General features: G+C 39.8%; 3 protein-coding genes across 5 annotated transcripts; 1 reads left to right on the top strand and 2 right to left on the bottom strand.

Annotated features, from left to right (window-relative positions):
- Window positions 1-17987: 17987 nt before the first annotated feature.
- On the bottom strand, window positions 17988-42006 carry GPRASP3 (G protein-coupled receptor associated sorting protein family member 3). 3 transcript variants are annotated; one of them, XM_049705214.1, is made up of 6 exons: window positions 41432-42006; window positions 40311-40378; window positions 39889-39965; window positions 22416-22512; window positions 21993-22068; window positions 17988-21662 (listed from the first exon to the last, which is right to left on the bottom strand). In XM_049705214.1, the coding sequence occupies exon 6, from the start codon at window positions 21510-21512 to the stop codon at window positions 19806-19808; it is 1707 nt and encodes a 568-aa protein (XP_049561171.1). In that variant the 5' UTR covers window positions 21513-21662; window positions 21993-22068; window positions 22416-22512; window positions 39889-39965; window positions 40311-40378; window positions 41432-42006; the 3' UTR covers window positions 17988-19805. The 3 variants fall into 3 exon arrangements, with proteins under 3 accessions (XP_049561171.1, XP_049561172.1, XP_033269996.1); XM_049705215.1 differs by lacking the exons at window positions 39889-39965; window positions 40311-40378 and having other exon boundaries at window positions 41432-41478; XM_033414105.2 differs by lacking the exons at window positions 39889-39965; window positions 40311-40378; window positions 41432-42006 and adding an exon at window positions 24002-24406.
- LOC125962939 (proline-rich protein 2-like) lies at window positions 23580-24350 on the top strand. Its single transcript, XM_049704524.1, has one exon. The coding sequence runs from the start codon at window positions 23580-23582 to the stop codon at window positions 24348-24350; it is 771 nt and encodes a 256-aa protein (XP_049560481.1).
- On the bottom strand, window positions 36332-39653 carry GPRASP2 (G protein-coupled receptor associated sorting protein 2). The gene has a single exon (XM_049705192.1). The coding sequence runs from the start codon at window positions 39237-39239 to the stop codon at window positions 36669-36671; it is 2571 nt and encodes an 856-aa protein (XP_049561149.1). The 5' UTR covers window positions 39240-39653; the 3' UTR covers window positions 36332-36668.
- Window positions 42007-70833: the final 28827 nt, after the last annotated feature.

The following is a 70833-nucleotide window of genomic DNA, read 5'->3' as shown; positions in this document are numbered from 1 at the left end:
AGGAATGAAATTCTAACACATCCTACAACATGGGTGAACCGTGAAGATTGTCCTAAGTGAAATAAGCCAGACATAAAAGGAAAATTATTTTATGATTCTACTTCTATGAAGTACCTAGAGTAGTCAAATATTTATAGACATAAAGTAGAATGGGGTTGCAGGGGTTGGGTGGAGTGGGGAATGGGAAGTTATTTTTTAACAGGTATGGAGTTTCAGTTTGGGAAGACAAAAAATGTTCTAGAGATAGATGGTGATGATGGTTGCACCACAGTGTGAATGTATTTAATGTCATTGAACTATACACTTAAAATGGATAAAATGGTAAATTTTATGTTATGTGTATTTTACCACAATGAAAAAGGAATGAATTATTAACACATGCAACAAAATATTATGCTGAATGAAAGAAGCCAGACAAAAAGAGTATATACTGTATGATTCCACTTACATAAAATTATAGAAAATGAAAACTAATTCATAGTGACAGAAAGCAGATCAGTGGTTTCCTGGATGAGGGGAAGTTGGTACATGGAGAGACGAGAGGTAAGGTTACTAAGGGGCAGAAAGAAACTTGGAGGTGATGGATATGTTCATTATCTTTATTGTGGTGATAATTTCATGTGTATTTACATATGTCAAAGCTTATGAAACTGTATACTTTAAATATGCACAGTTTATCGTTAAGTAAATTATACCTCAATAAAGCTGTTTTTTAACTTGTGGTTAGACACAACATGAAATCTACCCTCTTAACATATTTTAAGTGTACAATACAGTATTGTTAACTAAAGACACAATGTTGCACAAAAGATTTCTAGAACTTATTTACCTTGCATAACTGAAACTTTATACCCATTAAATAAATAAAGCTGTTTTTAAAATGTGTGTTCCATGGATTGTAATCATCTGGGAGCTTGTTATAAATACAGCAGAGTCACAGGCTAATCTATTGAATCAGAATCTGCATTTTAATAAGATACACAGATGATCTGTATGTAAAATAAGTTTTCAGAAATCTGCTTTAATGAATATGTATTATTTTTGCAGAGAAGAATACAAGAAATAATTGTTAATTTTGGAAAGTGGATTATGAAACTACAGTATGATTCTTTTTTCCCCAGTTTGAGATATAATTGACATATAGCATTGTATATATTTAAGGCGTAAAACATGATTTGATATATGTATATACTACCAAATGTTTACGACAATAAGTTTAAGATATTAATTCCATCACCTCACATACACATTTTTTCCTTGTGATGAGAATTTTTAAGATCTAGTCTCAGTAATTTCAAATATGCAACATAGTATTATTAACTAAAGTCATCAAGTTGTACATTACATCCCCAGAACTTATTTATTTTGTAACTAGAAGTTTGTACCTTTTTTTTTTTTGTGATACACGGGCCTCTCACTGTTGTGGCCTCTCCCATTGTGAAGCACAGGCTCCGGACGCACATGTTCAGTGGCCATGGCTCACGGGCCCAGCCGCTCTGCGGCATGTGGGATCTTCCCGGACCGGAGCATGAACCCGTGTCCCCTGCATCGGCAGGCAGACTCCCAACCACCGCGCCACCAGGGAAGCCCGAAGTTTGTACCTTTTGATCACCTTTATCCAATTCCTCCACCCCGACCCCTTGCCTCTGGAAAGCACAAACCTGTTCTCTGTTCCTGAGTTTTTTTTTTTTTTAGATTCCACGTATAAGCGAGATCATATAGTATTTGTCTTTGTATGACTTATTTACCATAATGCCCTCAAAGTCCATCCATGTTGTTGCAAATGGCAGAATTACCTTCTTTTTTATGGCTGAATAGTATTCTATTATAATGGTATATATATATATATATACACAGACACATATATATACACACATATATATATCACACTTTCTTTATCCATTCATCCATTGATGAACACTTAGGTTGTTTCCATGTCTTGACTATTGTAAATAATGCTGCAATGAACATAGGGGTGCAGATATATCTATTTGGAATAGTGATTTCATTTCCTTTGTATATATGTCCAGAAGTGCAATTACTGTATCATATGGTACTTCTTTTTTAATTTTTTAAATTTATTTATTTATTTGGTTGCGCCAGGTCTTAGTTGTGCCTCACGGGCTTCTTAGTTGTAGCATGTGAAATCTTAGTTGTGGCATACATGTGGGATCTAGTTCCCTGACCAGGGATCGAACCCAGGCCCCCTGCATTGGGAGCATGGAGACTTATCTACTGTGCCACTAGGGAAGTCCCTGGTAGTTCTAGTTTTTAATTTTTTGAGGAATCTCCATACTGTTCTCCATAGTGGATATAACAATTCACACTCCTACCAACAGTGCACAAGGGCTCACATTTCTCCACATTCTTGCCAGCATTTTCTATCTCTTGTCTTTTTGATGATAGCCATTTTAACAGTGAGGTGACATCTTATTGTGGTTTTGATTTGTATTTTAGTGATATTGAGCACATTTCATGTACCTGTTGGCCATATGAATATCTTCTTCGGAAAAATGTCTATTCAGGTCCTTTGCCCATTTTTAAATTGGATTATTGTTTTCTGTTTGTTTGCTATTAAGTTGTATGAGTTCCTTATATAGTTTGGATATTAGCTTCTTATCAGATATATGATTTGCAAAGATTTTCTCCCATTTCTTAGATTGCCTTTTCATTTATTGTTTTTTTTACATCTTTATTGTAGTATAATTGCTTTACAATGGTGTGTTAGTTTCTGCTTTATAACAAAGTGAATCAGTTATACATATACATATGTTCCCATATCTCATCCCTCTTGTGTCTCCCTCACTCCCACCCTCCCTATCCCACCCCTCTAGGTGGTCACAAAGCACCGAGCTGATCTCCCTGTGCTATGCGGCTGCTTCCCACTAGCTATTCATTTTACGTTTGGTAGTGTATATATGTCCATGCCACTCTCTCACTTTGACACAGTTTACCCTTCCCCCTCCCCATATCCTCAAGTCCATTCTCTAGTAGGTCTGTGTCTTTATTCCTGTCTTACCCCTATGTTCTTCATGACATTTTTTTTCTTAGATTCCATATATATGTGTTAGCATACGGTATTTGTCTTTCTCTTTCTGACTTACTTCACTCTGTATGACAGACTCTAGGTCTATCCACCTCATTACAAATAACTCAATTTCATTTCTTTTTATGGCTGAGTAATATTCCATTGTATATATGTGCCAATCTTCTTTATCCATTCATCCGATGATGGACACTTAGGTTGTTTCCATCTCCTGGCTCTTGTAAATAGAGCTGCAATGAACATTTTGGTACATGACTCTTTTTGAATTATGGTTTTCTCAGGGTATATGCCCAGTAGTGGGATTGCTGGGTCATATGGTAGCTCTATTTGTAGTTTTTTAAGGAACCTCCATACTGTTCTCCATAGTGGCTGTACCAATTCACATTCCCACCAGCAGTGCAAAAATGTCCCCTTTTCTCCACACCCTCTCCAGCATTGTTTCTAGATTTTTTGATGATGGCCATTCTGACTGATGTGAGATGATATCTCATTGTAGTTTTGATTTGCATTTCTCTAATGATTAATGATGTTGAGCATTCTTTCATGTGTTTATTGGCAGTCTGTATATCTTCTTTGGAGAAATGTCTATTTAGGTCTTCTGGCCATTTTTGGATTGGGTTGTTTGTTTTTTTGTTATTGAGATGCATGAGCTGCTTGTAAATTTTGGAGATTAATCCTTTGTCAGTTGCTTCATTTGCAAATATTGTCTCCCATTCTGAGGGTTGTCTTTTGGTCTTGTTTATAGTTTCCTTTGCTGTGCAAAAGCTTTGAAGTTTCATCAGGTCCCGTTTGTTTATTTTTGTTTTTATTTCCATTTCTCTAGGAGGTGGGTCAAAAAGGATCTTGCTGTGATTTATGTCATAGCATGTTCTGCCTATGTTTTCCTCTAAGAGTTTGATAGTTTCTGGCTTTACATTTAGGTCTTTAATCCATTTTGAGCTTATTTTTGTGTATGGTATTAGGGAGTGTTTGTTGATCATTTCTTTTGCTGTGCAGAAGTGTTTTAGTTTGATGTAGTCTTATTTGTTTATTTTTTATTTTCTTGCTTGTGCTTTAGGTAACATATCCAAAAAATCATCATTGTCAAGAACTCCTGTTAAGAAGATTTTCCCCCTATGATTTCTTCCAGGAATTTTATGGTTTCCGGTCTTACATTTACATCTTTAATCCATTTCGAGTTAATTGTTGAGAGTGGTGTAAGATAGGGGTTTAGTTTCATTCTTTTGCATGTGAATATCCAGTTTTACTAGCACCATTTATTGAAGAGACTATCTTTTCTCTATTGAGTATGCTTGGCTCCCTTGTCAAATATTAGTTGACTTTGTATGCATGGGCCCTCAATCCTGTTCCATTGGTCCATCTCTTTGTTTATATGCCAGTAGTAGTAGTAGTATACTGTCTTAATTACTATATTTTTTGTTTTTGTATAAATGCATATGCATATTTTAAAATTGCATAAATTTACATATAACATTTAGGTGTACAACATAATGATTTGATATTTGTATACATTGTGAAATTATGACCACAATAAATCTAGTTAACATTCATCATATGGTTGCAAAAAACTTTTTTTTCTTGTGATAACAATGTTTAAGATCTACTCTCTGAAAAACTTTCAAATATCCAATTCACTATTATTAACTATAGTCTATAGCTATAAACTATAGCTTTTTAATATAGTTTGAAATCAGAAAGAGTGATGCCTCCAGCTCTCTTATTCTTTCTCAATATTGTTTTGGCTATTTGGGGTCTTTTGTCATTCCATACAAATTTTAGGATTGTTTTTTTCTATTTCTTTAAAAAACTCATTGGAATCTTGATATGGATTACACTGAATCTATAGATGGCTTTGGGTAGTATGAACATTTTCACAATATTAATTCTTCCAATCCCTGAACATGGGATATTTTTCCACTTACTTGTGTCTTCTTCAACTTCTTTCAACAATGTCATAGCTTTCAGTTTAGTGATCTTTCGTCTCCTTAGTTAAAATTATTTCTAAGTATTTTATTGTTTCTGATCCTATTGTAAATGGGATTGTTTTCTTTTCAGATAATTTGTTGTTAGTATATAGAAATGCTACTGATTTTTGTATGTTGATTTTGTATCCTGCAACTATATGATATTCGTTGATTAGATCTAACAACTTTTTGGTGGAATCTTTAGGAATTTCTATATAAAAAATCATGTCCTCTGAAAATAGAGAAATTTTACTTCTTCCTTTACAGTTATGATACCTTTTATTTCTTTTTCTTGCCTGATTGCTCTGGCTAGGACTTCCAGTTCTATGCTGAATAGGAGTGGTGAGAGTGAGCACCCTTGCCTTGTTCCTGATCTTTCCACCCTTCACTGTTAAGTATGATGTTAATGTGGGCTTGTCATATATGCCCTTTTTATGTTGAGATATGGTTCTTCTATACCTAAATTATTGAGAGTTGTTATCATGAAAGGATGTTGAATTTTGCCAAGTGCTTTTCCTGTATCTATTATGATCATATGACCTTTATCTTTCATTCTACCAATGTCACATAACACATTTATTGATTTACATATGTTGACTCCTCCTTGCATCCCAGGGATGAATCCTACTTCATGGTGTATGATCCTTTTAATGTGTTGCTGAATTTGGCTTGCTAATATTTTGTGGAGAATTTTTGCATTTATATTCTTTTTTTTTTTTTTTTTTTTTTGCGGTATGCAGGCCTCTCACTGCTGTGGCCTCTCCCATTGCGGAGCACAGGCTCCAGATGTGCAGTCTCAACAGCCATGGCTCACGGGCCCAGCTGCTCCGTGGCATGTGGGATCCTCCCGGACCGGGGCGCAAACCCGCGTCCCCTGCATCGGCAGGTGGACTCTCAACCACTGCGCCACCAGGGAAGCCCTGCATCTATATTCTTTAGGGATATTGGCATGTAGTATTCTTTTCTTGTAATGTCTTTCTCTGGATTTGGTATCAGGGCAATGCTGGCCTCATGATTTTTGAAGTCTTCTCTACTCTTCAATTTTTTGGAAGAGTTTGAGATTAATGGGCATTCATTCCTCTTTCAATGTTTGGTAGAATTCACCAGTGAAGATATCTGGTCCAGGGCTTTGCCTTGGAAGTTTTTGATTACTGATTCAATCTTCTTACTATTATTGGTCAGTTCAGTTTTTTGCTTTCTTCCTGATTCAGTCTTGGTAGGTTGTATGCTTCTAGGAATTTATACATTTCTTCTAGGTTGTCCAGTTTGTTGGTGTATAGTTGTTCATAGTAGTCTCTTATGACCATTTGTATTTTAGTAGTATCAGTTGTAAAGTCTGAGTTTTCATTTATAATTTTGCTTATTACTTAGGTGCTCTTTTTAAATTGGTTAATCCATTGGTTGTTCAGGAGCATGTTGTTCAATTTCCATGTATTTGTGAATTTCCCAGTTCTCCTCCTGTTATTGATTTCTAGTTTCATATCATTATGGTCAGAAAATATTCTTGGTATGATTTCAATCTTTTTAAATTTGCTAAGACTTATTTTGTGGGATAACATATGACCTAGCAAATGTTCCATGTGTGCTTGATAAGTCTGTGTATTCTACAGTTGTTGGACGAAATGTTCTATATATGTCTGTAAGGTAGAATTGGTCTATAGTGTTGTTCAAATCAGCTGTTTCCTTATTGATTCTCTGTCTGGATGATCTATCCATTGTTGAGAGTGGGGTATTAAAGTCCCTAACTATCATTGTGTTGATGTTTATTTCTCTTTTCTGTTTTGTTAGTATTTGCTTTATTTATTTAGGTGCTGTGATATTGGGTGCATAAATATTTACAATTGTTATATCTTCTTGAATGACTCCTTATCATTATATAATTACCTTCTTTGTCTCCTTTCACCATTTTTAGCTTAAAGTCTATTTTGCCTGATAAAAGTAAAGTTACCCCTTCATTCTTTTGATTACCATTTGATTGAATCTTTTTCCATCCCTTTACTCTCAGTCTATTTGTGTCTTCAAAGCTAAAGTGAGTCTCTTGTAGGTAGCATGTTGTTGCATTCTGTTTTGTTATCTGGTGTTCAGCCATTCTATTTTTTTGATTGGATAATTTAAATTATTTACCTTTTAAGTAATGATTGTTAGTTTAAGGACTTACTATTACCATTTTGTTAATTGTTTTATGACCATTTTGTAGGTCCATTATTCCTTGCTTCTTATCTTGCTATCTTCCTTTGTGATCTAATGACTTATTTTAGCTTTGTGCTTTGACTCCTTTATCATTATCTTTTGTGTAAATACTACAGAACTTTTTTGAGTGTGATTACCATGATGCTTCCTTAAAATATCTTATAACAACACCCTATTTTAAGCTGATAACAACTCAACTTTGATAGCATTCCTAAACTTTACACTTTTACTGACCCCTCTTCACATTTTAGGTTATTGATGTAACAATTTACTTATATTTTATATTATGTATCCAATAATGAATTATGGTAGTCATGATTATTTTTAACACATTTTCTTCTATACTACAATTGTAAGTGAATTACACAACACCATTACAATATTAGAGAATTTGACTTTGATTATATATTAACCCTTAGTAGTGAGTTTTACACCTACATTCATATGTTTTTATGTTATTTATTAGCATCCTTTTATTCCTGCCTAAAGAGTTCCCTTTAGCATTTCTTGTAAGGCAGGGTAATCTGATTATTTTTGAAAAATATAATACATACGCATAGGACAAGACTGTTAGGATAAATAGTAAGTTATATTTGCTGATGATTCCCAAAATTATTTAAAAATATTTAATTTTTTCTCAGTTTTACTTAATAATATGGTAAATATCAATCAATATAACCCACATATAAACTAAAGCTCCTTGGGGTCCTCAATAATTTTATAAGTGCAAAAGTCTTCTGAGACCAAAAGTTTAAGAACTGCTGCTCTAGGTGAATCTCAAGCATACACATGAGCTGGGTATCTGTGATAGCCTTTAAGCCCTACTAGACAAAATCTATGACATGGGTTTGCACAGAGGGCAACTGGAGTGAAGATTAGGAGATCTAACTGGGTCCCGGTGTCTGAGCTACTGCTGATTATAGTGTGCACATAAGCTAGGTGTCTGTGATATTCTTGGAGATCCAGAAAGACAATATATTAGAAAAACAATGACAGATCTGCTGGCCAAGATGCTGGGGTAAGTGTCAGGAGAGTTTCCTGGGTCCCATGGCCAGAGGCATCACCAATGATAGGACATTGGGTGAGTCAATTCCCTTCTATAGGCCCAAACTGATCACCAGGTTGAAATTGGGGAAGCTGCCCAGCTGTCCTGGAGTATTGTGGAGACCCACAAGATCCCAGCTGGGAAAACACTCTGGGTTCTCAGCAGGGTAGGTAGGAAGGAAGGAACTCTGTTAAAGCCAAGGAATTATTTTAAGTATGGATGGAAAAGTTTAACAAAACAAAAAGAAAGTTGCATTCTGTTGCTTACTCTGATGTATTGATAGAAAGAAAAGAAGGAGCTCTGTTGAGTGCAAGGTCATCATTAGTTCTTATTATTAATGTTATTTATTGAAGTCCATTGATGCAGGTAGAATACTAAGGTCACCTAAAATAACGAGTCTCCTGTCTTCTAGGGAACTAGGGAAAATCACTAGCATCTAGTGTCTCTGTGTGCTATGAGTTTTCTACTTTATTATCACTAGGTTTTGAGAGGTAAGTTATGTTCTGACTGTTCTCATTCTTTCGGAAGTAATTTGGGTTTTTAATCCTTTCCTTTGCCTGAGGCTATTTTTAGTCACTGCCCATATACGAGTTGTTTTGAAGTTATTAGGAAGAGTTAATATGGATATAACTGGCAAATATACCCTCATTTGGATTTTTGTGCCTATTTTGGAGAACTGCAGGAAAATCAAAAGAATCTGATCCTATTTTGTTTTTTAATGGCAGCATCTAATTTCTAGTCCATTCTTTGCACTCAACAAATGAATTTCCTCATATTTGTCCACTCATTAACCAGTAGATATTTACTTAGCACCCACCAGTGACAAAAGGGCAGTAAAAGATAACATGATAAATGTAACACAAAGTGTTTCAGGGTGATGAAAATAATGATGTACCAGGTAGGCTGCCACTTTACAGCTGTGCAACCTTGAGCAAATGACTTTATCTCTGAAATAGTTTCCTTTAGGGAATGTGATTGAAAATGGTGAAATGAGATGCCATAAAGTGCTTAGCACGGTGCCTGGCACATGGAAGATAATTAAAAAATCCTGCCCTCCCCTCAACCCTGCTTTTTTGCTCTAATTGCTACACCTCTTGGTACTTGAGGAACATAAAATACATATCCTAGATTGAGTTTTATTGTGAAAAGAATAAGCACATTACAGTATTGTCATTAACATATAGTTACACAACACCCCAAGAAAAGCACATTACTTCTGGGGTGTTGCGTGAGTATCTATATGTTAATGACAGAGCATAGGCAGCATACCAGTTAAGGTTTAAACCAGCCAGTCCCTGAACCACAAAAAAACTGCTATGTATAAGGGAGGATTCATTGAGCATTAAGAGCACAGTCACTGAAATTAAACAAAACTATATGGGAATTCTGGCTCTGCCACTACTTAGCAATAACCTTTGAAAGGTTTCTAAACTTTTTTCAGCCTTAGTTTCTCCATCTATCAAATAAGGACAATGGTAAATACATCGGAGATTTTGTAGAGTCAGGAAGGGAAATAACACATTTACATTATATATGACCTTCAGCACCATTTTTGTGTTGTAGAATGATTAGGGTGATATAATTGGGATAGGGATGAAAATATCACCCATTTCCATGTAGATGGTGTATGTACATTCCTGCTTCCTGTTTTCTTTTCTGTTAGTTGTATCCTTCAAGTTACAGAGAAACAGGATCCCACAAAAGAACAAAGCAAAATAATGATTCTGCCAAACAGGACACTATAATGAGAGGCAGGAAATCTGGGTCCCAGGGCTATATTCACCACATTCTCACATTATGCCATTGAGTAAGTCATTCCACCCTTCCTTACTTCCATCAAAACAGTAATAATACCACTTAGACCTGATGGCCATCCAGAAGAAGCATAATGAAGAGAAACTTGCTCAGTTTTATACTAAAATAATTACAAGTCTAGAATAATTAAAACCAATGAAAGTATATATAATTTAATGAAAATAGAATAGAAAGCCCAGGAAGAGACCAAAGTATTTATAAATGTATATTATGATAAAGTGGCATTTTCAAGTCGCTGGGTAAAGCAAACAACTTTAAAAATACTTTTATTAAATATTCAAAAGAAAATAAAGTTAGATTTCCTTCATCACAGCATATTATATAGGATATAATGTCAAATGATAAAAGTATTATTTAAAATCATATGTTCATTAATATACCAATATTTAATTTAAAAAAGCCCTCAATTATGCCTATATGTACAGAACATTTGGGAAAAATTTCACATATGCAGTTTGAATTGGTTCATTTGAATCACGAAGTTTACCTGATGATGGGGTGTATGAATGATGACTGAAGAAGGGACCTACTCAAATTCAGTGCATTGTTTCTATCAGTTTGAAATATCTCGAAGATGTCCATTCCATTCAAGAGATTTTTGTCTCAATAAAATTCCTGGTGGCAAAGGCTATCCAAGGAACTAATATTTATTTCTCAACTTACATTTTACAGATGAGGAATTGTTTTTTCAATATCTAGGGCCTTGTACCTCATTCATTCATTCCTTTATTCACGTAAAAAAAGGAACCCTCAGTAGTGACCAAGTGCTCAGCTTTTTACGTTGTAGGATTTTTAGATGGTAGTGAGGGTCTTATGGCAATTATTAATCAATTGTGTTCCCTGATACTGAAACCATATTACCTTAACCAAAGGGTGAGAGTGTACAGAATGTCAGTTTCAAGGGAGAAGAAACGTCTTCGTTAGTTGCTTTTTGTTCCAATCACAGAATAATCCTAACTGTCTGGGGAGGTACGACTCAACATAAAGCCACAACCATTTCACAATTTCTGTGTGGCTGGCGAAAGATAAAAACATAATAATTTTTTTATTCTTTGCTTTTTTTTTTTGTTTTTTTTTATTTTTTTTATTTTTTTATTCTTTTTTTATTCTTTTTTTTATTATTATTTTTTTTTATTCTTTGCTTTTGACAAGACTTGATACAGTCATCTTTTAAAAAAAAGAAAGTCTGATCTCTGAATGCAAAATAACTTTTTGCGTTGCCAATAATGTATGCAATGCCTATCTGTGAACTTCCACTTCCCTTGATCAATTCCTCCAGGGAACAAAGCAGCTTTTCTCTTCCCATTATACACTTTCCGTGTTTATGTTAATCAGGTTTCTTGAGTTCTAGATGTTTACAAAACTTACAAATTCCTGTAAGTCTCCCAGCATCTTGGGAGATAATCCCCCTTAATCATCTTGATGAAGGAAGATTCTGGCTTGCTTAATTAAACATCTGATTTACTTTGGGGATCACTATAGGTTTTAGCTCATATTTATGCCTTCCTTTTTATGATATTTTTGTAATTCCTAGACTAATATGGGTACTTGAAACTTGACTTTGTATCTTGCTCCAATAATTCACCCCTAAAGAAGTACTATTTAACTGATATTTTCTTTATGGGTATATGCTCATCAGTTTGTATAACAAATCCTTCCTTATTAGATCTCCTTATGTTATAACTTTATTACAGAAGTAGTATTTGTTTACTTAAGAAAAATTAAAAATAAGCTAAATAAAATAATAATAAAACATTCATGTCTCTCCAGCTATAATCAGTTGGATTTTTGGTATGTCATTCCAGTTTCTCTTTTTGCATATAACTATTATTTTTAAAAAAGATCATGCTTTAGTACATATAGATGTCTTTGATTATTTTTAACTGAGGCATAATATCTCATGTTATGGAAATACTATAAATTATTTACCTCATTTCCTATTCATGGATAGCTGGAATATTTCTAGTTGTTAAATTACAAACAATGCTGCAATTAACATATTTATACATAAATTTTGCTGGTTTTTATGAATTTTTCTGTAGGACATATATCTACTAATTTACCATTCAAAAGTATGAACATTTATATTTTACTAGATATTGGGAAATGACCATTAAAATGGCTATATCAAATTATCCGCCTCTACCTCCAATAGTATATGAAATTGCCTGATTCTTTGCAACAGTGGTTTTCAAATTTGACTGCACATTAGAATCACCTAGGGAGTTTTAAAAAAAATTATCAGCACACAAGTTCCTCTCCAGAAGAATTAAATCAACATCTCTGGGAGAAGAATCCTGGGCGCCTGTATTTTCTAAATGTTCTCCAGGTGATTATAATGCAACCAGGATTGAGAATCACTGTTATGCTTTCGCCAACAATGAAAAATGTTTTACTCTGACCTAGAAATTCTATTTGTAGAAAATTTTCTAGAACACTTGGGCAAATGAGTGTGTGTACAGTCCAGGGCTCTACCTTTGGCAAAAGAAAATAAGGTAAGGGAGTTGAGGACCCTGGTATTAAAATAGCAGAAAATAATGAATTTGGGGCTTGTATTCAAAACCGCTACTTACTCTGGTCTGCCATGTGTGTGACATCTTCGTTCAAAAATAGAATTTGTGTAAGTTCTCAGACTATATATTTGAAAGCATTGTATAGAGCCTTCAATAAAGAATGTAAAGCCTGAACACAGGGGAATCTTTTGGGAAACATAAATCACTTCCTTCAACTGAAAAAACTTAGTAGACACTGATAATGTCAGTCTTACAAATATGCAGAAAGGCAATTCAACCATTAGATGCAGATTCTTTTAAAAGACGGATGGATATCTATAGAAGTGGTCACAAAAATTTCTAACTGGGGAAACCTTTTCCCAAACACACTCTTACTCATAACCGCAAAGTGGAATTCCCTGGTGTTCCAGTGGTTAGGACTTCGCACTGTCACTGCTGAGGGTGCGGGTTTGATCCCTGGTTGGGGAACTAAGATTCCACAAGCCGCACAGCTTGGGAAAAAAAAAAAATATATATATATATATATATATATATATATATATAGCATAACCGCAAAGTGAAGCTGCTTTGATTGAAGGTGCTGTGGAACACACAGAACCAACCCATGCACCCTCCCCTAATCCTCTGCAGTGCCTTCTGAAGCATTTTCAGATAATCCTAGAAGTCAAGGAAACATAGATTGAAAACCCCTGTCCTGGGGTAGAGCATCCCACTGGTATACTAGAAGTGGGTTATAGGTGTATCAGAGATACTGCTTCCCTCAATGCTCCGAGTAGTTGCAGCAGGGAATGCAACAGCGACTCCAGCTAGTCACTGGGGCTGATGCCTTTAATGGAGAGCAAATGTACAAATATGATCATTTTCTATGTGTGCCATTACATGATAAAGATTAGGGGGCACTGATCTAGAGAACAGAACTATTCAGTATATAGCCATGGCTATAAAATAATGGTTCTGGTGTTCTTGTGTGACTCAGAAACTGGTTCTGAAAGTAGTTTCAATGTTTCAAACAATTACAGCATAAGTGTAGGGCTTTCCATGGGGGCCATTGTAAAGAATAATATTCATGGGCGCTTACAGTTTGATGTTTGTTAAGGAGTACAATCAATCTCATATCATATTGTCATATTGTATAGAATCAAGATAGTTCTGATAAAAGATTAATGCTTCATATTCTTAAACCACAATAGCATAGCTATATATGAAAGTTACATAATATTTCATGGGCCTAGAGGAGTCTACTGTACTCTTTCCAATGCAACATTCACTTTCCATTGTCATGTTAAAATGACATTCCATCATCAAGGAGGAGAGGGATTAGCACTTTCTTGATTCAGAGAATGCACCTGGAAACACATTTCATTTTGCGTTACTATTCCTCCCAACCATTGCTACCATACTAGGCATTTTGTCTATTCTTGACATATTTTAGAGTTTTCACAAAGTACCTAACTGGGCTGTGGGGAGTAGAATAGCAAGTTTCCCCTGTCCAGATGGAGGATTAACAACTTCTGGAGAAAAAAATTTCTACCCCACGCTTTTATACTGTGCTTTATTTTGAATACCACAACATGAGAACAGCCAAGTTTAGTTTGCTAAATGTTCAACATGCACAACAAACATTTTTCAAATTTCTGGAGTTCTCCTCTCCTTCAGGGAAACTTTGGCAATGACTATCGAGAGGGACGTGGCACCTCTAGGAAAGAGGTAGCCAGAGATTCTTTCAGATTTGCTGACAGGGTATGTAACACTGTCCAGCTGAGAGTAGGTGTCCAGAGATAAGCTAAGAGGGTCCTATGAACTCTTAAGGCAAAATCTGCATGTTGGTTTACTAAAGATGTTTTATCAACTCATGATTAATTATGATGATGTTTTGAAGCTTATTTTATAAAATAATGACCAATCTCTTTAATCTGAAGAACTTGAAATATTTATATAATCTTTATAAGGCTATAACTGGAAAGCAGTTTTGCTCACTGCAAAGCTTGTGCTTGTCTCAATAATAATAACCCCCATTCTGTCTTGAGTTGTATTTGCATGTACATATCAGTTGCCAGTCTACTGACTGTGGTTGTTGCCTAAGGGTGGGCCCGTAAGAGAGTTCAGGACCTAAACTCTGTAACACAATGTCAGCAAGCTAAACTCTTCACTCTTCTGTTTTAAATTTAGTTCACAAAGTGTAAAGTGGTACAACTTTTCTGTTCTGGTTGTCAGTTGGTGGTACTTGTCAGGGCTTGAATCTGGAGATCATATGGGAGGGGCAGCAATGAGGGGGCATGAGTAAAATAGGCAAAGTGATGCATGCATGTATATACTCCACTCCTTCTCCCACTAGGTGATAGGGTCCATCCTTACATCCCTAGAATTAACCCAATGGAATATAGAGGTGCGATTTAACTGTCACATTCATATACAGAATATTTATGTAGCCTTTAAAATGTTATAAAAACAACAGAGATGATTTTTCTGCCTCTGAGGATAGCAACGATTGAAAATATTGATACTGAATGTTGATAAGAATATGAAGAAATAGACATTCATGCACCATGGGTTGAGGGGATATATTTTGAAGGTCAGTAAGCAAATATATGTAAAAATTTGAAAATATCCATGAGAAGAAGAAAATCAGCCCTTGACATCCATGAGCTGGCCCAGCATTCTCAGCTAAGCCTTGGTGTTCTCTTGTCGAATATAAACAATTTCACAGAACATTAACATCCGATAAGGCCACTCTGCGACTGTGATATATCAAGACAAATGTAATCATGTAATCTGTAATCATGTATGAACACAGAGAAACATTGTCCCATTCACAAAAATGGCCAAATATCCTCCTATTCTGGCTAATATAAGTGGCTGCTGCTTCTTTACCTATCACAACTCTAGCCTTGACCTAGTCTTCCCCATTTGTAGAACAAGATTTATTTAGATACCAAATCATAGAATTACAGTTGACCCCTGAAAAAACATGGGGGTTAGCGGTGCTGACCCTCCACGCAGTTGAAAATCTGTGTATAACTTTACGGTCGGCCCTCCCTATATGTGATTCTACATCCACGGATTCAACCAACCATGATCATGTAGTACTGTAGCACTATTTATTGAAAAATATCCACTCAGTTCAAACCCATGTTCTTCAAGGGTCTACTGTACTCATATTTCTTGACAGCTTTCAATCTACAGCAAAGCCTCACTTCCTTAAACCCTCCTCCAAATCACCTAACACAAGTCCTAATCCTAAAATAAGTTGTTTCTAAAACCCCCTTACTGAAGCACCCCATGATTCCCCATGGTGTGTGTTCTTCCTCTCTATAACCTAACTTGTTCAAATATTGGTGGTTTTGGCTGGAGGGCATTGCCATTCATGATCTTTGACAAAGTGGCTCTATTTGAGGGCATTGCCATTCATGATCTTTGACAAAGTGGTTCCATTTCAAGGAATTTGTCATACAGAAATATTCAAACAGGCATGAAGACATAAACAATGATGCGTCACTTCTCACAGAAGAAAAAATATAAGAATATGCTAAAGAATAAGAATATGAAAGAATAAACTAATAAGTATGTTGCATAAAAACTATAAAATGCTGCTGAGAGAAATTAAAGGAGACCTAAATAAACAGAAGATTCAATATTGTTAAGATGTTAGTTCTCCCCAAATTTATCTACTGATTCAAAGCTATCCCAATCAAAATCCCAGCTGGAGATTTTGTAGAAATGGACAAGCTGACTCTAAAATTCATATGGAAAAGCAAGAGTAAGAATAACCCAAATAACTGAAAAATAATAGAGGACTCACGCTGCCTGATTTCAAGACATTATAAAGCTACAGTAATCAAGACAAGGTAGCATTGTAATGAAGATACACAAGTAGATCAATGGAACTCAATAAAGAGTCCAGAAACAGACCCATTACATACAGAGACAACTGATTTTTGACAAAGATGCAAAGGCAACTCAGTGGAGAAAGAAGAGCCTTTTAAGCAAGTGACACTGTACCAACTGGATATCACTATGCCAAAATTGAACTTCAACCTATATATAAGGTGTACCATATATAAAAACTCAAAATGGATCATAGACCTAAATATGAAATCTAAAACTGTAAAACTTTTAGAATATAGGATACAATCTTTATGACCTTGGTTAGGCAACAATTTCTTATATTTAACACAAAAACACAATTGGTAAAAGAATTGTTCTTCATTAAAATTAAAAAGTTCTGCTTTCCAAAAGACATTTTTAAGAGAATAAAAAAACAATCCACAGACTGGGAGAAAATATTTGTAAAACATATATCTAATAATACACTTATATCCAGTATATATAAAGAACTCTTAAAAATCGACAATAAAAAGGAACCACTCAATTTTAAAAAAATGGGGCAAAATATTTATACCTACTTCACCCAATATATATGGATGGCAAATATGCATATGAAAAGATGTTCAACATCATTAGTGATTAGCGAAGTGCAAATGAGAACCACAATGAGATATGGCTAAAATTAAGAGATCAACCATACCAAGCGTTAGCAAGGATGTGGAGGAATCAGAACTCTCATGCACTGCTGTGGGAATGTAGTATGACGCAACCATTTTGGAAAATGTAAAAGTTAAATGTATACCTCCCATATGACCCACATCCCACTCCTAGGTAGTTATCCAAGAGAAAAGCAAATGTCCATACAAACAGTTCTACAAGAAACAGTTGTAGCAGCTTTATTTGCAGTAGCTCAAATCTGGAAAAAACCCAAATGCCCATCAACAGATGAATGGATAAACTGTGCAAACTGTGGTATAGACATATAGTAGACTACTACTTGGCAATAAAAAGCAATGAACTATTGATACACAAAACAACATAGATGGATCTCAAATAATTATGCTGAGTGAAAGAAGTGAGATCCCCTTCCCTCCAAAAGAATATATGCTGTATGATTCCTTTTATGTAAAACTACAGAAAATGAAAATGATTCTATATTGTCAGAAAGCAGATCAGTGGTTGTTTGGGGACAAAACAGGGAGAGGTGGGAAGGAGGCATTACAAAGGAGCATGAAGAAACTTTTCAGGGTGATGGGTATGTTTGCTATCTTGATTGTGGTGATGGTTTCGTGTCTGTATACATATGTTAAAACTTACCAAACTGTATACTTTAAATATGTGTGGTTTGAGGTATGTCAATTATATCTCAATAAAGCTATTAAATAAAAGCATGTGGTAGATCTGTATAATACTAAATTGGAAAGATAACTGAAAAGACAAAAAGGCAAGTTGCAGAATACTGTAGTTCTATTTCTGTAAGAGAATAAATTTATGCATATTCTTTATTCAGATGATATGCAATGAAAGATTAGGGCACTATGCACCAAATGTTAACACAGGAAAAACATTAAGAGATTCAAAAATATTTGTAGAAGCCTCTTTATTGATATGGAAAGATGGTCACAATATACAGTTAGTGGGAAGAAAGGCAAGTTACAAACAGTATTTACAGTATGATCTTGTTTTAATTTCTTAACTGTTTAAAAATCTCAAAGCATATAACCCAATATTTTTACACACTGAAACATTCTCTTCAGCTCAGACCAGGGGTTGTAATTCCTACCCTGAGTCTATAGCTATAGCCCAAGTCCTGGGAATGCTTTCTGGACCGCAGACTTCCAGGAATCACTATCACGTAGATTGAGGCAGCAGCTCCTCTCCTAGCTTTCCTGTTTTGTGTTGATGAAGCTGCAGTTCTGGGCCTGGGCCTAAATTTCTCCAATTAAGTTTATCCTGTACAGTTTTAGCTGGTACAAATGCAGAGAGTAGGCTTGCCTACTAGTAAAAGATAGAACCGTTTATCTTTTCATATGACACACAGGAGAATAAATTATAAATGGTAAACAAATTAAGGTATAATTTTGCAAGGAAGAAAAAAGCAATTATCTTTTAAACTGTAAGGTATGAAACAATGTACAGAATGATTCCAGTTCTTTATTGAAGAAGATAGGAAGGACACATAGCAAATTTCAGTTGTTTGGCTCCAAATCTACATTTCATTCATTCAACAGTTTGGGGCATCTACTGTTTCCCAGACACTGCCAGTTCAAATCCATACACTCATCCCAGACTTTTCTTCTTACTCCAGCAAGGTTTAGCCAAATGCCTAATGGACATGTGCATTTAGAGGAAGTTAAGAATTGCAAGACTGGCAGGGACATTATCTACAGCAAAATTGAATCATTAAAACCAGTCTGTGAGCCTTGAAGGCTGCCACACAAAAAGTGGAAGAGGACTATAAGGTAGTGCAATGAGAGCGGGTTTTGGTATCAGACAAAACAGCTATGCCACACTTGCCTGCTGTGGGAATCTAGGAATAAGTATTCAACCTCCTTAACTGCCATTGGAGGCAATCCAGAATAACGAGTTATAATCATAAAAAAAATACCAGTACATAGCTCAGAGAACCATTGTTGAGAAGAAGAAACCTGTAAAATGTAATGCCAACACAGTATCTGACATGAGTAGGTACTTAGGAAATGTTTCCTCCCTACATCTACCTCCTTTCTCTTCTGCAAGATTACTTGACATAAATGAAATAGCCTAACAATATAGGAGTTATAAATGTAGTAGCAAAATAAAAGATGAATATTACATTTTATCTGAGATTCAGGGCCATTTGTGTGTTGTAGAATGAGTTATCTGATGCAGGTAGAATAGGGGAAAAACAGTAATTCCTTTTACATTAAACAGCCGGTAGCAACCCTGCTTTCTTTACGTATTGAGAGTGCACATTTGGCAATGAGTGTGTGTGTATACATATATATGTGTGTGTGTGTACTGTTAGATATCTTTTTGTGTGTATATGCCTTGTTTCTACAACTAGATTATAAATTCAAGGATATTATCTTTTTAAATCATTTGAAGCTGCAAATGGATCTAAGCAGATAATAATGAAAAGTTAGCTTACTTATGATGCACCAATTTGCTATCTTAAATGTTAAAAAGCTCCCCATCTACACAAGAGAATAATCAACAGATGTTTTCAACTCACAATGAAATATTAATTTGATACCCCAAAATGGTCTAGCTCAGACCTAGACTGTCACAGGTAATATTGTGTTAAAGATGTAATTTATAACATGCACATTGTAACAACCAAAACATTATGCATGGCTCTTTGGGAACACACAGCCTGTTAGAGTTTGGAGATTGTTCAAAGGGTTCTCTTCTATTTCTAGCTCATTTTACATTGTTTCGATGATCACTTTAACTTCACGGAAAATGGCCATGAGTGTATTATAACTCAAATGATCAACAACTACAATTGAGCCCTTTCTGATATGCTCCTTTATGTTAATAAATATGGCCACAGCACTAACGAGATTGGCTTTTGCCTCTTTTTGGTTAAAGATGAGTTTTAATGCTGCTAATGCTTTTATATTGATCATGTCTCTGGCTGCAGTTGGATTTTCAGACATATTCAAAAGTACTTTCAAAACAAGATTTCTGGTTTTACGATTTCCCAGGGAGAGCAAATGAAAAAGCTCTGAAAAGTAATTGGCAACAATGTGGTGATGGTTAGAATCAGTAGCCAGTTGTCCTAGTATCTTTAATCCGGATTGCTGTCCAGGTGAGTTCAAGGGAAAAGACATGGTTTCCTTACACATATGCTTAACATGTAATTCAACCTTGCGTTGTCTTTCATCCCCAGAGGGGGGATTCAGAGTAATTACAGCCTTTTTTCTCATTTCAGAGGAAGGAAAACTAAGCAAGCTTTCAATAAGTGTCACTACACCCACCTCATTAATGAACTCTTGGGCAAATGGATGAACATTAATGATCCCCATTGCAATTTGAGCTATTTTATGAATGAGAGGATCAGTAGTTGATTTAAGTAAGGTAACAAGTTTTTCAAACTCCTCAGAATCCATGTAGCATTCCATTTTGCAAGGGCAAGCAAATGGCTTAATCCCATTCACCTCCCTGATCCTGATTTGGCGTCTAATCTCCTCTATGGTCTGGATACAAGGGTCAGAACCAAATGGGTACTCAGAGACAGGCTGTGAGCTTGAGGCAGTGCTCCTAGAAGGGCACGCTGTTGCCACAGGCAAAGAATGGGTATTTTCCTCAGCGGAGGCCAGGACAACATATGAAGGAGGCTTTTTCTCAAATGGGACTTGGGATCTAAAGCCTAACACTGCTGGAGTTACAGCAGGAGCTTTGGGCCAGATAGTTACCTCAGACCAGTCCTTGGGCCTATCTTTTTCATTAATTTCATCCACAGGCTGGGGCTTAATTATCCTGCTCACAGGTCTAGGGTTAGGGTCAAAACTAGTTTCATCTCCATCCCAAAACCAGCTCCCAATAACGTTCTCCTCCTCCTCCTCCTCAGCCCCTGGCCTAGCCTTGCAGTTGGCCCCAGCCACAGGCTCCAAATTCTTAGCACAGGATGGGGGACGAATATCAGCTTTACCTTCATCCTTAGCACTGAAACGATTACCAGCCTCTTCTCCATTCCAGAACCAGGAACCAACACTGGCTTCTTCCTCAGCCCAAAACCAGGTATCAATACCAGTCTTATCTTTACACGTAGACCTGGACTCAGCACTGGACTCAGCACTAGCCTCAGCACTAGCCTCAGCCACAGAACAAAACCGAGATGCTCTAGTGGCCTCATCTTCAGCTTTGGGACTGAAATCTGCCAGAGCTCCTTCCTTCATCTCAGTAACAATCTTGTTCTTAGACGCTGCCTTCACCTCTGCCACTGGATCTTCCTGAGTCCCTGCCTTGGCTATTGCTTTGGCCTGGGTCTTGGCTACAGATCTGACTATGCCAGTAGCCTCCCTCTTGGCTTCAGCTTGTACACCAGCCCTATTTTCAGTTTTGGTCTTCTTTTTACTCTCATTCTTTCTACTCCTATTCTTTCTACTTGCATTCTTAACCCCAGCCATAGTTGAAGCCCAGTTATGTAGATAGCTCTATACAGTCTTGGCTTTGGTTCTCAATATGTCCCAGGTCAGTATCTTAATATTCTTTTACTGGGTTGAAGGTGATGATCTTCTGTCACTTCAAGGCCACCACAGCCACCACTGGAGATAGGCCTGAGGTGGAAGAAGAAAATGGGCTTTGAGTCTCTTCCAACTGTGCTTTTCTATGCAGAGAGCCACAGAGGACATGTGAAAGTAGAGATAGATTGTGTGGTAGGAGAAGTAGAATAGTATAAAACTCTGTTACCTCATTTTATCCCTTCCACAGTCCCACTAATGCCCAACAATGCCCTGCCCAGGCACTTCCATACTCTTGTCTCTGCATCAAATAGGAACAGAGACGATGGGAAAGCTTGGTGAAAGTGAGAGAGGCTAAGGAGTGTCCAGCCCCTTTGGTATATACCACTATACTCTATAGGTCTATCTGGTAGGCCTCACACCAACCTGCACTGATCTGGTGCAATTTTCTCCTTTCTTGCTTCCAGTGTTGATAAGCCCTATAGTCGACTCACAGGCAGACCTATGGACAAAAACACAGGAGGGATTGGAATTTTAAGTATTTGGTAGACAGACATGCATTCTGGCTTCTAAACCCAATACCTGCCTTTCCAAATCTAAGGCTTTGTGAATATAATGTTTCTGGCCTCCTTGGTCCTCCTCATGGCTTCCTTCCCCACTTCCTAGGTATCTATCAATTACCCTATAGGCACAATCCTGGCTCACCCTAGCCCCATTTCCTATACATAAATGTGAGGGCAGAGGTGTGTGGGAAGTTGGAAGACAATGGCTCCAAGATATGATCTGGTCTTACTCGCCAACAGCCAATTCCCATTCCCAATCAATAGGGGTGCTCAGGCTCACACTCACCTTGGATCCAAATGAATAGCTTTTGTCCTCTTTCTTAATCAAATTCAAAGTGAACAGCTACCTGCAGATTTCTACAGTACTCTATAAAGGAACAAACCTATGGATAGACAAAAAGAGGAAAGAAAACAAAAGAGACTGAGATGGCCCAACACCCATGACAAGTGTTACAACATATGCTTCTGTACATTCAAGGCCATGTTAAATATCTCCCACCTGTCTTCTCCTCCCAAATGATCCCCCATCCACTCCCCAAAGACCTGCAGCTTGTCTAATCACACCTCCCAACACTAAAGTCAGTCATTTTCCTAGCAGAGGCCACACCTTCCTTGAACAAAAAGATGAGGTGCAAGAATGGGTAGTGGAACAACTGTATTTAGAAGACAGGCAGTGAACATAATGGGGACTACTATTTCAATACCATCTTGCATGCCCCTGCCTTTTCCCCTTCCCCACACATACATAGTTCCTATCTCATTCACCACCTATGCCAGCCAGCCCACATAGCAGGTGTCCTCAGGAGATGCTACCCTTACCACTACAGAACAGTCCACTAGCTGGAGAAGAGTCACGCCCTATAGAAAGAGAAGGGGCATTCAGCAAAACACCAAGAGAGTATGTTGACAATGGTAGAAAAGTATCAGGTTAGTGAACAGATTCCCAGAATTCAGGTCCTAAAACCTCCTTTTGAAGAATCAAGGAATAAGTAAATAAATGTCTCTCAGGTCTCAGAATTTCCCAGGAACTCCACAAAATCTTCTGTGGGACTGCTTCTGCACCAAAATGAGAGGGGGCTGTGAAGGGTAGCTGGGGTTTGGGTTTCCAAAAACAGAAAATGAAGATGCAAACTGACTTCACGCGTTCTAAATTGACCCTTCAGAAAAATTTCCTCTCTATTCTGAAGAGCCATTCTCACACCTTAACATATTAAGGTGGGCTAGGATGTTGAGAAAACAGATCCCAAATGAGAAAGATGGATTAATACATTATTTGTTTACACGGATCCTTCCTGTGAAAGCCTATTGACTCCTCAACCTGCCATTTTCTTGCATTTAATTGGGTCCAAGACCTAAATATGGAAGGCAACAAAACTGCTGTATTAAGAGGCACATAAACTTTTCATTTTGGTGTCTTCATAATCTACTCGCTCAGTTCCCCTTTCACGGAATGTGCCAGACCTACTGCGCACACAGGACACTCTGGCATCAAAGAGGCGCCTGTGCGAAGGGACAGCACCCGGCACGCGGGGTCCCACAGACCCCTTTCCAGAATCAGGGCCCGGGCGGGCCGGCCCCCGCGCCCGCCCGCTCGGCACCGGGCTCTGATCGCCACCCCAGGCGGCCTCTCCGACGCCCCCACCCCGGCTCCCCTCCGCCATTTCTCCCGCAGCAGCCTCCCCCACAGCCCTCTCCTGGCACAGGCACCGTCGACGGCGGGGCGCGGGCACCCAGAAAGCCCGCCGGGGAGCGGCCGCGCCGTTTGCCTCCCCAGGACCCGAGGAAAGACCTGCGGCCAAGACCTCGCGCCCCAGGACCGGTCCGCGCCGGTCGCCGCCCCCTCAGCGCCAGGGGTCCCCCAACGATGCGCACCTCTCTCAGAGACCCGCTCCGACCCGGTTGCCTCCCCCTCGTCAGGTTGCCAGGGTCCGCGGTGCAGGGTGTGAGCCGCTCGTCGCCCCCGAGACACCCCCAGTTGCTTTCGCAGACGCAGGGTCCCGATGGTCGGCCTCCCCCTCCTGTCGCAGCTCCTCACTTGGATTCCCACCGCTCGCCGTGCGGGCAGAATGGCAAAGAGATGTCCTGCCCCCCCCGCGGCTGCGCCAAACCCGGCAGGGGCTACGAAGGCTGCGGCACCAACCGCTCGCGGCGAGGGTGTCGGGAAGGGGGCGGAGGGATACTGCACGAATGGGCTCGACGCCCCCTCCCAGACCCACCGTAGTTCCGACCCAGAAAGGGGCGGGGCCGGGAGGAGTCCCGGCCTCAGGGGCGGGGCCACGCCGGCCCTCCGCCACTACTCTTCGGGCGACCACCCTTCCCATCCCGCACACTTCTGGCACCGCAGCGTGTGGGGCCAGTGGGCGGTGGGCAGTGGGGGCCGGGGTTGGGAGGGTAGGGAGGGGCCGCGCTGGAGGGAGCAGCGGATGGATACAGATCGTCCCGGGGTGTGTGTGTGTGTGTGTGTCTGTGTGTGTACCGGCCTGATCGGAGTCCGCCCCCCTACCCTCCCCCATCGCGCGCGCCATCCTCCCTGGGCGCCAGTGGCAGAGGAGCTGTGAGGACGGCCCTCCCCGGGTTTGTTTTACACCTTCTGGGGCCGCGGGCGGGAGGAAGGTGGGAGGCGGCGCCCGTGGAGGCCGAGCCACTGCCCCTCTTCTAAGGGAAGGCAGCCCTAGACAGACCTCTGGCCTGAGGAAACAAACCACCTGTCTGCGCCAGTGTCGTCATCCTCTCTGCCACACTGCCATTTTCTCAGTCGCAGTGGTAGCACGGTAGCACACTTTGCCATTTCGTCGCCCCCGCAGTTGCCCAGGAAAGAGGGCCTTTCCCTCTCAGGACACGCACCGGCTCAGACAGTCCTCCCTGTCTCTCATCCCATAGCCAGGTAGGGCCGGTCCTGGCTTCTCTTCCCGGGTTCTGTCAGGTCTTCTCTTGCAGTTGCCTTCAAGTGCTCATCATCTTTGGCAGGGTGGGAATGTGGCAGGGATTAGAACCAACTGGGATCTCACACACTTGCCATACACACCAGTCTAGTTTATCTATTAGGGCTATTAACAAATAAATTATTCTTATTTTTAATTCCAAAATCTGCATTATATCTGAGCCTGGTTCTGATGATTTGTGTCCTTAAATAATGCTTTTTCTTGCCTTTATTATGTGTTATAATTTTGTGTTGCAAGCTGGATATGATGTGTTGGGTAATAGGAACTGAGGTAAATAGACCTTCAGTGAGAAGCTTTATGTTAAGCTGGTTAGCAGTTGGGCTGTGTGTAATGTTTGCTGTAGCTGCAGGTGTCAGTCTTCAAATTCCTCTAGCGTCTTTATTTTTGTCTCTCCTCTTAACTTTGTGTTTCCCTAATTACATCTTGCAGAGAGAGTCTGCATCTTGCAACTCTGTCAGCTGCACTCCATTGTTACTACACTGGAGGCCTGTTAGCATGTAGAGGAGAGGAAGTGTTATATAATCTTCTGGTTAAATTCCAGTCTTTTGTGGGCCTGTCTCTAGACTGTGACCTTCACAAGTGTTTCTTTAGCATCTTTCTCCCCTTTACAGGAGAATGGAAGGCTAGAGTGTGCTGGATAGGAGGAATGCCTTTCCCTCAGCTGGGATAAGGCTCTGGGAAAGTCTTTTCCGCTGGAGATTAGGCCTTTGTTATGGAGAAGACTCGGGGGTGTATTTATTTATCTTTTTTTTTTTTTTTTTTTTTTGCTGTACGCGGGCCTCTCACTGTTGTGGCCTCTCCCGTTGCGGAGCACAGGCTCCGGACGCGCAGGCTCAGCGGCCATGGCTCACGTGCTCAGCCGTTCCGCGGCATGTGGGATCTTCCCAGACCGGGGCACTAACCCGCGTCCCCTGCATCGGCAGGCGGACTCTCAACCACTGCGCCACCAGGGAAGCCCGGGGGTGTATTTATTGAGTGTACACTTCCCCTCCCACTGCCAGAGCCCTGAGGAGATCTTTCTGGAATATTCACTATGAGAACCTGCTGGAGTTCCTGGAGGTAAAGCCCACAACACTGCTAAGACTGCAGGTCCCTAGGGGTTTCTCACTCTCCTGCTATTCCACCCTCAGTCTCTATCAATTTGTCAAAATTCCCACTTAAGTGTTCTTACCTGTTTATGTCTCTAGCAGTTTCTGCTCTATGTAAAGAGATATAGGCTGTGACTCTCTGGATGTCTTTTCTCCAGAATTTGGGGTGGTCATTTGCCCTGTGACCTCAGTTCTCTGATGGGTCTAAGATAAGTCATTGATTCTCAGTTTGTTCAGCTTTTTTTCTTGTAAGTACAGGAACAATGACTTCCAAGCTCTTTATATGTCAGAACTGAAACTGGAAGTGTGTCCTATGGATTTTAACAGAATAACTAAAGACGAATGAACACAGCTTTCATCCTCTTCTTTTCAGCTGAACTTCAGATCTGGGAATAAAGTTGCCCTTGAAAGCCTAGCTGCTCCATAAATATCTGCTCTTTTCCCTCCCAGGTATAGAAAATTTACGTGACTCCCTGAACCTGGCATCTCAGCCCCCAAATTCTTAACGTGGAGTGCAGATTGGAATTCAGACTTCCTGAATCAAAGTTCCTGGTGGTGAGGTCTGAGCAACTGTGACTTAACCCCAGTAGAAAAGTCATCTCTGTTACCACCACCACCACCATGAAGCGGCAGTGCACTATACTACTAGGTGCTTGCTTAGACTAGAGTTACCAGTTTCTGATCGCTGGAAGCACTTTCTAAAAGGAGGCTGCATGGGATTTTCTCCCCTGGGCTCTAGCGATGCGCACCTCTCTCAGAGACCCGTTTCTCTGACTTTCTCCCCTGGGCTCTACTCTGGGACTTAGCCAGACTTCAGAGCCAGGCAGTCCAAAGTTTAAATAGAGATTTTACCACTAACTATTTGTGTCATTTTGGAAAAGGTACATAATGTTTTTATAACTCAGTTAAGTCATCCCTCAAAGGGGATTGGTAATAACTACTTCACAGGATTCTTGTACACACTAACTGAGAAACTATCTGATATTCTGAAATATCTGCAAGTGTCAGGTCTTTCTAGTTCCTATTAAAATTGTGATCTAGTCATATTATGGGGTGGGCTGGGGAAAGCAGTAAGAGTAGATGAAGTAAGTCAGAAAGAGGAAACCAAATACCGTATGCTAACACATATATATGGAATCTAAAAAAAAAAAAAGGTCATGAAGAACCTAGGGGCAAGACGGGAATAAAGACGCAGACCTACTAGAGAATGGACCTGAGGATATGGGGAGGGGGAAGTGTAAGCTGGGACGAAGTGAGAGAGTGGCATGGACATATATACACTACAAACATAAAATAGATAGCTAGTGGGAAGCAGCTGCATAGCACAGGGAGATCAGCTCGGTGCCTGGTGACCACCTAGAGGGGTGCGATGGGGAGGGTGGGAGTGAGGGAGACGCAAGAGGGAAGAGATATGGGGACATATTTATATGTATAACTGATTCACTTTGTTAGAAAGCAGAAACTAACACACCATTGTAAAGCAATTATACTCCAATAAAGATGTTAAAAAAAAAAAGAGTAGATGCGATCTCCACGGTGGCTTTTAGAGGTCATGATTGCTAAGACATCACCGCTGTGCTCTTTCTTACTGCAACCTTGGTGCTTTGTATATTCTGTGTTGCTTAACATAACCCTTTACTAAAAGAACATCACTTTTACATAAGTATGCTCCCTCCTCCTTGTGGTGATGTGCCACAGGGAGGCTGATCCAAATTCCAGAGGTGAGTCTGCTTGGTCTAAGGATAATGCATCCCCTTGGTACTCTGGTTCAGGAATGGCTGGTGATGTAACTCTGCTCAAATGAGACATGAAGAAGAGAAGATTGCAGAAGGATTTCTGAGGAAAGTGTCCTCACTCATAAGACAAAGCCATCAGTAAAGGTATCTCCTTTTCTTCCTTTGAAAGTTGCTTGACTCCTTGCAGCCATCAAGTTTCCAGCCTTAGGATGGAAGTTGATATTATAAATGGCAGAAGAAAGAAATGGATAAAAGCTGAGTCCTTAGCTGAATCAAACAATCACCAAGACTTCTCTGCCTCAGTACTTCTGATCTGTGGATAATAAATTTCCTTATAAAGTTAGTTTTAGTTGAATTCCTTGTTATGTGGAACAATCCTAAATGTTATGTATGCTCAGGCACAAAACAATGCTTCAGTGAGTAATAGTTCCTGACTTTTGTCTGTCAGTAAGCCCTACCTCTTAAAACCAGTGGCAGAACTCATGTTTCCACATGAAAGGAAAACTGTAGATTCTGAACATCTTGCCTAATGATTGCTAGAGGTCTGACAACTGTGATTGGCTTCTGTTTTAGATTGAAAAGGAAGGCTTCAGGCAGAAAACCTAAACCTTACTTATCTAGGGGGTTCAGAGGTACATTAAATACGTGAGCTTATAGATAAGCCTAGTTTCAATTCAGAGAGTCATTGTGTGGAAGTGCACCCATGTGAAATATCCATAGTGTAAAGATATCAAAGGTTATCTGCTTTCTATCCTGAGGACTGTACTGAGGTAGAGAAAGATAAATTCATAGTGTCAAGAGCCAGAAAGTTTTGGTTAACTTTCCCCAGGTGCACTGTACTAAGCAACACAGGTATAGAAGGAGGTGGATATTTGGGATTTATCAAGAGCTGAGATTTTGCCAGGACAGTGGAGCCAGGCGCTAGAGGATGAGGTAGGTGAGTAGTAAAAATGATGGCCCATTAAGTTGGGAAGGAAGGAAAATCCGGAGTATGCTGATTCACAGGTAGAAGGGGACAAGGGGCAGGGAGTCTAGCAACACTCAGGTTCAAGTTTCTTTATGATGAATAAAGTACTTTGCTACAAGCTGTAAGGAGGAGAAAATCTGATGATGAAGATAGTCATGGTGATGATGGCAGCTTTTAGTGATAATTAGCACTAGAGGGATATATTGGGCTGGCAAAAAAGTTTGAACGAACTTTTTGGCCAACCCAATAGATGTAGTGTAGTGGCAACACATGCCAGCTCCAGATTCAAACTACAAAGGTTTGAATCTCAGCTCCTCCGCTAATCAAATCAAGCTCTGCTAACTGAGCTTGCCAAGTTACGAGTCTGTGCCTCAGCTTCCTCATGTGTAGAACAGAGACAATAACAGCATCTACTCTATACAGTTGTTTTGAGGATTAAATAAGTTAATATATTTAGAACCCTTAGAAGAGTATCTGGCACTTATAAAGCACTCATTAAATCTTGATATTAACAATAAGTACAGTCACCCTTCCATATCCCGGGTTCCGCATCCACAGATTCAACCAACTAGGGATCAAAAATATTTGAATCAAAGAACTCCAGAAAGTTCCAGAAATCAAAACTTTAATTTGACACACACTGGCAACTATTTATGTAGCATTGGCATTGTATTTACAACATTCACGCAGAATTTACATTGTATTAGGTATTGTAAGTAATCTAGAGATGACTTGAAGTATATGGGGAGGGGACTTCCCTGGTGGTCCAGTGGTTAAGGGTCTGCCTTCCAATGCAGGGGACGCAGGTTCGATCCCTGGTCGGGGAACTAAGATCCCACATGTTACCAGGCAACTAAGCCCAAGCATCACAACCAGAGACAAGCCCATGTGCCGCAACCAAGAGCCTGTGTGCTGCAAGGAAGACCCAGTGCAGCCAAAAAAAATAAAATAAAGATGTTTAAAAATAATAATAATAAAATAAAGTATATGGGGAGATGCGCACAGGTTATGTGCAAATAATATGCCATTTTATATAAGGGACTTGAGCATCTGTGGATTTTTGTATCTCTGGATGGTCCTGGAACCAATCCCCCCTGGATACAGAAGGACGACTGTACTATGAAAAGTAGTAAAAGGCTCAGGCATTGAGGTCAGACTGACTGGGGTCTGATTCACACTTTCAGAGTCCAAGTTTCTTCCTCTATGCTACCTGGCCCTCAACACTAGTTCTCTTATTCATAAAAAACGCTCCAGTGCATGATACAAAGAAACAAATGCTAAAATAGGGGTGAATAAAATACTGTGTACGTACATAGGATGGAGGCATTACTTTCTACCAAGGGGCAAAGAGTAAGGGTGAGAGTATCAGAAAGACTTCAAACAGGCCCTAGCATTTGAGCTGAGCCTAAAAGGATGACTGTGTTTCCTACAGGCAGAGAAAGGGCATGAGGGCATTGAAGATTGAGGGAAAAGCCTGGGGAAATGCACAAAAGTAGTAAAGCACAGAGTATAGTTGGGTTGGAAAATAGCAGATAGTCCCATGTGGCTTGAGTGCAGGCAAAGTGGAGCAGGGCATGGACTGGGTGAGGCACGAGTGAGTGCCTCCTTAAATTGTATCTTTATCTCATTCTGGTCCTGGCCCTGACTTGGAAGAATGTGTTAGAAATGGAGATGGAAAGGTAGAATTGTATGGGAAAGTACAGGGACTTGAAACCCTCCATTGGGGACCTGGTAGTATTTTATAGACGAGATCCCACTGAAGGCTGCTTTTTTGAAATTGGGGGCAGAGTAGAGGGTCAGCTGTGCTGTAAGATACCCTTCTTTCATTCATGATTGGACAGATGACAAATTCACTCTAATTTTATCCCCAGGCAGCAACATTGTAGGTCAAATGACATCTGAACAGGCCCTGATATTTATTACATGAGATAGCCCATAATATTTATCCCGAAAGGGGGCAGAAACAAAAGGGCTATATGAGTGTTGAGGTATTTACTTCAACTACACTCCCAGGAAAAAACTGAGGGATGATCTTGGCCCTTACAAGTGCTACTCAAGGAGTGATCAGAACAGAGATAATCATCTTCATGCATGGACACCCCACACACACTTACCCAGTGCTTTGGCTGAGACTGAAAAAACCCACAGGCGTGAGTTAGTTAAGCATCTGCCCTGGGATGCATGTGGGACTTAGAGGTATCTCTCCAGACTGCAGTGTGAAGTTCCCCAAATATAAATGCAGTACCCCCAACAGGAAATACAGGCTGAGGGAACTCTGATAAGGAAAAAATATAGAGAGAACTTTAAAAATCATCTAAATTGTAGACGCATGCCACAAAAACATATGCTGCTTTTTTCACCCATAATACACTGGTAGGCTCTGCCTCCTTTATTTTAACTTGCTTATGCATGATGCATAGGATCAAAGGTCAGTTTACAGATATTAATCTAGGGGTGGCTGCTAAAAATAAGGATGTGTGACACTATTATTCTGACATCAGTTCTTTGACACCAACTACCTGGAGTTAGCATCAGACTCCACAGGTTTAAGGGTGCAGTCCCCAATAATACTGCCCCCACTTGAGATCAGGTGTCAGTTGCAAGACTTGGGGGACCACCCATACTTCTGACTGACCAGTTATAAATTCAGGGGTTCCCACGACCCCCTCAGTTTTGATAAAAGTGCTATAAGTTTGATAAAAGCAAGTTTGCTCTAAGTTTGATAAAAGCACTAAAAGTGCTATATGTAGAATTATAGTTTTATTAGAAAGGATAGGGCTTCCCTGGTGGCGCAGTGGTTGAGAGTCCACCTGCCGATGCAGGGGATACGGGTTCGTGCCCCGGTCCGGGAAGATCCCACATGCCGCGGAGCGGCTGGGCCCGTGAGCCATGGCCGCTGAGCCTGCGCGTCTGGAGCCTGTGCTCCGCAACGGGAGAGGCCACAACAGTGAGAGGCCCGTGTATGGCAAAAAAAAAAAAAAGAAAGGATATACATAGGACAAGGTCTTGAAGGGTCTGAGATATACAGATTCCATGTCCTCTTCACATGGATTCAGGGCAACATCACCCTCCCTGGATATCAGTGTGCTCACCAACCAGGAAGTTTTCACTGGGGTTTCATTACATAGGCAGGACTGTTCATGTGATCGAACCCCAAATCCAGCCCTCCTTCCTTCCCTGGAGTTCCTGCTGGCCTAAAGCTCCAACTCTAATCACGTGGTTGGTCCTTCTAGTGACCAGATCACATCCTCACAACCAGAAGCTAACTAGGGACCCACCACAGTCCGTTCATTAGCATAACAAAGATACTCCCAGGGCTCAAGAAATTCCAAGGTTTTTTCAGGCCCTGTGCCAGGAACCAAGGACAAAGGTTAGATATATTTTTTCTTATACCACATGATGTTTGAGGTGTTTGTCAAACTCTAAAACAGCACAGACAAGACAACAAAACTTGAGGGGAAAGGCCACAACCTAAACATTGGTCCTGATACTTATATTACCAGAATTCTGGAGAGTGGAGGGAGGAGGATAATACAAAGGAGGCAGGGGGTAAGAGAGGAGGAGGTAGTCCTAAGGCCTCAATCTCTAATTTTACCCACATGCCCACAGGAAGGGGCTTTCCTGGTGGCGCAGTGGTTGAGAGTCCGCCTGCCGATGCAGGGGACACAGGTTTGTGCCCTGGTCCAGGAAGATCCCACATGCCTCGGAGCGGCTAGGCCCGTGAGCCATGGCCGCTGAGCCTGCGCGTCCAGAGCCTGTGCTCCACAACGGGAGAGGCCACAACAGTGAGAGGCCCGCGTACCGCAAAAAAAAAAAAAAAAAAAAAAAAAACATATATATATAAACAGGAGGGCCTGAAGTAGTATTACTGCATAGTTTCAACTCTATAGTGAGTATAAAAATAAGGATATGAGTGGGCTTAGGAAAATTCATTACTTCCTAGTGGCACTTTCTTAAACTGCCTTGGTATCCAGTGGATGCCAGGGTAGGGAGAGAGAGGTGGGTAGGGGGAGTGGGGATAATTCAGTTAGAAAGAGGACAAGGACTTACCAAAGGCTGCTACCTAGGATAAGACCAAAGGAACAAGCCCTAAGAAGTGGACAGAGAGCAAAACACAAGGAAGAGAGCGAAGTGTCTGCAGAGCGGACACATGAGACCATCCATAAAACAGTTTCCATAGATGGTTCCCAGAAAAACCCTATTCTGAGGCCCAGCACAGTAGCAGGAGGGAGCCTAGATGGAGTATCAGCTTTTGAGTTCCTAGATGGGAGGGAGCTGCTGCCTGGAGCTCAGGTCCAGGTATCATCTTGGGAGTTGAGAAGCTTGGCAGTATCCCAAAGAGAAATCCTATGTGAAGGGCCCAAAGCATCCAGATTCCCTCCTCCTGAGTCTGTTAGCTCCCATTCCCCAGAGCTGCCCAGATTGGGGTTCATTCCTCTCTTGCATCTCCAGGCAGCTGGAGCCTTGGATCTCCCCCCTCCCCCAATTATGAGCTTGTCTCACAATCTGGAAAAGACAAACAGTAGAGAATGAGTGCCAGCTAGGTGGGAGGAAGGGAGTGTAGCTCACAGTTCGTATCCTCACACCTGCGTTTCCTGATCCAGGGCCACCGGTGTTCACAAATTGTCACTTCACCATTTCCTCTCTCTGGGCTCCCCTGAAGCCAACTGCTTCCACGTGTCCACCTCTCCCACCCACACAGAGAAACAGAGTCACGCAGCGCTGGGCGGGGAGATGAGGGTGGGGTAGGGGCTTGCAGAAGGCAGGAGGGAGCGCGAGGCTCCGAGACACTTCCTCTACCCGGACCTAGTCTCCACCACCACCTCCCACGGATGCCAATATCCGGCGTCGAGCCCACCTCCTCTAGCAGCGGCCGATGCTTCCCTCCACGTATGCCTCCCGCAGGATGACTTCCTGCCTCTTCAGCTCCTGGACAAAAACAGACCCTGGCTAAGACGCTCGCGATTGGCTGAGGGATTGTGTCCTCAGCCAACAAAGGCCATAATTCTGGGCGCCTGAGGGATTAGCTTTCAGGCTAATGCAGCATGGAGAGACACTCACCCACGCATCCACCATCACGTCCGACCACTCCTCTCACTGCCGTCTGTCAAGCGTCAGGTGCAAGTCTTTCCCATCCCTTTTCAGTGCGACACACCTCCACGCCGGTCTAAGTGAGAGTGCGGTCACGTGACCCACAGTTAGCCCCACGTGACCGCGCAGTCGGCAAGTCCGCCGCAGCCACGCAGCACGCAGGGCACAGTCTTGTGCCTCTGGGGTTGAGCTGCTTGCTAGAACAATCTGAAACTCCTGATGGGGTGAAGATAGAGAGCTGAAAGGAAGGCTGGATTCGGAGCCAAAGCTTCCAGCCCTAAGCCTGGGCCTTGCTCTGTAGGAGCACAGGCTGGCGAGGAACACCCCATGAGGAGTTTGGAGACCAACTGACTTTCAGTATTCTGTGCAAAACTCGGGTGACGTATTAAAACACACACAGGATCTGTCTTGAAAAATACTGATAGCCAAAACAAACATTCAATCTCCAATTTCCACCACCAGGACGATCTCTGTTAGCACTTGTGGTTTGTGAATGGAAGCAAAACTGCCACTTTGCCCTACTTCCATAAACCTTGCAGCCTAGAATCGGGTGGTGGTGGGGAAAGCAGGTTGCACTGTCAGAAAAATTATACAAAAATTGGGAAAAGACAACATAGGTTACTGGATACTTGTTCAGTGCAGTGCTGGGCTTCACTTTCTGTTGATAGAGCAAGTTTTCAACCCTAAGAGACTTATGTTAACTTGTAGGTATTTTGTCCAATAGCTATGGAAATGATTTATGTCCAGTGGAACAGATAACATAAATGGTTTCAATTTATCGCCCTTAAGATATCAATCAGTTTTGTACTTGATCCAGCAATGTTATACTAACATTTATTAATTTTCTATGTGTGTATGAAATTTAATATACATGTTTTGTTTATATTATTGTGTATATTGTATATACACATCTCCTTCAACCATTCTCATAATCTTAGCAGTTGTTGTGTTGAAAAAAAACTTCCATGTGTTCATTTCTAATTTACAAATCATAATTTTACCTTTTCAAAAATTAACATCCTCAGACAAAACAGAAATAACATTTCACCATGTCTAAAAATAATAAAACATATGATATTTCCCATAAGCCTGTATTCCCTCTCCAAACCAACTCTATCCCTGACTTCCGCAATTCTTGTCTTAAGGTATGGTATGATGTTTTTACTTATTACTGTGGAAAACACACATAACACAAAGCTTACCATTTTAACCATTTTAAAGTGTACAATTCAGTGGCATTAAGTACATGCACAATGCTGTGCAATCATTACCACTATCTACTTCTGGAACTTTGCTGTCACTCCAAAAGGAAACGTGATGATCTTTCAAATGCAACAGTCATGTAAAAAGGTTGCCATCTTTGTACAAGAGACTAGTATAAACTTAGCAACCTTGGTAATTTTACTTTTCTTTAAAACATTTCATAAGCTAATCTTTCTGAAGTCTCATTCCTTTTCAACTTTTCTAAATGAGTTTATCTCTAAAAAATTCTTTTTAACATATATTCATTTACATAACTGTATCCTTTCCAACATGTCCACCTACAACTTGAGGCACTAGATGTAAGCATATTAAAAGAAAAAAATCCTTGTCTAATTAATTTTTGTATCTCCCCAATGTCTGTCACTGAAAACTTATTTAGCATAGTGTATTTTCTTCCAGATTATGGAATATATGAAGTTTCTTAGAAAGTCATATTGAAATTGCACAGAAATTGTGTCTATTTACACAGTTTTTAAAATGGGATCTAATTTTCCACAGATGATGTCACAGTCTTCTCTATTACACCAGATATAAAAGCATGTGTCATTTCATGCCAATAAATAGAACATTTTTAATAGCTGCATGGTATTTCCTTAATACTTTCCTTGGATTAGGATCACAAAGGAAAGCTTATTCCTGACTCCATTTAATTGGTGTGCTGTTGTACTCTTTCACTCTTCAGGTGGCACTGAGCAACACCTGTACTTTGTGTTGCAAAATGTGCAGATCTGGCCCAACTTAGTTCTCCAAAGTGGCCTCATTCCAACTGCATCCCTCATTAAACTTGTCTCACCTATTTCAGGCAGACAGGTTATATCCATACTACTGGAACAGATTTTCCAATTACACACTTTTCTTTACACCGCCACTGCTCACTTCCAAGAATGACCTAATGGGTTGTCTTATCCTACTTTTCAGTGACCAAATTTAAGTGCGTGCCTCTTCTCTGAAGCATTCCTCAAGTACCACAACCCACTGTAATCTCTTCCTTCTTAAGATCCAGGAATGGGATTTTCCAATGAAGGTATGTATGTCATACTACTCATTGTCTATGTTTGTAACTGTGCACATTGTATCTACACCTCGATTTTGAACTGAAGAAGGGTCACTTCTGCCACTTTTCACACAGAACTTTATTGAAAACACAGACTTGAATAGAGAACCATATGTTTAAACAATGAATAGCAGGGTAGGTTACACAGGTGGCTCAGTTCATTGGAAGCTCAATACTGAAAAATACAGCAATGGACAGCAAGACAAATATCAACAAATTTTTTTCAGCACTAATAGTCATTTGGCATCCACAAAATGATCCAGCTCAAACCAAGAATTGGACAAAGTTAACATCAGCATTAAAATATAAGTTACAAAATAAAACCAGACTGAAAACCAAAGCACTACTCAGGGTTCTTTGGGAACATAAGGCTGATCAGAGGCAGGTGGTTAATCATATTAGCTTTGCTGTCCCACCTCAGGATCATTCTGATTGTCTATTTGGACTTGCAGTTCCTCAGCTAACTTCTCAAATTCATGGAATGCAGAAATAAGCGGCTCAAGACTGAAATCATCATCAATTAAGGACATTGTTCCATTTTTTATAATACTACTGATATTCTGAAACATTTTAATAACAATTTGAATGTTATCATTTGTCTCTTCTATGTTAAAGAGACCCACAAATATCGATAGAGCCTTGGCACTGAATAGTTTTTTTGCCACCATAGGATTTTCAGACAAATTCAATAACATTTTCAGAACGTGAAATTTTGTTCTTGCATTGCCTGTGGTTAATAAGGAGAGAAACCCAGACATATAATTGGCAACGAGTGTGTGATAGTCTGTAGTTGTAGTGAGGTGTCTAAGCATCCTTAATCCAAGCAGCTGCTCAGGGGAACCCACGCTATGAGCAAGGGTTTCCTCACACACTTGACATATGAATGTCTCAATCATGTTTAGATTTGGGTAAGGTGGAGCCATATGAATCATATTTTCCAAAAAACTTGTCCTAACTCGGGAGGAGGGATAATTGAGCAAAGTTTCAATAAGTGAGACAACTCCTGAATCGCGAATGAAATCACGGGTAAACTGAGAAGCAGTCCTCATACCCATGGCAATCTTAGATATTTCATGAATGAAAGGATCTCGAATTTTGTCCATTAATAGAAGGAGTTCTTCAAACTCTTCAGGACCAATTTTAAGCTCACACTGTATGCAGCTGCAGGACCAACTCTCTGGCTCTGCACTCTCCCTGGTCCTAAGATGTTCTCGAATTTCCCTGACTGACCGGTAGGACGGATCATACTGAAATGGGAACTCAGGGTCAGGCTGATCAGGCTGAAGCAAAGATTCCTGCTCTTCCCCTTCTGGGGTAACTTCCACATTCTTGGGCTTTCCCTCAAACATTTCAGAGTATACGGATGCTGCTTCCTCAGGAATTCTAAAGGGGCTTGGGGATGGGAAGCCAATCCCATGACAAGGACCAGGTTTGAATTCAACAGTGACCTCTTCCCAGGTTTGGGGCCTGGATGATACATTAACTCCCTCCTCAGCTGTATCTCTGAACCTGGGGCTAGCCTTGTACACAGGATGGGGATTTAAGTCAAAGCAGGCCTCATCCCTGTCCCAGAACCAGGACCCAAATATGGCCTCTTCTTCAGACTCTGGCCTGGTCTCTTCTCTGGCCACAGCACCCAAACTGGACTTTTCCTCCGCCCAGAACAAGGATCCACCAATGGCCCCCTCCTCGGCCCCTGGCTCAGATTCACAAATGGCTGAAGCCCCAGCCTCCATACTGACCTCTTTCTCTGCCCAGAACCAGGACCCAATAATGACTTCCTCCTCAAACCTGGGCTCTTGTTTGACCCTGTCACTGTTATTAACATCTTTCTGGGCCCTGGGCTTCAAGACAGTGTTAGACTCTTCCTTGTCTCTGGGTCTGAATCTACTATTGGCTTCTTCTCCAGGTAAAAACCAAGACTCTTTATAGTACTCGTCTTCAGACTCAGATTCAAAAAAGTCCTCTCTCTTTGTCCTGAGCTTGGACCTCATATTTGCCTCATCCCTGACTCTGGGCCTGAACAAATTATTGGTATTTTCTCCAGCCCACAAGCAGAATGGGTTGCCAGACTCTTCCTCAGACCCAGACCAGGAATCAATATAGGGTTCTTGCTTGGATCTGGGCCTGGATCTGGGATTAGGCTGATGTTTGGCCCTGTGCCTGGACCTGGTATTGGCCTCTTCCCTAGGCCATGATCTGATACTGGCCTCTTCTCCAGCCCAGAAAGAGGACATTGTAGAGGTCTCATCTGCTGACCAGAATCCAGACTCATTAGAGGCCTCCTCTCTGGCCCTGGACCTGGGATAGCACCAAGACCCCATATTAGTTTCCTCCCCCGATCCAAACCAGGGTTGGATTCCTGTCTGAACCTGGGAGCCAGGAAAGGTCTCAGTGTCTACATTGACCAGTTCCCTATCCACAGATAGGGCCATAGGTTTAGCAGCTGACCCAGACTCAGTATTGACCAGTGGCCAGGTTACTGCATTGGTCTGAGACACGCCCTCTGATTGCGACATTGCCTCAGCCCCGAACTCAGTCTGGGCCCAAGCCTGGGCTTCATCCTTGGGCCTTGCCCCAGGGATTGCCTTGGCTTCAGTCTTAGGACGTGCCCCACCTACTGCCCTGGCTTCAGTTTTGAGTCTTGCCCCTGCCATTGCCTGGGATTCAGTTTTGGGTCTTGCCCCGGCCATTGTCTGCGACTCAGCTTTGGGTCTTGCCCCAGCCATTGTCTGGGACTCTGTTTTAGGCCTTGCCCCAACCATTGCCTTGGACTCGGTTTTGGGCCTTGCCCCAGCCATAGCCTTGGACTCAGTTTTGGGCCTTGCCCCAGGTGTGGCCTGGGTCCTAACCTTTGGTCTGACCACCATTGGGACTTCATTCTCTCTCTCAGCCCCACCTCCAACCTCTTCTCCAGGCTTCTTTTCAGGCTTGGCCTGGACACCAGGCTCAATCTCAGCCCCAGTCATAATACAAGTTACAGAGGAGTCCTGATTAAATACCACTATCCCAGTCTCAGCCTCTACCACAGATCTGTCACAGTTTTCTATCTTCACACTCTAATCTTTCGATGATTCAGGTGATACAGTTGGAAACAAAAGTTAGAGTCAATCACCAGTCCAGCAGTCAATCAGCCTCCTTTCCAATCCCAGTCTCAGCCAATATTACAGACAGAGTGCAGAAGAAGCACAACCAAACTGGGAGAGGATGGATGGTTCCCGGGTGGGTGCACACCTGTTGAGGGTGGTGGTTAGCAGCAATTCCACCACCACCAGAGATGCCACTGAAGATCAATCTAGGAATCGAGAACGACGTGCGGCTTTGAGTCTCTTCCAACTGTGTCACTCCATGCAAAGACCCACACACAGAGACTGGACCTTGAATGCTTCGTGGGAGAGTTAGGCTATCAGAAAGTCTCTCTGTTATCCTCATTTCACCCCACACCCTTTACCCCCAGAGCTGTCACACTGCTTTGCTTGCTACAACACAGGTGAGAAAATGGTGGGAAAGTATCTTGGCAATGGGAGAGGCTGAGGAGCCCTCAGACCAGACCCTAATCACCCTTGGACCTGTGCTGGTCTCCTCTACCCCACCCAAAAGTTGTACCCATTCTCATACCTGCACTGTTGTGGTGAAATTTTCCTCTCCTTGCTTTGTTCCAGTGGTGTTAAGCCTTAAGCAAACAGCAGGCCATCCTATGGATAAGTAAACATACAGGAGAAATTAAGTCTGAGTGCTTGGTTGACAGGCAGACACCCTGATCCCTGATGCAAATATCTCTTTCTGTTTAAGTGTCTAATTTGTCTGATGTTTCCTGTCGCTTGATTCCTGCTCTCAGGTCTTCTCCGCCCATTCACAGCCCAATCCACACCTACCCCAATAGTCCTAATACTCCTGCAGGAAATGAGAAACGGGTTCTGCAGCAGTGTGCAAATCAGAAAGAGAGTAAGACATGTGAATCAAAGACACCCAACTGGATCAAAAACACCTGTCAATCTTCCTCTGTAGCTGCCCCTTGCATTGCCCCACTTTGCACAAACCTCCAGAGATTTAAGGCAGTCTTTTCCTTCTTTCCTTCTTTGCAGAAGTAACCAGCCTTAAAGCAGACCTATGGACCAAAGATAAAAAGGTTAAGACAATCAGAAGACCATGGTAGCAACTAAGCGCCTGATGGACAGACCAATATCAAGGATAGGACTCCATATACTGTCTTTCAATATTCAGAGTCCTCTTAGTAGAATATTCTCATTTTATCTTGGCCCTCTATTTCAGCATTCCAGATAACAAACATCTTCTCTTGACGTCATATTTTTCGCATTGCTCCCTTCTCCAATTCTGAGGATTCACCACTAGGTGCACCACATTCTTTGCCTTGCGCATTATAAATTGGGGGAAGGGCGCCCGCATATTCTAGAAAACAGGTTGTGCAGTGGTACTTGTATTTATAATTTGTCCCACCCTCACCTCCCAGTCCATCTTTTCCACCCCCAATTTTGGATGGAGGTGAGGGAGGAAGGCCAGGAAGTGTGGAGAAACCGGGTGGACAGGAGAATTTTAAGAGGCATTCCTGGATGCCTGACCTGCTCTGGTCGCAGTCACCCCATCCCAATTCGGGTGTCCAGTCACTGGCTGCTGCCCACCCTCACCCCCCATCCCCACACAACTTCAGAAATATAGGCCGTTTTCCTGTCCCTAGTTTTTCTCAAGCCTTTCCTGTACAGATGCACCCTGTGGCCTGAAATCGCCAGACCTACCGCGCACACAGGACATTCTGGCATCAAAGAGGCGCCTGTGGGAAGGGACAGCACCCGGCACGCGGGGTCCCACAGACCCCTTTCCAGAATCAGGGCCCGGGCGGGCGGCCCCCCGCGCCCTCCCGCTTGTCAGCCGGCTCCGACCGCCACCCCCGGCGGCCTCCCCAACGCCCCCAACCCGGCTCCCCTCCGCCATTTCGCCCGCAGCAGCCTCCCCCACAGCCCTCTCCTGGCACAGGCACCGTCGACGGCGGGGCGCGGGCACCCAGAAAGCCCGCCGGGGAGCGGCCGCGCCGTTTGCCTCCCCAGGATCCGAGGGAAACCCTGTGGCCAAGATTTCGCGCCCCAGGACCGGTCCCCGCCGGTCGCCGCCCCCTCAGCGCCAGGGGTCCCCCAACGATGCGCACCTCTCTCAGGGACCCGCTACGACCCGGTTGCCTCCCCCTTGTCAGGCTGTCAGGGTCCGCGGGGCAGGGTGTGAGCCGCTCGTCGCCCCCAAGACACCCCCACTTGCCTTCGCAGGCGCAGGGTCCCGATGGTCGGCCTCCCCCTCCTGTCGCAGCTCCTCACTCGGATTCCCACCGCTCGCCGTGCGGGCAGAATGGCAAAGAGGCGTCCAGCCCCCCGCGCGGCTGCGCCAAACCCGGCAGGGGCTACGAAGGCTGCGGCACCAACCGCTCGCGGCGAGGGTGTCGGGAAGGGGGCGGAGGGATACTGCACGAATGGGCTCGACGCCCCCTCCCAGACCCACCGTAGTTCCGACCCAGAAAGGGGCGGGGCCTGGAGGAGTCCCGGCCTCAGGGGCGGGGCAACGCCGGCCCTCCACCGCCCCCCGTCGGGCGACCACCCTTCCCATCCCGCACACTTCTGGCACCGCAGCGTGTGGGGCCAGTGGGCGGTGGGCAGTGGGGGCCGGGGTCGGGAGGGTAGGGAGGGGCCGCGCTGGAGGGAGCAGCGGATGGATACAGATCGTCCCGGGGTGTGTGTGTGTGTGTGTGTGTTGTGTGTGTGTCTCTGTGTGTGTCTGTGTGTGTACCGGACTGATCGGAGTCCGCCCCCCTACCCTCCCCCATCGCGCGTGCCATCCTCCCTGGGCGCCAGCGGCAGAGGAGCTGTGAGGACGGCCCTCCCCGGGTCTGCTTTCCACCTTCTGGGGCCGCGGGCGGGAGGAAGGTGGGAGGCGGCGCCCGTGGAGGCCGAGCCACTGCCCCTCTTCTAAGGGAAGGCAGCCCTAGATAGACCTCTGGCCTGAGGAAACAAACCACCTGTCTGCGCCAGTGTCGTCATCCTCTCTGCCACGCTGCCATTTTCTCAGTCGCAGTGGTAGCACGGTAGCACACTTTGCCATTTCGCCGCCCCCGCAGTTGCCCAGGAAAGAGGGCCTTTCCCTCTCAGGACACGCACCGGCTCAGACAGTCCTCCCTGTCTCTCATCCCATAGCCAGGTGTCAGGCACCAGGTAGGGCCGGTCCTGGCTTCTCTCCCCGGGTTCTGTCAGGTCTTCTCCTGCAGTTGCCTCCAAGCGCTCATCATCTTTGGCAGGGTGGGAATGTGGCAGGGATTAGAACCAACTGGGATCTCACACACTTGCCATACACACCAGTCTACTTTCCCCAGCCATTCTTGGAGGACGACCCACCAGGCACCCACTTCCCTAAGACAGAAACCTGCTGGCTCTTGAATCCTCTGATTCCTGCACTCCTATATCCTTCCTGTAGTCTCCAGCCCCTCCTTTCTGTGCTCCATGGGGCAAACAGCAACCCTGGTTAAGCACACCTGTGGTTGAGCACAAACCTGCTGGCACTGTTGCCCGTTTTAAAACCCACCTAAATGGCACCCTCGCTGTTGTAAGCTGAATAAAGGTCCCCCAAAGATGTTCACGTCCTGTTCTCCTGAACCTGTAAATATGTGATGTTACATGGCAAAGGAGAATTAAGGTTGCAGATGGAATTAAGATTGCTAATCAGCTGAATGTAAAGTAAGATTACACTTCTGTATCTTGGCCAATGCCATGGCAAGGCTACTTTAAATGTGGAAGAGGTAGGCAGAAGAGTCAGTGTCACAGTGAAGTTGCATGAGAAAGACGCCACAAGTGGACGGGATATCACTAGTTTTGAACATGGAAGGAAGCTAGAGGCCAAGGACTGCAGGCAGACCCAGAAGTTGGAAAAGGCAAGGAGACAGATTCTTCCTAGAACCCCTCGGAAGAATGAAGTCCTCCTATCACCTTTATTTCAGACCAGAGAGACCCTTTTCCTATTTCCAACCTTCAGGACTGTAAGATAATATTTTATTGTTTTTGTTTTTTTAAGCCAGCAAGATTGTGGTAATTTGTTACAGCAGCAGTGGGAACCGAATTCACTCACCATTCTGATAAAGTCCATTCCCCTTCACTTTCTTGAATTGGGCTTCAGCCCCTGGGAGGATCAATCTGGGCGCTCATCTCTCACCACTATAACCACCCTCTTAAGCGCCTTCTCTCTTTTCTAAAGAAGAGAGATTTTGCAATCATCTTTGAGGTTCGTCTTGGAGAGAGTCCCTATTTACTGAATATCATGGATGCTTACCAGGATGAAAAGGGAACCTTATTCTTACCATGAATTTTCATATCAGCTTTTACTTGTTATTAGATACTTATTATAACTGTACAATATTTAGGTGATAGAGAAAAAACCTAGAGATGATTCTATACTATATCTAGAGACAACAGATGTCAGTTTTCAGAGGAAAGTCTTTCACTGTGCTCTTTCAATGGCCTTAGCTGAATTGTGGATTTTCTTTGTTCCAAAGTATACTCTCTTGGGTGAATGCCAGGGTGGAAGAAGGGAGTCTGAGCTCTTCTGGGATCTGTGCGTGTGCATGAATCTCTTTGCCTCTCTGAACTGTTCTTTCCGCATCTGAAAGTGTCTGGTGCCTTTTATTTGTTCAACAAATATATATGAATATGTACTTTGTCATAGGCACAAACAAAAAAGAAAGAAATCTCTGTTCTCGTGGAGGTGACATTTATTTGTAATTTCATTCTTATTAATTTCTTGTCTAAAAATTTACAGATTTATCCAAAGTCATACCAGCAAGCTTATCTGACAATTCTGGATATTGTGAAATCTTGATTCCAAGATACTTTCTGACAGAAGAGTGAATCTACCACTAGCTGACAGATTATACTGTGAGATTTTGAAATACCTGTTGGACAATTTATTGTTAATTCATTTAGAGAACAAACACTACGACTCATTAACATTTATTGAACTGAGAGAAGTCCTATTTTAAGCTCTTTATGTGTATTAGCTCACAAAACTATTGGACATTATGGACTACTATCAAAATAATCTGTTACCTTCATGTAACAGGGAAGGAAACCAGCTCGGATGAGTTGTTTCATCTTTAAAGTCAGAGGGAAAAATAAAAGAGTAAAATATTAAAAGGATGCTGACCTATGTCTGTCTGACTGGTAGGCACTATTTACTTCATTCTAAAATGGATTCCAGTCTAATAGATTCTGATGGCCAAGGTTCCACTCCCCTGTGTCTCCAACAGACCTGTGTAACCCTGACTTACCCCTGAAATCTAAATCTCAGAACCAAATAACCCCCAAGCATTAAGCCCAGGATACAGATGCAGCTGTGTTATATCATACCTACAGCTCTGCCCCTCACCCCACCCCACCTCCTACATACTTATGCACGTGAACTTTCACACTAGCATATTCCTTGCCTATGCAACACACATGATCTACTCCTCTTCCCTCTTAATCACCATGGACACAGACCTGTTTTTGTCTATTAAGCTTAACTTGGCTATATTCTGTTGTTTTAATTTGCAATTCCATAATGACATAGAATGTTGAGCATCTTTTCATATACTTATTTGCCATCTGTATATCTTTTTTGGTCAATTATCTGTTCAGATCATTGACCTTTTTTTAAAACGAGATTGACTGTTTTCTTATTGTTAAATTTTAAGGGTTCTTTGTATATTTTGGATACCAGTCTTCTATCAGATGTTTTGCAAAGTTTTCTTCTCAATCTCCACTTGTCTTTTCATTCTATTAATAGAGTATTTTGCAGAGAAGGTTTATTTTTAATGAAGTCCAACTTACCAATATTTTCTTTCTTGGATCACACTTTTGATGTCGTATCTACAAAGTCCTTGCCAAACACAAAATTACCTAGATCTTTTACTATGTTGTCTTCTAGGAGTTTTATAGTTTTGCCTTTTACATGTAAGTCTATAATTCATTTTAAGTTAGTATTACTGAAAGATGTAATGTACGAGTCTAGATTTTCTTTGCATGTAGACGACCAGTCGTTCTAGCATCATCTGTTGAAATGATTATCCTTTCTCCATTGAATTACCTTTGCTCTTCTATCAACAACTGGTTGAATATATTTGTGTGGGTCTCTTTCTGGTCTCTCTCTTTTGTTGCATTGATCTATTTGTCTTTTCTTTTGCCAGTACCACACTGTCTGGATTACTGTGGCTTTATGGAAAATATTGAATTTGGGTAATGTCAGTCCTCTGATGTTCTTCTCCTTCAATGTTTGCTATTCTTGGTCTTTTGCCTTTCAAGATAAACTTTATAATCTGTTTGCTGATATCCATAAGATAACTTGCAGGGATTTTGATTGGGATTGCATGGAACCTATAAGTTGGGAAGAACTGACATCTTGACAATATTGAGTTTTCCTATACTTGCACATGAAAAAGCTCCACATTTATTTAGATCTTTGATTTCTTTCATCAGTGTTTTGTAGTTTTCCTCATATAAGCATTGTACATAATTTGTTAGATTTTGCCTAAATATTTCATTTTTGGTGCTAATATAAATGGTATTATTTTTAATGTCAAATTCCATTTTTTCAATGCTGGTATATAAGAAAATTTGAATTTTGTATATTAAGCTCGTATCTGGCAACAGTGCTATAATTGCTTATTAGTTCCAGGGTTTTTTTGGTTGATTCTTTGAGATTCCTACAGATATGATCATGTCATCTTTGAACAAGTAGTTTTAATTCTTCCTTCCCCATCTGTACATTTTTATTTATTTTTCTTCTCTTATTGCAACAGCTAGGACATCCTGTGTGATATTAAACAGGAATGATGAGTGGGGACATCCTCTCCTTGTTCCTAATCTTAGCAGAAAAGCATCTAGTTGCTCAGCCTTGTGATGTTAGCTGTAGGTTTTTTTGTAGATGTTCTTCATTAAGTTTAAGGAGTTTCCTCTATTCCTAGTTTTCTCACTTTTTATCATGAATGGGTGTTCAATTTTTCCAAATGCTTTTTCTGCTCTAAATGATCATAGTTTTCTTTGTTAGCCTTTGATGAGATGGATTACATTAATTGATTTTCAAAATTTGAACCAGCATTGTATACTTGGAATAAATTCCACTAGGTTGTGGTGTCTAATTCTTTTTATACATTGTTGGGTTTTATTGGCTAACATTTTGTGAGGATTTTTATACCTATGTGCATGAAAGAAACTGGCCTGCAATTTTTCCTTTTTGTAATGTATGTGCTTGGTTTGGGTACTAGGTTAATGCTGTTCTCATAGAATTTGGGGGGGGGAATTATTCCCTCAACTTCTATTTTCTTTAAGTGATTGTGTAAAGTTGGTATAATTTCTTCATTAAATGTTTGATATAATTCACCAGTGAACCTGAGTCTGGTGTTTCCTCTTTTGTAAGGTTAATCATTGATTCAATTTCTTTAATAGTTATAGGTATATGCAGAGTACCTATTTATCCTTGTGTCAATTTTGGTAGATGTGTCTTTCAAGAAATTGTAATTCTTCTAGGTTGTCAATGTTTTGGGACAAAGTTGTTCATAATATTCCATTATTATCCTTTTAAGGTCCATGGGAACATTTCTGGTGTTAGCAATTTGTGTCTTTTCTCCCTTTTCTTAGTTAACTTGGCTAGAGGCATATAAATTTTATTAATCTTTCAAAGAGCCAACTTTTGGTTTTATTGAATTCCTCTACTGATTTCCTGTTTTTAATAGCACTGATTTCTGCTCTAATTTTTAAAATCTCTTTCCTTCTGGTTACTTTGGATTTAATTTGCTCTTCTTTCTCTAGTGGCTAAGGTGGAAAATTCAGTTATTAATTTTAGATTGTTTTTCCTTTCTAATACATTCATTCAATGCTATAAATTTCCCTCTAAACATCCCACAACTTTGATAAATTTTCACAATTTTTTTTAGAATATTTAAAAATTTCTCTTGAGAGTTCTTTGACCCACGTACTATTTAGAAGTGTGTTGGTTAATCTCCAAGTGTTTTAGGGTTTCCAGTTATTCTTCTGTAATTAATGTTTAGTTTAATTTCATTGTGATCTGAGAGCATGGTTTGAATGATGTCTATTCTTTAAAAAATTTTAAGGTATGTTTTATATCCCAGGATGTGGTCTATCTTGCTGAATGTTCCATGTGAGCTTGAGAAGAATCTGTATTCTGCTGCTTTGGATGAACAAAACAGAATACACAAAAATTTATAAATATTAACTACGTACTGTTGATTGATGGTGCTGTTCAATTCAAGTTTGTTTTTACTGATTTTTCTACCTTCTGAGTCTGTCAATTACTGATAGTGTGGTGTTGAAGTCTCCCACTATAATAGTGGATTTGTCTTTTTTCCTTCAATTCTGTCCGTTTTTGCCCTATGTATTTCTGTACTTTTTTGTCAGGTGCATACACATTAAGGATTGTTATGTCTTCTTTGAGAACTGGGCCACTTATCAGTATGTAATTCCCCCTTTCTCCTGGTAATGTTCCATGCTCTGCATCCTGTTTTATCTGAAATTAATAGAGCTACTCTGGCTTTCACTTGTTTAATGTAAATTCATTTAATGGTATTTCTTTCTCCATCCCTTTATTTTTAATCTATTGGTGTCTTTATATTTCAAGTAGGTTTCTTTTAGACTACATGTAGCTGGATCTTATTTATTTAATCCACCCTGACAGTCTATCTTTTTTGATTGGTGTTAAACCATTGACATCTATGATCATTGATACAGCTGGATAAATACCTACCATATTTGTCACTGTTTTCCATACGTTGCCCTTTTTCTGTTTTTGTCTTATCTTTTTCTGCCTTCTCTGTTTTAAATTGTACATTTTATATGATATCATTTCTCTCTTCTCTTAGCATATAAATGATACTTCTAATTTTACTTTTCTAGTGGTTGCCCTAGAGTTTGCAATATTCAAGGCCACTTTCAAATAACACCATACTGTTTCACAGGTAGTGCAAGTACTTTACAACAGAGTATTTCTAATTCCTCCCTCTTATCCCTTATAACATTACGTGTCATTCATTTCACTTATCTATAAGCTGTAGTCACCACATACACTGTTGATATGCTTATTTTGAACAAACTGTAATCTGTTAAATCAACTATGAATAAAAAGACTTCATTTCACCTTCATTTATTCCTTCTCTAACACTCTTCCTTTTTTCAATAGATATGAATTTTTGATCTATATACATTTCCTTCTCTCTGAAGAATTTTGTTTAACATCCCCTGCAGGACAAGTCTACTGGGGACAAATTCTCTCAATTTTTGTTTGACTGAGAATGTCTTTATTTCTCCTTCACTTTCAAAGAATAACTTTACCTGAATACAGAATTCTAGATTGGTATTTTTTTTCCTTCAACACTTTAAACATTTCTCTCCACTCTCTTCTTGCTTCTATGGTCTCTGAAGAGAAATCTGATATAATTCTTGCTCCTGCTCCTCTATAGGTAATGTGGTAGGTTTCTCTGGTTTTTTTCAACATTTTCTCTTTGACTTTGATATTCTCCCATCTGAATATAATAGCCTAGGTATAGATATTCTGGGTTTTATCCTGCTTCATGTTCTCTGAGCTTCCTAGATCTATGGTTTGAAGTGTGTCATTAATTTTGGAAACTTCTCAGCCATCATTACTCAAATATTTCATCTGTTTCTCTCTTTTCTGTCTTTGTGGTATTTCTATTACATGTATGTTACACCTTTTGTAACTGTCCCACAATTTGTGGATATTTTGTTCAGTCTTTTTCACTCTTCTATCGCTTTGTATTCTCTTTTGGAAGTTTCTACTGACATTTCTTCAAGCTCATTGACTTATTCTCAGCCATGTTCAGTCTATTGAGGAGCCCATCAAAAACATTCTTCATTTCTTTTACACTGTTTTTGATTTCTAGCATTTACTTTTTGATTCTTTCTTAGGGTTTATAGCTCTGTGTTTATACTACCATCTGTTTTTGCATGTTGTCCACTTTTTCCATTAGAGCATTTAGCATATTAACCATAGTTGTTTTAAATTCCTGGTCTAATTCCAAAATTTCTGCCATATCTGGATCTGTTTCTGATGCTTGCTCTGTCTCTTGATACTGGTGTGCTGCGGTTTTTTCTTTGTTCATTTGTTTTGTTTTTGTGAGATTTTTTGGCTTTTAGTATGCCTTGTAATTTTTTTGTTAAAAGGTAGACAGTATGGGTTAAAGAAACTGAGGTAAATAGGCTGTTAGCATGAGGTTTTATGTTTATCTGGCTAGGAGTTAGGCTGTGTATACTGTTTGCTATAGCTCTATGTGTCAGAGGCTAAATATTCTGTTGTCCTTGTTTTAGTTTCTCCTGTTGTCTTTGGGTTTCCCTAGAGACTTTTTAAAACAGAAATGTGACCTTGCCGAGGCTGGGGAGGCATCTTGGTACTGTATGTGATACAAATGATGCCCTTACAAGGATATCACATCTAGCTTTTATCTTAATATTTAGAAAGGAATGTGCAAACATCACAGAACCATGTTTCCCAAATATTATTCCATTGAACATGAGGCCATCAGGATGTTAAGTGGCATTCCATTTTCTAACGTGGTCTAATGAAACTGGGAAATGTTATAGAAGACCCTGAAATATTTTGATTAAAATGATGTGAAAGACCTGTGAATAGAGTTTAAAAAAGAAGAGATTTTTTAGGAGTAAAATAAAGCTGAGGGGAGATGTAAGTAGTTGGAGGGTTATTATAAGCTAGATATACAACAGCTGCCTTATCTGCATAAAGTCTTAAGTTGACATACTGCAGCAAGAGAGAGATGGGTCAGAAATGGACTGCATAGTGAGGTTGTGAGAGAAAAATATTAACTTATTATTGTAAGAGAGCATATCATCTTCAACTCTGGACACATGATAGGAAAGGCAAAAAACCATTTAAGGATGATTTATGTGTCTTGCTGCCTGAAGCTGCCAGGAAGGTAACTCTGAATTTCTTTCTCACTCCAGAATTCCATGACCCTAGTCCTGTAGATCCTAGGATGCGGGGTAGAGACGTTTTCTTAAAGAAGGTCTGAGATGTACACTTCCTTCAGCTTTAATCTGCTCTTATTAGACATGAGCCTTATTGATGTGGTTGGAAGGTGTGGGGGGAATGGGAAACATTCTATGGTTCTATTATTTGGTCTCAGTGTTTCAGTGAGCCTTTGTCCCTGGTTTGTGACATTCACAAGTGCTTCTCAGTTTTTTTCTTTTTTAGGTGAGACAGGAGGTCTATAGGGGGCTAGTGTTGTGTATTTTCCTCTAGTCTGTGAACTCACAAGTGTTTCTTACCATTTTTTTCCCCTCAAGGCAAGATAAGAAATGCTAGATGGGGCTGGAATTGAAAAAAAAAGCCTTTCCCCTAGTGGGATAAGGCTCTAGTAGTTTTTTCCCATTCAGAGCAGGCAGTTGTCATGGAGAATGCTCTGAGTGTATTTCAAAATGTTTGCTCTTCCCATCCTCCTGCTGTATCCATGAGGGAATACTTCTTGGCTCTTCATCATGAGAACTGAGTGGTTTTCCTGGAGGTCAAATCCACAAAAGCTCCTGTAAGACTGTGACACACAGAATTTCTCACTCCCTTGATGGTCCACACTCAGCCTCCAGCAATTTATCAAAATTACCATTTAAGTGTTCCTACCAGTTTTGGTTCCAGTGGATTCTACTACAGGTAAGCAGATCTCAACTATGACTCTGAATTTGTCTGTTTCTCCAGATTTTGTAGTGGTGGTTTGGTCTATGATCTTAGTTATCTGATGGGTCCAAGAAAAGCCAGGTATTTTCAGTGTTTTCAGATTTTTCTTGTTGTGACTTTGGGAGTCACGACTTCCAGGCTCTTTATATATTGCAACTGAAACCAAAATTTTGGATGGAAGACTTAACTTATGCTGTTTGAAGATGTGTTGACAGCTATTTCCCAAGTCTCTGTATACCCTTTAACTCATTCCTCTTCCTTATTCAAGTACTTACTCAAATTGACCACTGAATAAGTGTTATTTGCGCCACCATAAAGGAAGTGACAGAAGGTGATAGTAATTTTTTATTTTACAACTAAGAGTTATTTAACAGAAATTATTTGAACCAGGAATTCTACTTCTAGGAGTATGCCCTAAAGAAATAGTTAAGGATGTGCAAGCCAGTTTAGCTACCAGTGTATCAGTCCTCTGCTATCCCTTCAACTATGGGATGATTGTAGAGAAGAAAAATATCACAGAGGGAGTGCACTGAAGGCATAGAGGAAACAGAAAAACTGAGATAAGTGGTCTAGACAGCAGCAAACACAAACAGCTACACGATCCACAGATCTGTTTTTCAAGATCTGTTCTCAGTATTCTGGAATTCATCCAGGTGATCATGTGGGGTATAAAAGGGCAAAAACAATAACTTGACTGAAATAAATAAAAACACACAGGTGAAATGTACCATTTAGTGACAGAAATTTACTATAGGAATGTTCAACACAGAATTGTTTTTAATAGGAAAAAATAGAGATAACCTAAATATATGAGTATAGGAAATTTGTTAATTGTGGCAAGCTTGGTAGATGGGATTCTATGCCAACAATAAATGGAAGTGTCTGTTTCAGAAACACCTTGTCAGCATTGGGCTTTATCCAACTTTTATTTTTGTCAATATGCTGGGTAAAAAATGGAATACTATTATTTTGATTTGTATTTCTACGATTGTGCAGAAGCATATCAGGGCATACTACATTAAGGTAGCAGTAACAAATGACCCTCAAATCTCAGTAACTTAAAGCAACAAAAATGTATTTCTGTTCATACTACATACCCAACACAGGCTGGTTGGGGCTACACTTACTAAGATTAAAGTGATGGAACAGTCACTATATGGAACATTGCTGGTTACCATGGAATAGGAAAAGACAGATCATGACAAATCACACAGTGGCTATTAAAATTTTACCCCCAGAACTGACAAAAATTTTTCTGTTATGTTCCACTAATTAAAGCAAGTTATATGGCCATAGCTGTGTTCAAAAGGAATGGGGAAGTGCAAGACTAAGTGTCTGAAAATTACACAGAAGGAAATCTTGGTTAGATTGCCATATATGTTCTAACTAGTGTTTCTAGTATATTCTATCTTTTCACTTGCTTATGGTAATTTACAACAGCTTTATTGAGATACAGTCTACTTACCATACAATTCACCAATTTAAAGTGTACGATTCAATGGCATTTAATATATTCAGAATTGTGAATGCATCATCAAAATCAATTTTGGAACATTTTCATTAGCCCAAGAATATACCCTGTAGCCCTTAGCTATCAGACTCCTTGCCCCTATTCCTAAACCAGAGACAACAACGAATCTGCTTTCTGTCTCTGTAAATTGGCCTTTTCTGGACATTTCATATAAATGGAATCATGTGATATGTGGTCCTTACTAGCTTCTTTCACTTATCACTTGTAACATGTATCAGTACATCATTGTTTTATTGCTGAAAATTATCCCATGATATAAGCAGGCCACATTTTATTTATCCATTTATCAGCGATGTATATTTGGGTTGTTTCCACTTATTGACTATTATGAATAATGCTGTTATGAACACTTGTGTTCAACATTTTGTTTGGACATATGTTTTCATTTCTCTTAGATGTATACCCAGGAGTAGAATTGATGGAACGTATGGTCACCTTTTGAAGTTACTGTTTCCCAAAACAACCACACCACTTTACATTCCCACCAGCAGTGTATGAGGATTCCAGTATCTCCCTATACTTTCTAGCACCTTTTATTATCTGTCTTTAGTATTATAGTCATCCTAGTGGGCGTGAAATGGTACCTAACTGTGGTTTTGATTTTCCTAATGGCTGATGATGTTGAGCATCTTTTCATGTGCTTATTGGCCACTTTTATATCTTCTTTGGATAAACGTCTATCCAGGTCCTTTGACCATTTAAAAATTGGATTATCTTTTTATTATTGATTTGTACCTTTATTATTGAGTTGGAACCATTTTTTATACATTTTAGATCCAAGTCCCTTACCAAATGTATGATTTGCAAAATTCTCTCCAATTTTGTGGGTTGGTGTTTCATTTACAATCTTGATTGTGCCTTTTGAAGCACAAAAGTTTTTAATTTTGATGATGTCCAGTTTGTCTATTTTTCCTTCTGTTGCTTGTGCTTTTCATGTCATATGTTTGAAACTACTACTTAATCCAAGGTCACATAAATTTATACCTATGTTTTATAGTTTTAGGTCTTACATTTAGGACGTTGATCAATTTTGAGTTTTAAAATATGGTGTGAGGTAGGGATCCAAATTCATTCTTTTGCATGTGCCTATCCAGTTGTGCCAGCATCATTTGTTGAAAAGACAATTCTTACCCCATTGTATGGTCCTCGAATCCTTGTCAAAACTCAATAAATATAAAGATTTATTTCTGGACTCTCAATTCTATTCCACTGATATGTGTGTGTGTGTGTGTATGTGTCTGTGTATATATATATATGTCTACCCTATGTCAGTACTGCACAATCCTGATTATTGTAGCTTTGTAATAAGTATTGAAATCTCACAGTGTAAATCCTCCAACTTTGTTCTTTTTAAAGATTATTTTGGCTATTCTGGATCCCTTGCACTTACACATAAGTTTTAGGAACAGCTTGTGAATGCCTGAAAAAAAACAGAGCTGTAATGTGGTAAGGATTGCATTTAATCCATAGATCAATTTGGTCAGTATTGGTACCTTAACAATACTAAGTTTTCCAATCCATGAACACAGGATGTCCTTCCATTTCTTTAGTTCTTTAATTTCTTTCAACAATCGTTTGTAGGTTTTCAGTGTACAAATCTTACACTTTTTTGGTTAAATTTATTGCTAAGTTTTTTATTCTTTTTAATGGTATTGTAGTTGTTTTTAAAATTTTATTGGTTTGCTCATTACTACTGTATAAAAATACAACTGTGTTTTGTATGTTGATATTTTATGTGAATTTGCTCAACTTATTGGTTTTAATGGTTTCTTAGTGGATTTCCTAGGATTTTCTAAATATAAGATTAATTCACCTGCAAATGTTTTGGTATTATGAATCATGTCAACATTATCAGTTAACTTTATCAATCTTTTTTTTAATGCCCCCATTGATTTCTATCTAACCAGCCATGGCATTTTCTCTCACCAAGAATTTAAGTAAAAAAAATTCTCCTGGTACTTTTATGTTTCAATATTTGCATTTAAATATTTGAACTAATTGCAGTTTATTGTGGTGTAATGTATTTTATGTTATTTATCTCCAAATAGGTTGCCACTCTACCAAATTGTGGTAAAATATACATGACATAATATTTATTACTTTAGTCATTTGTAAGTGTATAATTCAATGGCATTAAATACATTCACAATGTTGTATAATCATCACTACTATTTATACCAAAACATTTTCATCATTCCCAACAGAAACACTATACCGAATAAAAAATAACTCCTCTTTTTCTCCTCCCCTAAGCTCCTGGTAAATACTATTCTACTTTATGTCTCTATAAATATGCCTATTCTAGGTACCTTACACAAGTGGAATACTATAATATTTGTGCTTCTGTGTCTGCCATATTTCACTAAGTATAATGTCTTCAAGGCCAATCCATGGTTTAGTACATACCAAAATTTCATTCCTTCCTATGGTTAAATAAAATTCCATTTTATGTATATACCATATTTTGTGTAACCATTCATCCACCAATGGGCTCTTAGGTTGTTTCCACCTTTTGGCTATTGTGAATAATAATGGTAGAACACTGGTGTATACATATTTCAAGTTACTGCTTTCAATTATTTTGGGTATATAGCCAGGTGTGGGATTGCTGGGTCATATGATAGTTCTATGTTTAACCTTGTAAGAAGCTGACAAACTGTTTTCCACTGCAGCCATGCTATTTTACATTCCACCAGCAATGCACAAGTGTTCTAGTTTCTCCACATCCTTGCCAATGCTTGCTACTTTAGTTTAAAAAAATTATAGGTATCCTAGTAGGTGTAAACTGGTATCTCGTGGTTTTGATTTGCATTTTACTCATGACTAATGATGCTGAACATTTTTTCACATGCTTATTGGCCATTTGTTATGTTCTCTGGAGACACGTTTTAAGTCCTTTGCCCATTTTTAAATTGGGTTGTTTGCTTTTTTGTTGTTTAGTTTTAGGAGTTCTTTATATATTATGGATATGAATCACTTTTAAGATATACCATTTCCAAATATTTTCTCCCATTCAGTAGGCTGTCTATCCACTTCCTTGATAGTGTCTTTTGATGTACAAAAGTTCTTAATTTTGATGAAGTCCAATTTATGTATTTTTGTTGTTGTTGTTGCCTGTGCTGTTTGATGTCATATCCATGAAATTGTTGTCAAATCTAGTATCATTAAATTTTCTCAAATGTTTCTTCTGAGAGTTTTACAGGTTTAGCTCTTAAGTTTAGGTCATGGATTCATTCTGAGTTATTTTTTGTATATGGTGTAATATAAGGGTCCAACTTAATTGTTCTGTATGTGGATGTCCAGTTTCCCTGCACCATTTATTCAAAAGACTGTCCCTTCTCAATGGAAGGGTCTTGGCATCCCTTGTAGAAAACCAATTGACTACTGATTTTCCGTTTATATCTGGGGTCTCTATTCTATTCCATTGGTCTATGTGTCTGTCCTTATGCAACTACCATACTGTTTTTTTTTTTAATTTATTTTTGGCTGCATTGGGTCTTCATTGCTGCACATGGGCTTTCCATACTGTTTTAATTACCATAGCTTTGTAGTAAGTTTCAAAGTTGGGAAGTATGAGTCCTCAATTTATTTTTATTTTTCAAGACAGTCATGGCTATTCAAGGCCCCTTCCAATTCCATATGAATCTGAAGATCAGCTTTCACATTTCTGCAAAAAAAGGCTCTTTGAATTTTTACTGCTTTGAATCTGTAGATCACTTTGGAAAGCACTGACATCTTAACAATGTTATGTCTTCCTATCATGAACACAGACTCTCTATCCATTTATTTAGGTCTTCTTTAATTCTTTCAGGAATGTTTTGTAGCTTTCAGCAAGCAAGTCTTTCAGCTCCTTGGTTAAATTATTACAAAGTATTTAATTATTTTAGATGCTATTGTAAAAGGAATTGCTTTCTTAATTTCCTTTTTGGATAGTTCATTGCTTCTGTATAGAAACACAAGTGATTTTTTTGAGTGTGTTTTGTACCCTACAACTTTGCTGAGTTGGGATTGTTAGCTCTAATAGCTTTCTTGTGGATTATTTGGGATTTTCTGTATAAAAGATCATATCAGGGGCTTCCCTGGTGGCGCAGTGGTTGAGAGTCCGCCTGCCAATGCAGGGGATACGGGTTCGTGCCCGGTCTGGGAAGATCCCACATGCCGCGGAGCGGCTGGGCCCCTGAGCCATGGCCGCTGAGCCTGCGCGTCAGGAGCCTGTGCTCCGCAACGGGAGAGGCCACAACAGTGAGAGGCCCGCGTACCATTAAAAAAAAAAAAAAAAAGATCATATCAGCAGTGAATATTGATAGTTTTACCTCTTCCTTTCCAATTTGTATGTCTTTTCTTTTTCTTGTCTAATAGCTCAGGCTAGAATTTCTAGTACAATGTTGACTTGCAGCAATGAAAGTGGGCAATCATGTCTTATTCTTGATTTTAGGGGAAAATCCTTTAGACTTTCACCATTGAGTATGATGTTAGCTGTGGAATTTTCATAAATACTTGTTATCATGTTGAGAAAATCTCCCTCTATTCCTAGTTTTCTGAGTGTCTTTATTATGAAAGGGTATTGGATTTTGTCAAATGCTTTTTCTGTATCAATTGAGATGATCATTTTGTCTTCATTTATATTAGTGTGATGTATTACATTGGTTGATTTACTTATGTTGAAACACCCTTGAATTCCCGGGATAAATCCCATTTGGTTATGCTGAATAATCCTTTTAATATGCTGTTGGATTTGCTTTGCTAATATTTTGTTGAGAATATTGGTATTATAGTTATAAAGGATATTAGTTTGTAATTTTATTTTCTTGTGGTATCTTTATCTGGCTGTGGTATCAGGGTAATGCTGGCCTCACAGAAAGAGTTTTAGGAAGTGTTCCCTTCTCTTCAGTTATTTTGGAAGAAGTTGCAAAGGACTGGTGTTAATTTTTCATTAAATATGTAATAGAATTCACTGGTGAAAGTAACTGGTCCAGGACTTTTATTTGGGGGAGGTTTTTGACTACTGATTCAATCTCTTTATTTGTTTTAGGTATACTGAGTTTTTTTTATTATGGTAAAACCCACATAACATAAAATTTAACATCTTAACCATTTTTCAGTGTACAGTTGAATAGGGTTAAGTATATTCACATTATTGTACAAAAGATCTCCAGAACTTTTTCATCTTTCAAACCTGAAACCCTACCCATTAAACAGTTCCTCTTTTCCCCTTCCCCTAGCTCATGGAAACCATTATTCTATTTTCTGCAGCTATGCTTTGACTACTTTAGAGACATCATATAAGTGGAATCATATAGTATTTGTCTTTATGTGACTGGCTAATTTCACTTAGCATAATGTCATTAAGGCTATTTCCATATTGAAGCATGTGACAGGATTTCCTTCCTTTTTAGTGCTGAATAAAATTCCATTGTATGCATATACATATTTTGTTTATCCACTCATCCTTCAATGGACATTTTGGTTGCTTCCACCTCTTGGCTATAGTGAATAGTGCTGAATTCGTTCATTGGTTCTATCAGTGTTTGTGTGTATGTAATTTTTAGCATTTTCTACATATAAGATCAAGCCATCTACAGAGAGAATTTTACTTCTTGCTTTCCAAATTGAATGCCTTTTATTTCTTTTTCTTGCCTAATTCCTCTGGCTAGGACTTCCAATACTATGTTGAATAGAAGTGGTGAGAGTGGGCATCCTTGCCTTGTTGCTGATTTTAGAGGAAAAGCTGTCAGGCTTTCACCACTGAGTGCAATGATAGTTGTAGGCTTTTCACATATGACCTTTATTATGTTGAGGAAGTTTCCTTCTATTTTTAGCTTATTGAGTGTCTTTGTCATGAAAAGGAGTTGAATATTTTAAAATTCTTTTTCTGCATCGATTGATATGATCATGTGGTTTGCTTTATAGTTCTATTTTTAACTTATCATGAAATCATCTAATTATTGCAGTTTCATGATAAACACCTATTTTAAATTCAATTTCACATTTTGAATTTAAGGTCTGTTTAAGGTAGTATTACACTAGAAGAGGAATGAAATAATAAAAGATACTAGTGAAATTCATGGTACACTCTAGTTTTCATGATCACTACCAAATTATGTCTGTGCATTTTGTCACTTTAACCTAGTGCCTTGCATGGTGCTAATCACAGTGTCACTACTTGATAGAAGATGAGAATTCCTGGGCAGAATCTCTTAGATAGCAGTTCTTCACGCATGGAAGTAATGTCCTCAGTTGCCTAGAAGGGTACACACTCTGAGTACACTTTCTTCTTAACAGTTTTTGCCTTCCCTTTCAGAGTCTAATGACAGCAGCTGATAGGAGAACCTAACCCTTTGCCTTCTTGGTATGATGCAGTCTAGGTTTAGAGAATGTGAGGCAATTCTTGTGACATTTATAAAATTATCCAGAAAGGAGGAAAGCAATTGATATCTAACATTTGGATATGAGCCTTATTAGGTGGACACACTGTCCCTTCTCATCAGCATCTGCATTTCCCTTTAAAAGCTCCCAGAGCTCCCCATTATTGGTGGTTTAGATGCTACCTATAGCACTTATTAGTGCTACCAGAAAGCTAAACTGTCACTCACTTTTAAAATATTAATATGAAAAAATAAACAGAGGCTAATGTATTAAGCTGTGATAACCAACCCATAGACATATTTTATCTTGTCACACTTGTCTACCTAATTTCCTAATGAGGTATTTCTAAAAGTGAAAGTGCTGAAGCCAAAAGTTTGGGCCTCCTCTGTTCATTGATACTTACCACAAATTACTCCTGATTAAAATTCATACAATATTACAGTCCTTACAGCAAGGTATTGGCATGCCTGTAAAATTAAAATTCCTCTAATTTTATGTACTCAATAATTTAAATGAAAAACCTTACCACTGTGAACCTCACCAATAGATGAAAATCAGTATGTTTCTTTTATTACATGTGAATTTAAAGATACTTTTAATACTTTATTTGGCAATCTTTATTTCTTGTTTTGTGACAAATCTCTTCATGGTCTTTACTCATTTTGAGACAGGAGGTAGATGGGTCCCCCCAGGGTAAGGAATTGGAGATTCGTTCCCTGTGGACCGATACTCCAAGATGAGTATAGCAGGACAATCGAGAGAGGAGGCTAGAAGATAAGGGACCACATATTTCTCATCCTTGAAGTCAAGGAGACCTTCCCGACTAGAAAGCTCCTTGGCGGTCAAAAGGCAAGTGATGCTAAGCTACCCATAGGCCTCTTTGGTGGAATCCATCTTGGCTGAGAGATGCATGTGCACACATGGGAGGATCCTGAGATATACCAAATACGTACTCTAAACCAGGCAAATCAAAATGATTGGCCAAAGGAAACATGGAAGAAATGCCCCATATAAGTGATTTAAACTACCATGAGGGCATGACTCTCTGAGTCTGTCTGTGCGTCTATCTACACATACTGTACACTTTTTCCTCCTAATAAACACTTTACCTGTGTCACTGTTTTCCATCTCTGTGGGAATTCTTTTCTGCAAAGCTGAAGGGCCAGGGCCTTGTCACCGACCAGTGGTCTAGCGGTTAGGGTTTGGCACTTTCGCCATTGTGGCCTGGATTGGATTGCCGGTGTGGGAACCAAAACCCTGCTTCAAGCTGCTGAAGGCCGAGGCCACCAGAGATCATATTTGTTGCCGAAACCTGGGACTTCAAGGTAAACCGTGGGCTTCACCCAGCTGAGGCTTGAGGGCTCTGACTTTTGCACTTGCTTTCTTTCTTTCACTCTCCGCTTTGCATTCTTTTCAAGACCTGCAGGGCATAACCTCTGTCTGCCTGCAGTGTTATGGCTTCCTCCAACATTGGGGGTGGCAGGGGGATTCCCCAGGCTGTGCAGATTAAAATAACGCTTGGGTGACAGCTGACGCTGTCCTTTGGGACCTGGTGGAAATGTGATTTCCGACCGTGCAGGAGCCCCAGGGGTCTCTCTCTCTTTCTCTCACTCTCCCTCTCTCACTGCCCCGTATGGAACACTCCATTATGCTTTTCCTTCCCACTTTACTCACACAAGAAGGTCTCTTTCTCACTTCATATCTCTGTGCCCTTTTAGGGAAGGATTTCCTGGATATCATTCTTAAATGATTCCTGGGCCCTACCACTGCCAAACCCAGTGCTGCTGTGTCAGACAAAATTGTCAGACAATTCCCAATTCTATCTTAGCTGCCAGACAGGACAAAGGATTTGGGGTTCTTCTGCTGTCTAGTCTCTCACCTCACTCAACACCCGGAAATTTACTATGAGAATTTCTCCATCTCCTGCCCTTCAAGCCTTAAACCCCATGCCACCTTCCATAGCACTCAACTCCAATTTCTCCAAGGGTTCTTCTTCGCATCTATCGGACCCCCTTTAGTCCAGGCCTTGGCAGCATACACACTGCTACGGACAGCCTATTGGGCTGGCCGCCATCCAGAAGCCCGAATTATAAATTTTGTAGATGCTCAGTCATGAGGAATACACCCCAGCATAGGAAGACATCATAGGATATAAGCTCTATAGCCATGGGATCTCTCCTAAGGAAAGTCCTGGCAACCGGTCTGCATTAGTTCAAATGTCCTCCCCTGGTTACGTGGGGAGACACCTTGGGCAAGGTACCACGGAAGACCAGAGACGTCTAGTCAGAAATCGATGAGGAGTAGTGGATGCTTGAAACCCCATCAGGTTCAAAGGGAATTTGGGGGATGCCCTGAACCCCTTCAGGTTAAAGCCTCCTGGTAAATGTTTCTGGGATGCCGGATTCCATTTCTAGGAGCGCTCTCTTGTAGGTTACTCAACAAGCTCTCTTGTAGGTTACTACAACCTCTCTTGTAGGTTACTCAACAGGGCAGGATCCCCCTCCAAGCTAGAAGGAATACCTCTGGAGTGTATCCTTAAGAATTGGAATTTTTTTTTGGGGGGGCCCTGCATTGGGTCTTTGTTGCTGTGCGTGGGCTACTCTTTGTTGTGGTGTGTGGGCTTCTCATTGCAGTGGCTTCCCTGTGGAGCATGGGCTCTAGGTGCGCAGGCTTCAGCAGTTGTAGCGTGTCGGCTCAGTAGTTGTGGCACACAGGCCCCAGAATGTGCAGGCTTCGGTAGTTGTGGCACGTGGGCTCAGTCGTTGTGGTGCGTGGGTTCTAGGGCATTCAGGCTTCAGTAGTTGTGGCATGCAGGCTCATTAGTTGTGGCTCATGGGCTCGAGAGCTCAGGCTCAGTAGTTGTGGCACATGGGCTTAGTTGCTCCATGGCATGTGGGATCTTCATGGACCAGGTATTGAACCTGTGTCCCCTGCATTGGCAGGCAGACTCCTAACTAATGCACCACCAGGGAAGTCCTAGAAATGGAATTTTTTTAAAATAGAGGGCTAAGAAAGGAAAAACTTAAGTTCTACTGTAACAGTGCCTGGCCTTTGTATAAGTTGGGGAATGGAGAAAAATGGCCTGAAAATGGGTCTCTAAATTATAATATTGTTCTACAATTAGGTCTTTATTGCCACAGGATGGGAAAGTGGACTGAGGGTTCCCTATATTCAGGCTTTCACGGTCCTTTACCAAAATCCCGCCCTATACAGCTCTTGTAATTCAAAACCTGGGGAACCAGAACTCTCCTGACATTTTAGACGATCCCCTTCTAAGCTCTCCCGTCTCTCAGGGGGGAAACCTAGCTCCTCCTAAGGCTGATAATATCCCTACTTCTCCAGAGCCACCTACTTCTCTCGGTCCCTCTGACTGATCCCCAAATCCACCTCCCTATATCCCTCCATACCCTGTGTTAGTCAGGAAGGTCTCATTGACTTCGAGAATGAGAAATATGTGGTCTCTTATATTCTATCTGGGCAGGGCCCAGCCTCCTCTCTCGATTGTCCTGCTATTCTCATCTTGGAGTATCAGCCCACAGGGAATGAATGTCCAGTTGCTTACCCTGGGGAGACCCATCTACCTCTTGCCTCAATTTTGCTTTAAATATCCTCATATGTTCCTTAAGATTTGTGCTTCCCCCTCCTGGTGCTGAGATGGATACCTAGGTTGGTTAAATCCAAGCACTGTGGTCTTCTCATGAGTTACTGCAAAGCTGCTTCAGGAGGCACTTGTGCATAAGCTCTTGTCAATTACTAATCACTAGTAAGTCAACTAACTGTGGCTAAAGCCTGAAAGATGGTCCTTGACAAAAACTAGTGCCCATCCTTTGTGAAATAATGTCAGGATGGCTACATTCTTCACTCCCCCATGCCTTATTATTCAATTGCAATTTATGTCCTGTAAATTGGTAGTTTTCTTGGTGCCACTTATGAAATTGAATTAAATTGGGACATTCTATTTAAGTCAGCATTTCCAGTTATAAAAATTTATCCTAATGAAACAGTAAAGGATGTTCAAAACTAATTAAAATTGTCATCTTTGAAAATCACCAGCTTAATTCATCTGTTATAACCCAGAATTTAGAAATGGCAGGGGCAGGGCAGCAATAAAGTTGCAAGGGGAAAGAGAAATTCTTTAGACATCACCAGATATGCAATGTGCGCACACATGCACGTGCACACACACACACACACACAATCATACATACACACATATATACACAGTTCTGTAGGTTCTGTTACTAAAATCATAAATTTGGGGACAGAAGAAAGAGGGCAAATTTCTTAATTCTTTGGTAAGTTGAGTCAAATGATATATATGAAAAATATACTTTAAGAAATAAAAATAACTAAAAGGATGTTAGTATTAGTTTTCTATTGCTCATGTAACAAATTACCACAGACTGGGTGGCTGAGAACAACAGATATTTATTCTCTCCCAATTCTGGAGGGCAGAAATCCCAAATAAGTATAACCAAGCTAAAATCAAGGTGTTGGCAGAACTGTGCCAGAGGCTCTCAGGAACAATCCCTTTCTTGCCTCTTCCAGCATCTGGTGGCTGCCAGCATTCCTTGGCATGCCCCAATCTCTGCCTCTATAGTCACATTGCCTTCTCCTCTTCTGTGTCTGTCTTCTCCTCTTTTGTGTGAAATATCCCTCTGCATCTCTCTTAAAAAGACATTCTGATTGCACTTAGAGCCATCTCTACTAATCCAGGATAATCTCCCCATCTCAATTTCCTTATTCAAATCCCAAAATAACCTTTTTTTTTTTTTTTTGCCATGTAAGATAACATTCACAGGTTCCAGGAATTAAGACATGGATAACTTTCAGGGGGCAACTTTTAGCCTACCACAATGTTCACTGTTGTATATTTTATTATAGGGAAAATGATAAACATCCTAGATGGTCAACAATATGAATTGGTTCAATCATGTCACAGTCATAGGATAGAATGCTACATGAGCATTAAAATTAGTTATATTATTAAAATGTAAAATATAAAATAAGTTATATTGCTAACTGAAAAATTTTTCTATCAAACTCCACAAAAATTAAAAATACAAAGAACAGCCCATGCTTGCAAAGGTGTGAGGAACTAGACACTAATACATTTTTGGCAGGAATATATTTACAATGTTTGGAAGATTTATTTGAAATAAATCATATACGATTTTCAGGCTTTTTGGTAAAAGTTTTAGGTCTAGGACATCATGTAGATATACTCCCTCCTCAAGTTGCAAATTGTATGGGGAAAGTTGATTACTGTAGCTAGTTTGTAAAAATCAGAAAGAAGCACAATGTCCCTCACCCAGAAACAAATGGAAAACTAGGCAATCTTTAAAAAGAAGAGATTAGATTTGTAACTGCAATAGACTGGCATGATATATTAAGTGAAAAAGCATGGAAAGATAGACTAGATGTATTGTTAATCCAAAAATCAGCCCAAGATATTTTGTATAGAGAGGTAGAAGGAGAGAAGACACAGGGGATGTATGCATCTGTGTTGCTGGAATTAATTTACAACAAATGTTTAACACTTTTGTAGCCAGAAAGAAGTGATTGAGTTAAAAACCTGAAAATATGAGTAATATTGTGATGTATATTGACAAGGCTAGATCTCACCCTCCTGAAGATAGTTTCCTTGTCTACAAAATGGAAAATCTCATAACATTTTCCTGAAGATGTAATGACATAATGTGTTTGTTAGGGTCAACCCAATGCAAATTTGATCCCAAGACGTTAATGAAGTTGTGGTAAAATATGTTTATTACTGTTCGGTTGTAAATATTTTATAACCTCCATATTGACCTCTTTAATCCATAGATTATTTTGAAGTGTGCCTAAATTTCAAAACACTTTTTGTTGTTGTTTCTAGTTGTCATTTTGCTATTGATTTCTAACTTCTTTGTATTATGGTCAAAGAACATAATCTATAGAACAACTCTTTGAAATTTGTTGAGATTTGATTTGTAAACTTTTGTGTGGTCAGTTTCAGTAAATGTTCTAGTTTTGTTCTAAAGAATGTATATTCTGGCAATTGTTAGGTGCAGTGTTTTATATGCATGCTTTAAATTAAGCTTATTGTATTGTTGAAACTTCTGTGTCACTTGTTTTTTTTTTGTTCCGTAATCTAACACTTAAAATCTTTAAATCTTCCACCATGGTGATGGACATATCTATTTCTCCATGTAATTCATTGAATATTTATTTATATATTTTGAAATTGTTATTAAGTGATTACAGAATGTAATTGTTATGCATTCCTGATGAATTAGATATTTTATCATTATGAAGTTACCTTTTTTTTTTTTTTTTGCGGTACGCGGTCCTCTCACTGCTGCGGCCTCTCCCATTGCGGAGCACAGGCTCCGGACGCGCAGGCCCAGCGGCCATGGCTCACGGGCCCAGCCGCTCCGCGGCACGTGGGATCCCCCTGGACCGGGGTACGAACCCGTGTCCCCTGCATCGGCAGGCGGACTCTCAACGACTGCGCCACCAGGGAAGCCTCTGAAGCTACCATTTTGATGAAGTTCTATTTTTCAGAGTTTAATAAAGCTACACCAGAAATTTTTGATTAGCTAGCACGACATGTAATTTTTTATACTCTTAGTTTCAATCATTCTGTACCCTAGTTTTAGATATGTTTCTTGCAAACAGGATATGATTAGATTCTTTTTGTATCCAGTCTGAAAAATCTTTGTCCTTTGAGTGTTAGTCTTGTTACATTTTTGTAACAAATGACCTATTTAAATGTATCTTCCGTTTTATTTTGTGCTTTCTACCTTTCTAACCTCATCTACTTTTCTCCCCTCTGTCTTATGAATTGACTTGAGTATTTTTCCTCATTCCATGTTTTAAGAATCTGCTACTTCAAAAGTTACATACTCGATTTCTACTATGTTAGTGGTTACCCTACACATTTTTATTAAAAAATAAAATAAAATGAAGAACTCTTAATGTTCCTCCCAAACTCAAAACATTTTAAACTCTAATCACCTCCTCCCAACTCACAATCTTGTATTGTCATTTATTTAATACTTTACTATGTTCTCATCTTGCAAGATATTCTTTTTAAGCCAATGTTTCTTTAGATTTACACATATTTACCACTTCTGCTGCTTTTCATTCTTACTGCATCTCAAAACATCATCCTTTCTGCCCAAAATACAATTTTAAAATTTCTTTTTGTGAACTTACTTTTGGAAAATATCTCTATTATTGTTTATCAGAAATGCCTTTATTTCAACCTCATTCTTTTCATTAAATTTTTAATGAACATTTAGAACATACATAAAGATAGAATAAGAAAATAAACACCTATATACAGACCTCGGTTCAATAAATAAATATTTTCTTTTACAGTTTTGTCTAAACCTTTCAAAGTAAATTATACCATGTCAACCTAAATAATTTACCATGCATCTTCATACTATAAGAACATTCTCCTACATAATCAAAATACCATCATTGCTATAATAAGATTAACTATAATTCCCCGTATCTGATCCCCTCCATATTTAAATTTTCCCAGTTGTTCCAAAATGTGGTATACAGCAGTTTTACAAACCAGGTTCCAATCAAGGATCACATACTCTATTAGTTGCTGTTACATTTCTTAAATCTCATTTATCTACAACAGTTTGTCCTGTTGAACTTTTTTCATGACACTGACCTTTTGAAGAGACTGGGCTGTTTTTTTTTTTTTTCGGTACGTGGGCCTCTCACTGCTGTGGCCTCTCCCATTGCAGAGCACAGGCTCTGGACGCGCAGGCTCAGCGGCCATGGCTCACGGGCCCAGCCGCTCCGCGGCATGTGGGATCCTCCCGGACCGGGGCACGAACCCTCATTCCCTGCAACGGCAGGCGGACTCTCAACCACTGCGCCACCAGGGAAGCCCTGGGCTGATTGTTTTAAATAAGGTCCTACATTCAGAATTTGTCTCACTGAATATTTATGACATTGTTTCACTTGTTTTCTATGCCCTATATTTCCTGTTACCTATGAGTTAGCTCCAATGCCTAACATCATGTAACTTTTTCCTCTAATTCTCTAAGCACTCTAGATTGACAGTTTTGTTTCTTTCATTATTGCTATTGAGAATTAGCTGCATGTATAATTGGTATTTCTTTGAAGGAAATTTATTTTTATGTAGCTCCTATTAATATTTTCTGTATGAGTTTAACGTATACAACTTTACTATGATGTGTTTAGGTATGTATATCTTTCTCTTAAGTTGCTTTAAATTTACTGGGATTTCTGAAGACGTGGTTTCTATTTTTCATCAATTCTGAAAAATTTTGAGTCACTGTCATTCCTTCTTTCCCTTCTATATGACGTGTTCTGTCTCTTAATGCTAACTGTAGAAAAATGTATTCAAAAACCTCCCAACAAATAAAAGTCTAGGACCAGACAGCTTCACTAGTGAATTCTACCAAACATTCAAAGAAGAATTAATACTAGTCCTTCTCAAACATTTCCAAAAAATACGAGGAGGGACTCTTCCAAGCTCATGTTCTGAGGCCAGTATTCTCCTGATAACAAAACCTGACGGGGCACCACAAGAAAAGAAAATTAGAGGCCAATATCCCTGATGACTATAGATGCAAAAATCCTCAACAAAATATTAGCAAACCAGATTCAACAATACATTAAAAGGATCATACACCATGATCAAGAGGGATTTATTCCAGGAATGACAGAGTGGTTCAACATCTGCAAATCAGTCACTGTGATATACCACATTAACAAAATGAAGGATAAAAATTATATCATCACCCTAATAGACACAGAGAGAGCACTTGACAAAATTCAACATCCATTTATTGTAAAAAACTCTCAGCAAAGTCAGTATAGAGGGAATGTACAGCAACATAATAAATGCCATATATGACAAGCCCACAGCTAACATCATAATGGTAAAAAGCTGAAAACCTTTCCTCTAAGATCAGGAACAAGACAAGGATGCGCACTCTCACCACTTCTATTCAACACGGTATTGGAAGTCCTAGCCAGAGCAATTAGGCAAGAAAAAGAAATAAAAGGCATCCAAATTGGAAAGGAAGAAGTAAAATTATCACTATTTGAATTTAACATAATATTATATATAGAAAACCCTAAAAACTCAATCAAAAAACTGTTAGAACAAATAAATTCAGTAAAGTGGCAGGATAAAAAAATCAACACACAAAAATCTATTGCATTTCTACACACTAATAATGAACTATCAGAAAGAGAAATTTAAAAAAAAATCCCAGTTACAACTGCATCAAAAAGAACAAAATACCTAGGAATAAATTTAATCCAGTAGATGAAAGACCTGTATATTGGAAACTACAAGACATTAATGAAAGAAACTGAAGAAGATACAAACAAATGGAAAGACATTCCATACTCATGAATTGGAAGAATCAATATTGTTAAAATGTCTATACTACCCAAAGTAACCTACAAATTCAATCAAAGCCCTGTCAAAATTCCCATGGCATTTTTCAGAGAAATAAAACAAATAATCCTAAAATTTGTATGGAACCACAAAAACCAAATAGCCAAAGGATCTTGAGAAAGAAGGGCAAAGCTGGAGGCATCACACTCCCTGACTTCAAACTATATTACAAAGCTATAGTAGTTTAAACAGTATGGTATTGGCATAAAAACAAGACACATAGATCAATGGAACAGAATAGAGAGCCCCAAAATAAACCCACGCATATATGGTCAATTAATTTATGACAAACAAGCCAAGAATATACAATGGTGAAAGGTGTTGGGAAAACTGGACAGCCACATGCAAAAGAATAAAACACAACCACTATTTTACACCATACACAAAAAGGAACTCAAAATGGATTAAAGACAAATTTAAGACCTGAAACCATAAAACTCCTAGAAAAAGCCATAGGCAGTTATGGTCTTTGACATCAATCCTAGCAATATTTTTCTGGATATGTCTCCTCAGGCAAGGGAGACAAAAGCAAAAATAAGCAAATAGGACTTCATCAAACCAAAAAGCTTCTAGACAGCAAATTAAACCATCAACAAAATTAAAAGGAAGCCTACAGAATGAGAGAAAATATTTGCGAATCATATATCCAATAAGGAGTTAATACACAAGATACATAAAGAACACATACAATTCAATACCAAAAATGAAACAATCTGATTTAAAGATCTGAGTACACATTTTTCCAAAGCAAACATACAGATGGCCAAAAGGTACATGAAAAGATGCTCAACATCGTTAATCATCAGGGAAATGTAAATGAAAACCACAATAGACATCACCTCACACCTGTTAGAATGGCTTTTCTCAAAAATACAAGAGATAAGAAATGTTGACGAGGATGTGGAGAAAAAGGAAGCCTTGTGCACTGTTGGTAGAATTGTAAGTTGGTGCAGCCAGTATGGAAAATAGTATGGACATTCCTCAAATTACTACAAATAGCACTACCATATGATCTAGCAATTCCACGTCTGGGTATTTATCTGAAGAAAATGAAAACGCTAACTCAAAAAGATATATGCCCACCCATGTTCAGTGAAGCATTATTTATAATAGCCAAGATATGGAAACAACCTAAGTGTCCATTAGTGGATGAACGAATAAAAATTATGGTAAATATATATACACAATGGACTATTATTCAGCCATAAAAATAATGAAATATTGCCATTTACAATAAAATGGATGGACCTCGGGCATTATGCTAAGTGAAATAAGACAGAACGATAAAGACAAATACTATATGATCTCTCTTATATGTGGAATCTAAAAGGGAAAAAAAACCCCAAGCTCATTGATATGCAGATCAGTTTGGTGGTTGCCAAAGACTGAGGGTGGGGAGTGGGAGAAATGGGGAAACGGGGTATACATTTATTTTAAAATTTCAAAATAGTGATATTAAAACAAGATCACTCAGAAAATTCACCTGAAAATTATCTTAAAATAAATTGTGAAAAATTTAAATTTACAAAAAAGTAGAGAAAAGTTGTAAAATTATATATCAAATACCATGTGTACCATATATTTGCTATGACACATATGTAATAATTCTTTCATATATTTTTAAGGTAATAACATTTATGGATACAATCAGGAACTCACCCCCATCCTTCCCCCTTTCTTACTTCCTCCTTCCTCAGAGGTAACCACTATACCGAGTGTGTGTATATTACTCATTTGCATGTTTATACATTACTACATACGTATTATTTATAAATATATAGCATTACTTTTAATTTATATATATATTCTTGTTTGAAATTTATCCATATTGATTGTCAAAACGATCCTAAAATTCCAAAATCTGAAGTTCCTGGGAGTTTTGACAAGTTAGAACACTTGGTCCTTGAACATAACTTCCTAATGTGTGTTTGATGATTTTTCACTGTGAGGTTCATATTTTATTTGAAGCTTCATCTGTGGAAATTCTTTAAGACCTAAGGAAAATGTAGTTTTCCCCAGGGATTTGTTTGAGCAATGTACCTGGGTTCACTCTGCTTTGGGGACCTCAGAATTGTCTACATGGTATTTACTAGACCACCCAAATACTTTGACATAGAACTTCAAATCTCTGTGTGAGTTGGCTTAAGAGTAAAATTTCTCATGGTAGTGATGTCACTGAAAATGGTGGAGCAGGAAACTTCAAAACTTTATCCCTCCATCAAAGGAAGAATTAAGGTGGCAAAAATTGTCAGAATCAACTGTTTTAGAACACTGTAATCTAATAAAAAAATTATAATAACCAAGGGAACATTTAATGAGTAAAAAAGTTGCTAACTTTCAGGAAGAAATTGTTGTGGCATTTTAACTTACCACCTACCATCCTACACTAAGTAGCTCAGAGGCAGCCATATGGATGGCTGCCTGTGTTTCTGGTGAAACTTTCTGGAGCCAGAGGGCAATATAGAACTTATTCTCAAATAAA

Source organism: Orcinus orca, chromosome X (assembly GCF_937001465.1).
Source record: "Orcinus orca chromosome X, mOrcOrc1.1, whole genome shotgun sequence".
In the NCBI taxonomy this organism is placed as follows: domain Eukaryota; kingdom Metazoa; phylum Chordata; class Mammalia; order Artiodactyla; family Delphinidae; genus Orcinus; species Orcinus orca.
Note: the sequence above shows the minus strand (reverse complement) of the source record. Positions and strands in the feature narration are given on the sequence as shown.

Coding starts and splice junctions, on each gene's coding strand:
- GPRASP2 (XM_049705192.1), bottom strand. CDS start 39,239: ATGACTGGGGCTGAGATTGAGCCTGGTGTCCAGGCCAAGCCTGAAAAG.
- GPRASP3 (XM_049705214.1), bottom strand. CDS start 21,512: ATGGCTGGGGTTAAGAATGCAAGTAGAAAGAATAGGAGTAGAAAGAAT.
- LOC125962939 (XM_049704524.1), top strand. CDS start 23,580: ATGTGCCAGACCTACTGCGCACACAGGACACTCTGGCATCAAAGAGGC.